This window comes from Oncorhynchus mykiss, chromosome 23 (assembly GCF_013265735.2).
Source record: "Oncorhynchus mykiss isolate Arlee chromosome 23, USDA_OmykA_1.1, whole genome shotgun sequence".
NCBI classification, from domain to species: Eukaryota; Metazoa; Chordata; class Actinopteri; order Salmoniformes; family Salmonidae; genus Oncorhynchus; species Oncorhynchus mykiss.
The window spans coordinates 16,868,034-16,940,122 of record NC_048587.1 but is presented as its reverse complement, the minus strand read 5'-3'; the positions used below and the strand labels follow the sequence as shown (position 1 = coordinate 16,940,122).

Here is a 72,089-nt window from a genome sequence, read left to right as displayed (position 1 = left end):
CTCCTTCTTGCGTTACTCTTTGTCTGCCGCGCCCCTGTGTGCACGATCGGCTGGGGAACGACTGCTGGTTGGTGGCAGAATATTGATATATAATATTGTATTAAATACACATTTGCAAATTCGCTGTATTTGATGCCTTCCTTTTAGAAAGAATAAATAAAACAGGGTTGGGTGAATAACTTGAAACATTTTACCCATAAAGCCTACTAATACATAAGAAGGGAAACTGGTTTAAAAATGTCTGAAGGCTCTCATATTGGTTTATTTATGCCCTAAAATAAAGATACTGTACACAGCGCAGTATCTTCCACAGAAAGTTTCCTCGACAACAGGACATAAGCCATGCAATGACACTACTGAAGCTAATGCTAGCTCAGGCCTTTCACTGATCTGATGTGACTGGACAATAGGCTAATATAAATAAGACTATTCTAACAGGTAATTCAGGTACATTGCATTTGGGTATAAAGGTAGATATAATTTATAATTATATGTATTGTACTTTTTTATTATTCTAAACTTCTTACTTTTGGTACAGAGAATCAATGTGTCAATACCGACTCAAGACATGTGACCTGCTTGTCTGCCATGTGACTCTCTCCAGGAAGCAGATATTTTGGTCTGAGGAGTAATCTCTAGGTGGAATGTGGTGGTGTGCTAGCAGGCTGATGTCAGAGGGGTGTGAAACACAGGAGGAGTGCAGCATACTAGCGTCTCCACTCCAAGGCATTGCTTGCATGCCGCTGCTCAGCTGCATGGCAAACATACACAGACATACACACACCCAAATGTCAGTGCTCTCGCGCTGTTGGCCCTTTGAGTTCTCACAGTGGGACGTAGTCCAGGAATGTTATTCTCTCTTTTGACCTGTATTTCACCTCTCTCAAGCTAATTAACCACATAGCACATTTGGTTCCTTGGAAGGTGTGGAAACGTATGATTTTGGTTTCACATTGGTTGTGTGAACAAAGCCATAAGTTTACTGACTGGTAAAACAACTCGGTCACTTCTGCTGCCGGGCAATGTCAAACCACTGGTGTTGGTGAGTACATTAGCTAAGTATATATCTAGTTAGTAGCTAATTTTGGTTATACAACATTATTTGATAATGTACCTAGCTATATACAGTGGGGAGAACAAGTATTTGATACACTGCCGATTTTGCAGGTTTTCCTGCTTACAAAGAGGTCTGTAATTTGTATCATAGGTACACTTCAACTGTGAGAGACGGAATCAAAAACAAAAATCCAGAAAATCACATTGTATGATTTTTAAGTAATTAATTTGCATTTTATTGCATGACATAAGTATTTGATACATCAGAAAAGCAGAACTTAATATTTGGTACAGAAACCTTTGTTTGCAATTACAGAGATCATATGTTTCCTGTAGTTCTTGACCAGGTTTGCACACACTGCAGCAGGGATTTTGGCCCACTCCTCCATACAGACCTTCTCCAGATCCTTCAGGTTTCGGGGCTGTCGCTGGGCAATACGGACTTTCAGCTCCCTTCAAAGATTTTCTATTGGGTTCAGGTCTGGAGACTGACTAGGCCACTCCAGGACCTTGAGATGCTTCTTACGGAGCCACTTCTTAGTTGCCCTGGCTGTGTGTTTTGGGCCGTTGTCATGCTGGAAGACCCAGCCACGACCCCTCTTCAATGCTCTTACTGAGGGAAGGAGGTTGTTGGCCAAGATCTTGCGATACATGGCCCCATCCATCCTCCCCTCAATATGGTGCAGTCATCCTGTCCCCTTTGCAGAAAAGCATCCCCAAAGAATGATGTTTCCACCTCCATGCTTCACGGTTGGGATGGTGTTCTTGGGGTTGCACTCATCCTTCTTCTTCCTCCAAACACGGCGAGTGGAGTTTAGACCAAAAAACTATATTTTTGTCTCATCAGACCACATGACCTTCTCCCATTCCTCATCTGGATCATCCAGATGGTCATTGGCAAACTTCAGACGGGCCTGGACATGCGCTGGCTTGAGCAGGGGGACCTTGCCTGTGCTGCAGGATTTTTATCCATGACGCCGTAGTGTGTTACTAATGGTTTTCTTTGAGACTGTGGTCCCAGCTCTCTTCAGGTCATTGACCAGGTCCTGCCGTGTAGTTCTGGGCTGATCCCTCACCTTCCCCATGATCATTGGTGAGATCTTGCATGGAGCCCCAGACCGAGGGTGATTGACCGTCATCTTGAACTTCTTCCATTTTCAGTTGTTGCCTTCTCACCAAGCTGCTTGCCTATTGTCCTGTAGCCCATCCCAGCCTTGTGCAGATTTACAATTTTATCCCTGACGTCCTTACACAGCTCTCTGGTCTTGGCCATTGTAGAGAGGTTGGAGTCTGTTTGATTGAGTGTGTGGACAGGTGTCTTTTATACAGGTAACGAGTTCAAACAGGTGCAGTTAATACAGGTAATGAGTGGAGAGCAGGAGGGCTTCTTAAAGAAAAACTACCTGGTCTGTGAGAGCCGGAATACTTACTGGTTGGTAGGTGATCAAATACTTATGTCATGCAATAAAATGCAAATTAATTACTTAAAAATCATACATAAATATGGATTTTTGGTTTAGATTCCGTCTCTCACAGTTGAAGTGTACCTATGATAAAAATTACAGACCTCTACATGCTTTGTAAGCAGGAAAACCTGCAAAATCGGCAGTGTATCAAATACTTGTTCTCCCCACTGTACATCAAGCTACTGTGTAATGTGATGTATCATGTCAGAGGAAGATGAGCATATCTCACGTTAGTTGTTCTTAGCAAGGTAGCTAACTACAGTGCCTTGCGAAAGTATTCGGCCCCCATTTCAGGCTTCAAACATAAAGATATAAAACTGTATTTTTTTGTGAAGAATCAACAACAAGTGGGACACAATCATGAAGTGGAAGGACATTTATTGGATATTTCAAACTTTTTTAACAAATCAAAAACTGAAAAATTGGGCGTGCAAAATTATTCAGCCCCTTTACTTTCAGTGCAGCAAACTCTCTCCAGAAGTTCAGCGAGGATCTCTGAATGATCCAATCTTGACCTAAATGACTAATGATGATAAATACAATCCACCTGTGTGTAATCAAGTCTCCGTATAAATGCACCTGCACTGTGATAGTCTCAGAGGTCCGTTAAAAGCGCAGAGAGCATCATGAAGAACAAGGAACACACCAGGCAGGTCCGAGATACTGTTGTGAAGAAGTTTAAGGCCGGATTTGGATACAAAAAGATTTCCCAAGCTTTAAACATCCCAAGGAGCACTGTGCAAGCGATAATATTGAAATGGAAGGAGTATCAGACCACTGCAAATCTACCAAGACCTGGCCGTCCCTCTAAACTTTCAGCTCATACAAGGAGAAGACTGATCAGAGATGCAGCCAAGAGGCCCATGATCACTCTGGATGAACTGCAGAGATCTACAGCTGAGGTGGGAGACTCTGTCCACAGGACAACAATCAGTCGTATATTGCACAAATCTGGCCTTTATGGAAGAGTGGCAAGAAGAAAGCCATTTCTTAAAGATATCCATAAAAAGTGTTGTTTAAAGTTTGCCACAAGCCACCTGGGAGACACACCAAACATGTGGAAGGTGCTCTGGTCAGATGAAATCAAAATTTAACTTTTTGGCAACAATGCAAAACATTATGTTTGGCGTAAAAGCAACACAGCTCATCAACCTGAACAAACCATCCCCACTGTCAAACATGGTGGTGGCAGCATCATGGTTTGGGCCTGCTTTTCTTCAGCAGGGACAGGGAAGATGGTTAAAATTGATGGGAAGATGGATGGAGCCAAATACAGGACCATTTTGGAAGAAAACCTGATGGAGTCTGCAAAAGACCTGAGACTGGGATGGAGATTTGTCTTCCAACAAGACAATGATCCAAAACAGAAAGCAAAATCTACAATGGAATGGTTCAAAAATAAACATATCCAGGTGTAAGAATGGCCAAGTCAAAGTCCAGACCTGAATCCAATCGAGAATCTGTGGAAAGAACTGAAAACTGCTGTTCACAAATGCTCTCCATCCAACCTCACTGAGCTCGAGCTGTTTTGCAAGGAGGAATGGGAAAAAAATTCAGTCTCTTGATGTGCAAAACTGATAGACATACCCCAAGCGACTTACAGCTGTAATCGCAGAAAAAGGTGGCGCTACAAAGTATTAACTTAAGGGGGCTGAATAATTTTGCACGCCCAATTTTTCAGTTTTTGATTTGTTAAAAAAGTTTGAAATATCCAATAAATGTCGTTCCACTTCATGATTGTGTCGCACTTGTTGTTGATTCTTCACAGAAAAATACAGTTTTATATCTTTATGTTTGAAGCCTGAAATGTGGCAAAAGGTCGCAAAGTTCAAGGGGGCCGAATACTTTCGCAAGGCACTGTAACTGTAGCCCATTGGTATTTAGGGTTAATACAGTGCCAGCACTTAGATACAGCTTGCTAGCTAATCATAGGATGTAGCCAGCTTGCTTTCAATAATGTTTTAACTCAAACTGGCATGTTAGCTAGGTAGCTTGCTAATGTTTGCTACCTACCTAACTAATTTCAACTCGGACAAAGATATGATAACTAACCTGGATTTACAAGTTAGGTAGCTGGCTAGCTGGCTAGAATTCGGGGGGCTTCGTCTGCTCACCCAAAACAACATGTCTATTCTCATAAATGTTTATTGTGGATTTTCTAGGGCAAAAATAAATGAATGGCGGGCCTTGTCTACTACAGGTATAGCTATGGCCCTGGCAACAAATGTATCAACAAGCATTCAGCAACATACAGCATCACCGGCCTAAATCTATTTTGTAGTTACAGTCCCTCTATTGGATATACAGTGGGACAAAAAAGTATTTAGTCATCCACCAATTGTGCAAGTTCTCCCACTTAAAAAGATGAGAGAGGCCTGGAATTTTCATCATAGGTACACTTCAACTATGACAGACAAAAGGAGAAAAAAAATCCAGAAAATCACATTGTAGGATTTTTTATGAATGTATTTTCAAATTATGGTTGAAATTAAGTATTTGGTCAATAACAAAAGTTTATCTCAATACTTTGTTATATACCCTTTGTTGGCAATGACAGAGGTCAAACGTTTTCTGTAAGTCTTCACAAGGTTTTCACACACTGTTGCTGGTATTTTGGCCCATTCCTCCATGCAGATCTCCTCTAGAGCAGTGATGTTTTGGGGCTGTTGCTGGGCAACACAGACTTTCAACTCCCTCCAAAGATTTTCTATGGGGTTGAGATCTGGAGACTGGCTAGGCCACTCCAGGACTTTGAAATGCTTCTTACGAAGCCACTCCTTCCTTGCCCGGGCGGTGTGTTTGGGATCATTGTCATGCTGAAAGACCCAGCCATGTTTCATCTTCAATGCCCTTGCTGATGGAAGGAGGTTTTCACTCAAAATCTCACGATACATTGCCCCATTCATTCTTTCCTTTACACGGATCAGTCGTCCTGGTCCCTTTGCAGAAAAACAGCCCCAAAGCATGATGTTTCCACCCCCATGCTTCACAGTAGGTATGGTGTTCTTTGGATGCAACTCAGCATTCTTTGTCCTCCAAACACGACGAGTTGAGTTTTTACCAAAAAGTTATATTTTGGTTTCATCTGACCATATAACATTCTTCCAATCTTCTTCTGGATCATCCAAATGCTCTCTAGCAAACTTCAGATGGGCCTGGACATGTACTGGCTTAAGCAGGGGGACACGTCTGGCACTGCAGGATTTGAGTCCCTGGCGGCGTAGTGCGTTACTGATGGTAGGCTTTGTTACTTTGGTCCCAGCTCTCTGCAGGTCATTCACTAGAATGGCCAATCATATTGCTCAAATACAAATAGCACAACCTCTGTGTTGTCATCTTTTCAATGGTTTTCAATGGTAGACTATGGCAGGGCAGAGCAGGTAAATGTTGAACTGGAACACAAAAATGCGCTGAGAAGCAGTGGTGTAAAAATACTTGAAAGTACTACTTATTTTTTTTGTACTTTACAATTTATTTTTTACTTTTACCCCTTCTCCCCAATTGGTAGTAACAGTCTTGTCTAACTCCCCTACGAACTTGGGAAAAGCGAAGGTCGAGAGCCATGCGTCCTTGGAAACACGACCCTACCAAGCCGCACTGCTTCTTGACAGAAGCCAGCTGCACCAATGTGTTGGAGGAGACACCATCAAGCTGGCGACTGGGGTAAGCTTGCAGGTGCACAGCCCGCCACAAGGAGTCGCTAGAGCACGGTGGGACCAGGAAATCCTGGCCGGCCAAACCCTCCCCTAACCCGGACGACGCTGGGCCAATTGTGCACCTCCTTTCCCTGACACCCAAAAGTACTTGTTACATCTTGAATCGTTAGCAGTACAGGAAAATGGTCTAAATCACACATTTATCGAGAGAACATCCCTGGTTATCCCTACTGCCTCTGGTCTGGTGGAATAACTAAACACATGCTTCGTTTGTGAATTGTCTGAGTGTTGGAGCTTGCCCCTCGCTATCCATAAATTAAAAAGAAAAACAAGAAAATGGTGCCATCTGGTTTGCTTAGTATAAGGAATTTGAAATGAGTTATACTTTTACTTTTGATAGTTAAGTATATTTTAGCAATTACATTTAATTTTGATACTATATATTAGTATATAGTATATATATATATAGTATATTTAAAACCAAATACTTTTAGACATTTACTCAAGTAGGATTTTACTGGGTGACTTTTACTTGAGTCATTTTCTATTAAAGCATCTTTACTTTTACTCAAGTATGACAATTGGGTACGTTTGGTTGCACACTTAGAATTGAATTAGTTGACCATCTTGAGGTGTAGAGTCAGTCAGGAGGGGATAAGTCCTCAACTTCAAAACTTTGTTCTCTCCATAGCAAAGCTAGCTTAGCTTACCTCTCTGTACTCACTACTGGCCTTTCTTGTTGTGATAGAATGGCAACAACACACCCAAGAAACACCCACATCAAACACCCAAGACAACTCTCGTTTGACTCCAGTCATGGCTGCTAGCATTTGTTAATGAGCATTGATTAAAAAATGTTTAAAAAAAGGCAAAATCAGGAAGTGCAGTCACCCTTTAATTTAAACATTCTGAGAATGGAACTGAAAATGTTGCCTGTTCTGGGAACGTTTATTATTAGGTTGCAGGGAGGTTCTGAGAATGTTCTAATCTGGTTCCTTGAAAGTATTCCTGGGAAGTTTTATTAATGCTCTGAGAATGGAAATTCTAGGTTATTTAAAGGTAATAAAATAACATTCTGATAACATTCTCTAAATATTGTGAAAGTTTTATGGTTATTATTGAAACTTTTCTTAATTCCTAACTACAAAAATGAAAGGTTGTTTGGAGGTTTTTGAATAACTTCACTGAATGTTTTAAGACTTTTAATAATACTGCTAGCTTATTTTGGGTTCATTTATAAAAATTCCAAGCAGAGATAGAACACACGGAAAATAATTTGCTTCGACATTCATCATGCAAACGCATTTTTTTTCTATTGTGACAGGGCATCAGGGAGATAACCTATGATCTTCTGTTCTCTGTCCATGGAATTAGTCCACTGTGCCACCAGGATGGAGCTAGCATGCAATGTTTTTTTTACTCATACAAAGCTTTTCATTTTTGTCTATTCCAGCAGACCCCATTTCCAAGGAAACAAGCACTCATTAAGATCAAGTGTGGCCAATTAGTGGGCGCGGCAAACACGCCAGAAAACACTTAACAAGATTAAGGACAGAGAGAGTTTTCTAGAAGCTGAGAACGGAATGTGTATTTTTTTTAATAGTATAGGTCGTTATCAACAAAACATTTAGCTGCTGGGGAATAAAGAGACCTCCAGCTCTGCTAAAACCATTGACAACTACAGTGCATGCCGTTTTCAAGGGATTGTTAAATAAATGTTATAACTATTTGGTTTTAATACCATCACGTTAAAGAGCGTAGTCAGTTACCCTATCCCGATTATTCCACATTTAGCTCTATCATCAGAATTATACAGCAATCAGTAAACATCAATTGATCATGTATTTACAGATACATGAGGGTAGCCAAATAGCTTTGGCATGTAGATAACTTGCTAGCTAGCTAAAGAAATCGCAACATGTGTCTTTTAGCTTGCTTCTTCAGAGACTGGGCTTTTGGCAAGAGCTTGACCACGTCCTGGTAAAGTAGTCAGTCAGACTAATGTCATCACCACTGTAGATGGCAAGCAAATCATATAATATTTGGATATAGCCATCTAGTTTATCCTCTGAAATGTAGCTTGCTAACTAGCCATATTGACGTGATATGTTTTTAGCTAGCTAGCCAATTTGACTTGTTCCAACACTATGTAGACCTACGTTGAAACAAAGTATATTAGGTCTACTTACCAACCATTATGTTTAACTATACAAAGTATTTACTGGTTACTTGCAAGTTAAACATTATCAGCCAACAGCAATGTTACATTGGCAAATCCTCAGGACTACCTGGCATGATGACTCCTTGCTGTCCCCAGTCCACCTGGCTGTGCTGCTGCTCCAGTTTCAACTGTTCTGCCTGCGGCTATGGAACCCTGACCTGTTCACCGGACGTGCTACCTGTCCCAGACCTGCTGTTTTCAACTCTCTAGAGACAGCAGGAGCGGTAGAGATACTCTTAATGATCGGCTATGAAAAGCCAACTGACATTTACTCCTGAGGTGCTGACTTGCTGCACCCTTGACAACTACTGTGATTATTATTATTTGACCATGCTGGTCATTTATGAACATTTTAACATCTTGGCCATGTTCTGTTATAATCTCCACCCGGCACAGCAAGAAGAGGACTGGCCACCCCCCATAGCCTGGTTCCTCTCTAGGTTCCTACCTAGGTTTTGGCCTTTCTAGGTAGTTTTGCCTCGCCACCGTGCTTCTACACCTGCATTGCTTGCTGTGTGGGGCTTTAGGCTAGGTTTCTGTACAGCACATTGAGATATCAGCTGATGTAAGAAGGGCTATATAAATACATTTGATTTTGATTTGAAATCCGCCCTTCTGCTGCTTGACAGGCAGACCCCACAATAGTTTGGGAAATGAACCTAAACACTCGTACTTATCAGGTATACAGTGGGGCAAAAAAGTATTTAGTCAGCCACCAATTGTGCAAGTTCTCCCACTTAAAAAGATGAGAGAGACCTGTAAGTTTCATCATAGGTACACTTCAACTATGACAGACAAAATGAGAAAAAAAATCCAGAAAATCACATTGTAGGATTTTTAATGAATTTATTTGCAAATTATAGTGGAAAATATGTATTTGGTCACCTACAAACAAGCAAGATTTCTGGCTCTCACAGACCTGTAACTTCTTCTTTAAGAGTCTCCTCTGTCCTCCACTCGTTACCTGTATTAATGGCACCTGTTTGAACTTGTTATCAGTATAAAAGTCACCTGTCCACAACCTCAAACAGTCACACTCCAAACTCCACTATGGCCAAGATCAAAGAGCTGTCAAATGACACCAGAAACAAAATTGTAGACCTGCACCAGGCTGGGAAGACTGAATCTGCAATAGGTAAGCAGCTTGGTTTGAAAAAATCAACTGTGGGAGCAATTATTAGGAAATGGAAGACATACAAGACCACTGATAATCTCCCTCGATCTGGGGCTCCACGCAAGATCTCACCCCGTGGTGTCAAAATGATCACAAGAACGGTGAGCAAAAATCCCAGAACCACACGGGGGGATCGAGTGAATGACCTGCAGAGAGCTGGGACCAAAGTAACAAAGCCTACCATCAGTAACACACTACTCCTCCAGGGACTCAAATCCTGCAGTGCCAGACGTGTCCCCTGCTTAAGCCAGTACATGTCCAGGCCCGTCTGAAGTTTGCTAGAGAGCATTTAGATGATCCAGAAGAAGATTGGGAGAATGTCATATGGTCAGATGAAACCAAAATATAACTTTTTGGTAAAAACTAAACCCCGTCGTGTTTGGAGGACAAAGAATGCTGAGTTGCATCCAAAGAACACCATACCTACTGTGAAGCATGGGGGTGGAAACATCATGCTTTGGGGCTGTTTTTCTGTAAAGGGACCAGGACGACTGATCCGTGTAAAGGAAAGAATGAATGGGGTCGTGTATTGTGAGATTTTGAGTGAAAACCTCCTTCCATCAGCAAGGGCATTGAAGATGAAATGTGGCTGGGTCTTTCAGCATGACAATGATCCCAAACACACCGCCCGGGCAATGAAGGAGTGTCTTTGTAAGAAGCATTTCAAAGTCCTGGAGTGGCCTAGCCAGTCTCCAGATCTCAACCCCATAGAAAATCTTTGGAGGGAGTTGAAAGTCTGTGTTGCCCAGCAACAGCCCCAAAACATCACTGCTCTAGAGGAGATCTGCATGGAGGAATGGGCCAAAATACCAGCAACAGTGTGTGAAAACCGTTTGACCTCTGTCATTGCCAACAAAGGGTATTTAACAAAGTATTGAAATAAACTTTTGTTATTGACCAAATACTTAGTTTCCACCATAATTTGCAAATAAATTCATTACAAATCCTACAATGTGATTTTCTGGATTTTTTTTCTCATTTTGTCTGTCATAGTTGAAGTGTACCTATGATGAAAATTCCAGGCCTCTCTCATCTTTTTAAGTGGGAGAACTTGCACAATTGGTGGCTGACTAAATACTTTTTTGCCCCACTGTAGTTCACTTTTATTTTATATCACTCAAATATACAATTAATGGTGGTCAATATTGAGCGATATCGTGAGGCTACCCTCACGTTTCTGAAGTGACATAATAAATTGTTTACTGATCATGAAAAGCATGCGGTTAGGCTTTCTTGCTGTTGGCCTATAACTCTGATGATAGAGCTAAATGTACGCAATTGTTTTGCATGGAATAACCTGAAATCTGACTATACTCTTCAAGAGGTGATGATATTACAACCAAGTAGTTCATATTTATTTAACAATCCCTTAAAAATGTCACAGATCTGTCAATGGTTTTAACTGAGCTGTGGGCTCTCCGTGCCCCCCAGAAGGCAAATAGAATGCCGTGCACCTTATTGTGATGTTTAATTGATGACAACCTATATGTTTTTAAATAACATTCTTAGAACATTACTAAAGTTGTCTTGTGATTTTACAGAACGTTTTTGTTCATGTTCTGAGAACAGAATTTAGAGCCAAAGTGTGTAGAGTATATTTTTTTTAATTCCCAGAATATTGTCAAGAACTGACATAAAAGAGAACCATAAATTCTCAGAAAATTCTGAGAACATTGCTTAATGTCGCGTTCGCATGCCATCGAAACTCGGAACCTATGAGTTCAAATGAGTGAAACTTATTTGGTTGAGTCTGGTACTTTCAAGTTGGAAACTCTGAGTTCTTGTTTTTACAATGACTTTCCAAGTCAGAGATTTCAGAGTTTCCTAATTCTGACTAGCAAGTGAACGCAGCATCACTCACAGCATTTTTGAGAACGTTCCCAGAATGTAGTAAAAATATGACATTAAATAGAACCACATGGGAACTTTTGTGGAAGTACTGAAATTCCCACAGAAAAACATTGTTTCTTAACGTTCTTGGAACTATTTGAGAACATTCCCAATGTCAAACCATTTGGATGCAATTAAATGTACCCATATTTGAACTTTCAGTAAATGTTTTGTTAAAGTAAGGAAATACCAAGAAAATAACTTTTTTTTGTTTGTCAAGTTCCTTAAATGTGGTTTGAATGTTCCAAAAGCAAGCAAATATTCTGCACCATTCCCAGAATGTTGTGGGAAAATAACCATATGCAAAATAACCATAGGACAACCACTCTCTCATCCAGGTCTAAGAAACAAATTGTTCTCAGAACGTTTTGTGCTAGCTGCATAGCATTGTATTGGCCAAATATAGACAAGTGTCACATTGTGCTCCAAGCCATGATCCACATTACAACTCATTAAATATACTAATTAGCAATTAAATAGGAAGATTGGAGCGAAAACTGGAGCGCTGCATGCAGCTTTCAGTCAAAGCTAAATGGGATAAATGCCATGAAGTGTATCTGACCCCCATGGCAGGTAGTGGGGTATCTCCTGTGGAGTAGCTGTGTTTATTAAACACATACATTTGCACTGTCTTACTGAGATAAGTGTCTGCCATCACCTGCATTGCATTTAACATCTTACTGATACCCAGGGTTGTTGGTAAGGAGGGGCATGCATAAACACACACACAAACACACACACACACGTACGCACGCCGTGGCCCGGGCTTGATCTACTGACACGTTTCCTAATGGCTCCTACCAAAGCGCATGCTTGTTTCAAGGTCACATTCACACATAGTCTGAGGCTCATAAACTCAGTGTGACTGAGTGTTGGTGGGCGGCACAGGCCTTCCTCCCGGTCTTTCTCTCTCTCCTCCTTTCTCTCTTTCTCGCTAAACTTCCTCGTTTCTCCACTAAACAGGACCAGAAGTTAATCTCTAAAAACATAACTCTTGCGGAGGAAAGAAAGCTCTCTTGTCTCAGACACTGATATGGGTTTACTCCACTTTTCTACAGCAGCCAGCAAGAGGACAGGAAGAAGAAAACCATTCAAAACTCCTGACTAAAGGTCCAGATGGAAATGGGGTCAGTTTCAACTTAAACGGACCATAAAAAAGCTTGGCACCAAAGTGGGAAATTAAATACATGTACAGTGCATTTCTAAAATCAAAACCACGAATAAGAAACACAGCAAATGTAATAGATACAACATCAAGACACTGTTCAGAAATTAATTATATTGACTAAAAACAGCTCCAGTTGACTTGACTCCGCTGTACATTGAAGTTCTGATTCAGAAATGGCTCTGGCTAAAAAGGCTTATCCAAGAAACTACCTCGTTTCTTTTTGACCTTTGGGTCCTTGCAACAAAATGTACACGTTTACAGCTAATATATTTATACCTCTCACATTTGCAGGTTGCTGATCATTATTTCCGGCTCAAACGTGATTGATTGACACATGCCATTTACTGCGGGTGACATATTAGGTCTACTTAAGCACACAATGAATGGTCAACCTATGCCCCCCATAACCATTTGAATGAATGTGTGGCTTACAGTAACCGACGCATAGGCTATAATTATCACCCTCAGAAAATAGAACGTAAAAGGATTAGCTCAGTCACATGCAGCCGTAGGTTGCGCCAATCACAAAGGGACAGCAAAGGCTAAACATTCCTGCACTGCAGCAGGCTAATCCGTCACCCCCCGAGCCAGCAACCACCACTCCCTCTGTGAGGATTCTCATGTAAACGGCCGGTTAAATGGAAACCTTAAAAAGGTTAGGCCCCGCAGCACAGTGGTTATAAGAATACTATGTTTGGCTATTGTCCCCAGAAATCCTCAAGAAAATGAAGTTATTTAAGTGGGATTAATGCATGATAGCTCCCCTGAGGGGCACTGGGCCTCCCCACCCGCAGAGCTGTAGGCCTCCGCCCCTAACCAGGCCATACAAATAAATGACCTCTCCACCCTTGTAGTAAGGAATCGGAAATACTACAGCAACAACTGCACCACTCATGAGGAAAATACAATTTCCTTACACATCACTCCTGCTACTCAAAAATCCAGTCAAAGAAAGAATTGTAAATGTTTTGTGTCAGTGCGTTATGGTGATTAGGCTATCTTGCACAAGTCAAAACTTGTTGACACTTGGGCTGCAAAAATAGGCCTAAATATGAACTAATATGTATTTACTAAGGCACTGCATCTTAGTGCAAGAGGGGTCACTACAGTCTCTGGTTTGAATCCAGGATGTATCACATCCGCCCGTGATTGGGAGTCCCCTGGCGGTGCACAATTGGCCCAGCGTCGTCGTCCAGGTCTGGTCGGGGTAGGCCGTCATTGTAAATAAGAATGACTTGCCTAGTTAAATAAAGGTTCAATTAAAAAAATTATAATTTACATCATAATGTAAGGAGGACTTTGCTAAATAGGCCTAGATAAGTGTAACCAATCATTCTCTAATGAGCCATTTATATTACCAGATAACAATGATTGAATGCAATCACTGTGTGTAAAAGTAAAGAAAGAGAAACGTCAAATACACAAATTGTTAATTATTTAATTATTATTATTATTATAAATCACTTTTATTGTCAGAATGTATAATTATCATCCTCCTAAGCAACTCTTTTCTACAGCCATGCCACTTTTAGACATACAACAGTCTTAAAGTGATAAGAACAGCTCCATACACTAAACAATTTGGTGTGGGATACAGTGGTATAGGTATAGTTACTATAATGAGGTATAGTTACTATAACGCTTCAGCTCCACTGCAGTTCCATCCAAAATGATCCTTACCAATCTGTCAAAAAGGCCCAATGGTTCCTAATATATAATGTAGGCTAATATAGTATAATATAATAGTATGTAATATAATAATTTTTACACTACTCTGACCTTTTTAAAACCGAGACTAATATATATTAACCAAAGCTATAAGCCCCCCTACCCCCTCCTCATGCGGCTGCGCCCCGCTGTCTCCGCTTTGTTTGTTCAGTTTCCAGGTTGATTGTATGTGTTAATTAGTTGCTAACAGCATGGTAATGTGGGTTTGATGGATAGACGTGTCACTAGCATTCAGGTCTACACTATCCGGAGACCCAGCAGGGTTTAGACTGGTCTCGCCGCGTCATCCTGACGATTTTTTTGGCCTAACGAAGCCATAGAGGCCGCTCCGTCTCGCCTCTGCAACACCAGAAATAACTAATTTGTCATTAAAGTAATCCAATTTAAAAAAACGAGGGCATTATTTTAAAGTTCGTCATTGTTTACCACAATAGAGAGCGAGACCTCTGCGTGAACTCTCTGTTTGGGCCCACTAAAAAGGGGTCGTGGCTCATTTTTTTTTTTTTAACGTCGCTGGCACTGCTACAGTGTATTTACAGTAGACAAACACCACGGGATTTATTTAGGAAGGCGGGGGTGCTGGCTAACATGAGATTCCATTCGAGGAATGCTTATCTCAGCCGAGTTGAACAAAGCCTTATTGGAGCCTATTATTTGATTATTTATACAGCTTTTTTTTTGTAATGTCTGCTTTTAATTTAGTTTTACTTCTCAGACCCCAGAGACATAATTATACACATTTTTCTTTCCAAGTAACAGAGGGGCTCGCATAACTTCATCCTGCAAGGAGTCTGAACTTCTCTATCAATTTAAAACCGAGGTTGTAGATTTAAAGCAATCAAAAAGTGTTAGCTAAATGCAATACTTGCTGAAAAGCATTGTGCTCAAAATGTTTGTTGTCTCTTCTAAAGGCAATGCTCATTATTCATTGAAAACATTTCAACTTGCCTACTTGTCATGTTGTGTAACAATAGACCATCAGAATAACATCTACGAGATAGGTACCAATTTATAATATGGATGACATAACCAATTGGCTTATATTAAGGAGTGACCAGGTAGTCTGGCAGGTAGGAGCGTTGGTCCAGTAACCGAAAGGTTGCTGGATCGAATCCCGGAGTTTACAATGTAAAAACCTGGCGTTTCCCCCCCGAGCAAGGCAGTTAACCCACTGTTCCCCGGGCGCCGATGACGTGAATGTCGATTAAGACAACCCCCTGCACCGCTCTGATTGAGGGTTTAGGTCAAATGCGGAAGACACATTTCAGTTCAATACGTTCAGTTGTACAACTGACTAGGCATCCCATTTTCTTTTGCTGAGGCGTAGGCCCCTATTAGAACGTATTTCGCAAACCATTAAAGGAAGTCTATATTTAAAACACATATAAGCCTAGCCATTCAAAATTGTGATTTCAAATAAGATTCATCCATCAAGAGCAATACTAGATATTATTATTAATGTCCATCAATCAACTAATGCGCCTTCATCACTCGCTTCAGTGGTCAGCTTTTGCGCGTGCCATTACTCGAAAAGGCATTTCGAAGAACCCTCAAACACCGCCCCACAGCTGCTGGTTTGTTGGAACTAAGTGTCCAGTGTATAGATTTTTCACATTGCACCATGGGTAGTGTGGTTGTAAAATGTTCTATGTAAGACGTACCCTAATGAAAACGCACTGCCTGGAGAACTACAGTGCTCACAGCTGCATGATATACGTATGCTGTCAATCACAGTGGCGTCACGGTTGTTCAGTCGCTCAGGGGGCTTCTAAGTAGGCTACGAGAGAGGACCCCTGCCTGATGCGCGCATAGGCTACATAAGTGGTGGGCTTTGCAGTCTGTGAAGGCAAGTGTATCACCACGATCAACCTTATATGGGGAGGATCTTCAACCTGCTTGGCTGCATAAATCATAATCAAGATGAAGACGTGATCATAGCGCATTCGGCATCGTTCGAGGCATCAGTATACCATTAAGTTCTGACGCTCACGATAGAACCGTGGACTCCGGGCAAGGCTACAGAGGTGGTAGACTGCTAGGCGGGGGCTGGAGGCGAAAACAGACATATTTTAATGATATTAATAAAACTGATCACAATGAAGCGCAGAAGGATAGTGGTTGCGGCAGGTTTCTGTCTTGCCTTCTTCCTTGGTACACTGATGAATTTGCTGTATATACCAGGGTTTGAGCACCATCAGAACCATGACCATAGAGTACATCGGTACTACCACGAAAAACAGCAGCAGGTTACAGGCGATTCGCAGCTTCAAATCGGCGAGTCAGTCACTGAAGCTGTGGCCGAGTCCAATAGTAAACCTGCCGTAGGAAGCAGGCATCATCAGGACCTTCTGCTGCAGATACGAGAAAGATTCGATGAGGTTGTGCGGTACCGTCAGCGCCAAGCGCATGGGTCTGGCACCGGAGACCCAGTCCGCCAGCTGGAGAGACGGAGGCTCATGGATTCAGAGCCAGGGGACAATTGGGACCCTATCAAAGTAATTGAGCGAACCGAAAACCGACAGACGCATTTTCAAAATCGACTTTCACCTTCCATATACATGCCCACAGCATCACGGAAAGATTTCACTATGACTTTGAGCAGCGTTAACGGTACTCCGATGCTTGGCTGCAGCAGCATAGACAACGTGACCAATGTTCAGTACCTCGGCTCAGGCTACACAAAGGCTGTCTACAAGGCGTCTCTCAACAACAGCTTGTCGGTGGCTCTGAAATCGGTGGATTTCGGGGGACACGATATGGAAAATTGCGTAAAGAAATATGGTTCACCTGGAGACTGCTACAGACTGGCGTCCTTCAAAATAGTGAAAGAAATGACGCTGATGGAAAGGCTACAGCACCCCAACATTCTGAAGGTAATCTATATCTAGGCTAGCTAACAAATTCATACCTTACTGATCGGTGTCTTTTAGCCATTTCTGTTGCACAATTATTTATTTAGCCATAGGCCTAGTATCACACACAGACCTATTTAAGATGTAGTATATATTTGTTTTTGTTGCCTATTGCCTAAAGGATTTTTATCTGAAATCCATTAATTTCGTTATAACTTGTAGCAGTGGCCCTATAAATCATTTAAGTTTGACTTCAAATTTAACCCCATTTGTGCTCTTTACGCAGTATCGAAGTTAGTTAATTGCCATTTTGTCTTATACCAACAGCCAAACCATGAATCATTCTTTCCCTAATGACTGAATAACCATAGGTGTGAAACGTTACATTAAGCCTCTCGGCGTGTCAAAAGTGACACATGGGTTGAACACTTTGGAAATTGGTGTGTATTCCACTTCCACGAGTTTACTTGAGAAATCAGTCCAGAGTGCAGTGAAAACAAAATAGGCAACATGAAATAAGTGCATGGTTGGCCTATTATTAATAGTGCTATTTGGTGGATGTGTTGTCCGTTTAGTGGCTGATTAATAGTTTAGAGTTGAATGAGCGCCATCGCTTCATTGTTATCCTGTCGATTTTAAGCCGTTCAGCGGTTTGCTGGATCTGCATAGTACACAAGCCGGTGAGTGGTGAGACGCCCGAGGCTCTGCCGCATATTACCTTGTATTTTATTTGCATTTACACCAGATCTGTGGCGTAGCCTACCGATACGCGGGTAAATCATAATACATTTGTGTAAAAAAAAAAAAGAAGGCCTTTTTATTACGTTATATTAACAGCGCGTCTTTAAGCAGCTTGTCTATAACATCACCAATATAAGTGCATGCATGCGTAAAGGACGATTTTACAATTCAGACGGAGATAAGTAGCCTAGGCCAAATAGCCTTATCAATATCCACACTAATAAAGCATGTATAATCCACATAGGCCTACAATGTAGGTCTACAAATAGTGATGCCTGTACACGTATCCCTAGATGTATGCACAAGAACAGTTGCACGCCTATACTCAAGCATCTCACATTGTCCGATATAGGGCCAATATTTGAAGAATGTTATTCTAATGTTTCACATGTTAGGCTACTGTTTGAGAAAATATATGGCCTTGAGGTACTGGTTACATTGGCATTTATAGGCTACAGCATATAGGCCTAAGTCTGTGCTTGACTGTAATGTGTACCGCATGAGGCCCAATTAAAATATCCAAACAACAGCAATCCAAACGACATTGTCGAGGGCATTTCATTCTTTGATCGCAACTGTTGCTGGATAGATAAGTAGTCATCAAACCAGTGGAAAACGTGCCGTTTTGTTTTTGAATTCAAGTGTAGGCTAGTTATTATAACTTAATAAAAAAGTAGGTCGGCTAATTTAAGGTAAAACACTAGTTGCACTTTAACCAAGTAAAAAGTGACACGTTTTCAAGATAGACCTACTGTTTTATAGGATGGTACAACAGAACCAAGACAGTAGCCAAACAGTCTATACAGAACATTTATTAAAATACAATACATGTAATCAATTATGCTCTCTAAAATAATTTTCTGGACAATATTATAAGTTTGTGATCTTTTGATCAGAATTGCTATACATTAGTATTTTGTTAGCGCAGTCGAACTGGAAGTTATCTATTTAAACTAAATATGTCATACCTATTTTGAGTCACTTCTATCAGACTTGATCTTTTTGTTTGCATGGTGAATGTAGAAACATTTTAAGAATGATACCCTAGCCTGGGATATAGGTGAATATCTGACCCGTAATCAAGTTATTTACCCTGTATGAAGCTTTAGAGGGAGTGTACATTCTTATCGAGATTTAAATAGCAAACAATAAAACAATATCACACCCTTATAAAATATGTATTATTGTAAAGCACATATTATTGTCAAACAATGTTAAACCCACATGAACCTTGAATTAAAATACAAAATTAACATATAAAACCAATGTACGTAAAACGTTCTTTTTTTTCTTGACTTTTTTAGACCTTAGTAAGGCTATCGGGAGTTAGGCCTCATTAGTAAGGCTATGGGGAGTTAGGCCTCATTAGTAAGGCTATGGGGAGTTAGGCCTCATTAGTAAGGCTATGGGGAGTTAGGCCTTTGCCACTTTCTTTTGTAACTTATTTCAATCTTTGACTTATAACTAACTGGGTGTCTTTCAATTGACTTACATTCAATAATTGAAATATTTCACATTATTAACTCATATCAAAACTCTCCTCCAAACTGGATGGCCAAGCTATAACCAGACATTCTTTTTTGACAACAGCACCGAACAGAGGGACGACATGTCACTACAGCATGTTGATACATCTGGACTGTTTTTCATGTTTTACTTGGTTTATTCATCAATAGGAAGTTATTTTCGTTATAGAAGTTCCGTTGCGGATTGGGGGGGGGGGGAGGGAAGAGCCCAATATAGTAGCTGCCCATCTCTCATCGCACACTTACTAGTCCGTGTTGTGATAGGTACAGACTTACATTAACATTGACTGTAATACAGGAGTGTTTATTTGTGTACATTTAAAAAAACAAAAACTTTTTTGTAGTACTGGAGTCTTGGTTTGTGTGTCCACTCAGACTTTTCTGGCTATCACAGTGTAATACACACACACACACACACACACACACACACACACACACACACACACACACACACACACACACACACACACACACACACACACACACACACACACACACACACACACACACACACACACACACACACACACACACACACACACGTACATGCTGGCATTTGTGTGACTGGAAAGTGCACTTTGGCTATCCCACTCTATCATCGTTGTCATAAGCAAATAATACCAAGATGATTTATTTCAGGATAAACATAAATAACAAAATTCATTTTCTGGCATGGAAGCTACATTGAGGGATTACAGGAATTGCTTTAGAAAATGTCAACATAAACTGGAAATGGTATGGAATTTCTCTCTCTAATCATAGGGAAAATATTATTTCCTCTTCATTCCTCTATGAACATGAGCACACTGGCCTTAAGGCTAATACATGCACTTTTTTGTGCACCAGGAAAAATGCCTGAATGACTTCTAGGGTAAAGTTAACTGGCATGCTCCACTAGCCGTAGAAATAATAAATCACTGGAATAAATCATGTATTAACTTTAAGACTGAATTAGAGCAATATCTCCATTACTAAAACAAATGTTTATTTTAGCTGGCTTAGGTTGATATTCATTTGACTTACTAGAATCATAACTTGAGATCTGTATGTATAACAATATTTTTCACGTAAATCTCCCATTGACATCAATGCATCATTTACAAAAAAAATGGTGCAAACTAAACAACTGGTTGATTGCAAGTAAACTTTTTTGTATGTTTAGTATCCCAAAGAGTATTTAATGTCCAGCTCTGCTGATCCAATATATCCTGTTAGAGTAATGAAGTCTGGCTCTGTCTGAGCAAAACAGTCTACAGCACACTGTCTGCTTAGTGTCTGCCTCTGGCCAGTCCTCAGTATGAGAGGAGGAGACAGAGGCTCAATGCTCTCTCACTGGAGAGAGGGGGATCAGAGGTAGAAACCAAAGCAGTTCATCTCTGTTCTCCTAACTCAGCACACTTTTGGTGTCAATAGTCATGTTGACTGATACTGCTTGTCCAGGATAGATGGGGGACGCTCCTGTGTAGAGGGGAGGAGTAGCGGGCGACTGACTGGGAGGTGGATTGTGGACACATGTTTCTTACACCAGCACGCACGGCAGGCGCCCTCCACCTTTCTCTGCCCTCGTCCATGTTAGAACGAGTGTGAACAATATGAATTTGAGCTGATCAGTGAGGGAGATAACAAGATGGGGCTACTTGCCTGCCCGGACTGAGGGCTGTGCGTGACGGAGGGAATGAGGGGAGGAGGGCCCGTGTGGCTCAGTTGGTAGAGCATGGTGCTTGCAACACCAGCGTTGTGGGTTCGAGTCCCCATGGGGGACCAGTATGGAATAATTTTTGTTAAACAATGAAAATGTATGCATTCCCTCTGGATAAGAGTGTCTACCTAATGACATGAATGTAAGGGCTACCTGTCAGCAAAAGTATACGTGGTGGATACAAATGATCTGAGAGTGGTGGGACCTCTGGGCTGCTGCAGGGTTTCTGGCTGTGTAGCTGGATTATGTTTACACAAGCCTGTCAGCCTCTCCCTCTCTCCCCCAGGGCCTGCTCAGTAGATCTCCTCCGTTAGTTGGGGAATCAGTAACCAGGTTGTGTTAATGTGAAAGCTGGGTGTCTGTGGGCCTTGGGGTCAGTTTGAGGATGAGTGGACTGGAGACAGACTTGCAATTAAGCCCGGGGTTAACACTTTAACCTCCGACTTCCATGGGAAGGAAGCTGGGGGGAAAAGAGAACGCCAGAGAACTGTTGTCCCGGGCCTGCCCTGCCTCGCTAAGCCCTCAGCCCTGTTTCTGATCAACCCCTAGGGTATGTTGGGGCTCAGCAGCCCTGCAGCCCCCACACTCTACATGGAGAGCAGGGTGCCCTCATGACTCCCAGAACCCCAGACCATCACCACATAAACATAGGACATTTCTGCTTGTCTTCTTGCTCTGAAACGTTCCGAGAATATACAATACATGCACGTCATCACTTCTTAAGTAACAGATAAAGAAAGTCAAGGAAAGTACAGTTTTGAAGTTGAATATGGGCTGTTGTGTATGTGCTCATAGAACATCAAAAAAAGTCCCCCCAGTTTTAAAAGAGAAATGTGAACAATAATTTGATCGGATGAAGTAACATTGGTGTGAAACATTATTTGATATGGCCAGCGAGTCTCCCACATCATTTGCATTAGTTGAAGCTCTGTAACTTCTCCCCTTTATTTCACTCTGAGAACATGCTCAGCTCCTGTTAACTGGTAGTCTGAAGGTCAGGTATTGATTTGACAAACCCTGTGATGTGTTTAAGGAGGAAATAAGAAGGTGAATGTCACTCCAGAGTATTGGGAGTAAATTCTTTCTGCAAAACACCTTGTTGTGCAGCCCTCTCCTACGACACCGTTTTTTAAATGTTGTTTATTTTTACTGAGCGGTTGGAGAAAACAAGTCGATGAGAGTTCTTACTCAACAAACTTTTTTATGTTTCTATATGCTTCCTCCCCCTTTTCGTTGAGGATGTAAGGCACCAAATTCAGCAAAAAAAAAAAAAAAAAGAATTCGGTAGATTTTTACAGTCATCCAAAAAGTACTAAGTTAGCAGTCATACATATTTTCTTCCAGAACGCTCGCTTCCAGACTTTGTTTTCAACCCTATGAAGTCATGCAAATTATATAAGGGGAAAGATGTAATAAACGGAGTGTGTAATCATCGAAACTCAAAACGTTTAAACCCCTTTATGCACCCAAACTTACGGTTTTAACAATTTCACCCTCCTCTATTTAATGCATTATGAGTATCAAGTCCATCTAATGTACTAGGATCAATTCACATGGAAAAGGAAAATGACAGAGGGTTTTCTGCCAGTTGCACTTGGTCCAAGTCTCTGATTAAAACAAGGCATACCAAATCCAACCATTAATGTCATTCGATACACACACACACACACACACACACACACACACACACACACACACACACACACACACACACACACACACACACACACACACACACACACACACACACACACACACACACACTGCTGCTACCAAACAACTGCTGCTACCAAACTCTTATTCTAATTCTAACACTCCTTGTGGGGACTAAACAATTGATTCCAATTCAAAATCCTATTTTCCTTAAACCTAACCCTAACATGAACCCTAACCTTAACCCTAAATCCCTAAACTAACCCTAATTTTAACCCTAACCTTAATTGTAACTGTAAACCTAACCCCTATGCCGAAAATAGCCTTTTTCCTTTTGGGGAACGGCAAAATGTCCCCTTGTTTTACTATCTTCGTGAGTACTTCTGGTCCCCACAAGGATAAACATGCACATACGCACGCATGCGAGCACTAAGTTAAACCCCTACGCTGCACATGGATAGACTTCAAACATGCATTTCATACAAGTTCATGAATAATAGTTCAAAGTATGTTACTTATTACCTGATTTGAGAGTGAAATGAAAAGCTCTACTTTTTGTACTGGGCTTTACAGTAAGTCCCCACCCAGTCCGTAGCAGAGATCCAGAGAGAATCCGGTTGGTATGATAGAGGTGTTCTTGTTTGACTGACACTCAGTCCTGCAGTGACCCTGTCCAACAGAAGAGCAGCAGTGTGCTCTGGGCTCTGGCAGATGCTGGGGATTTCATCTCTGGACAAACATGTCCGCCCCGGGGCCGGTTTGATCGGGGGCCAGGAGGCCTTCGGTAAGAGCGTGTGGTGACTGGGTTAACTGCCCTGCCGACCCCGGCGTTTATTTACACATTAATAATGTCCCACACAGAAATGCTTTTGTGGAGCACCGGTGCGTTGGCATATTATGACGCGCATAGCATATGTTCTCGACTATTTCATCTGCTACTCGAGCAGCCGTTCCAGCAGCAGCACCCCCCCCCCCCCCCTTTTGGCTGCTAGACCCGTCTCACTCTGACCGCTACCCTGGTTACCCGGCCTCACCTCAAGCAGAACCTGCATGGATTCATTCTCTTTGTCCATCTTCAACTCTCAGCATTATTAACCGGTCTCAGTTGAAATGCACGTTCCCGCTACCCTACATTTAGTTTAGTAAGAACAGAGAGACCTTCCAACCTTCCTTCAACTCACTTCTTGTGTGTACAGCCAACTGGCCAGTGGGGGTTTGGCCTGTGTGAGTGTGACTAGTCCCTGGGCTGGTGTGTGTTTGTGGCCCTGGCCCTTGGCCCCCCTCTCTGTTCCCGGTGAGGCCATGCTGTGCTATGGCATGCTGACTCACTCCTGCCTCTGGCCGGGAAAGTGGTGAACTGCCAGGAGGTTGGCCTAATAGGCTTGGCTCCTAACGTGCCTGCCTTTTCACACTTACCTCACCTCAGATTTTCTCAGCCTTTTCACTAAGGCCTCGCTCTCTCATGCTCTATATACACCCATCCAAAGATGCAACTTAGATAAACCTCTATGTAAAGAGGAAACAGAGACACATCAAGACCTGGACTCACAACAGCAGAATAGATTCTGAACTCAGAACAGCACTCACAACCGAACCGTTCAGAATCCCGTTGCAGAAATATATAAATACATTTGCACAGATTTGATAATTCTCTGAAACGCTTCAATGAGGTCATGCCTTTCTCAGTAAAAATACATTATCAAACGACCGAGGTGAGTGACCTCTGAACCTCAGTCAGACAAAATGGCACCAGATTCAAAGCAAACACAAACACTGCCCCAGCATGCGTACAGCTGCTATCTCACTCTGGGCAGCCTTAGCTGCCAATGAGTCTCGTCTGACATGGAGGGAAAACACTGCCCTGATGCGGTCGTGTTCGCACAAGAATGCCTCCGCTGCACACAATACCAACAACTCCAGCACTGGCTGCAGACGTGGTGCATACAGTACACACAGCCTGGAGATGGCGTGTGCTGATAATAGTCATTACTGTGAATTCAATCTCAGATAACAAAACTTTCCGTACACTCCAACCCCTGGGAAAGCTTCTCTGGCATTGCCAAGGGCAATCTCACACGCACGCACGCACGCACGCACGCACGCACACACACACACACACACACACACACACACACACACACAGACTCACTCCAAAAAAAAGGTGTTAGTCCTGCATTGATGGCAGTATAAAAAAAAACACCATTCTTCTTTTGCTGCAAAAATGCACTTTAGATTCACATACTCAACAGAACATTTTTTTTCTACAGAGAGAAATAAAGAGACTCTACAACACTCGAAAACTTAACCTCAACTGAACTCAATTCATACATGCTTTTCTCACTGCACAAGGAAAAGGGGCTGATTTAAGCTCTATAAGTGCAGTCTTCTTCATGTGTTTGTCATGCTGCACCCAGTGGTGGGGTGAGGGGCCACTCTGCCAGCCTTGCCCACAAGCCCCTCCTATCCTCCCACAAGGTTGGCACCCACTGGGCACCTCACATTTCCCATCACACAGCACCGCTATAAAATGTCTCTGCGTCGCTCTTCACAGGCACACCCAAACTGCTAACAAGCAGTAGTCACCCTCAGAGAGTATGAAGCCTCCACTACTTTACTCTCAGACAACGCTACATTCTCACATCATTCACTTGTAAAAGCCTTTTATTAACCAATAAACAACATGCAATGCCACCTTCTCTGTTTTGCATAGTCAGTGTTTTCCCCGATGGTATGGTTGACAGCCGTATTGGTTGTTATGCTTTTAGATTGAATTTCATGCCCACTTATTTTAACCAGTTCTTCTGGCACAAATTATCTTACACAAATGTTTATGCAAGCAAAGGGCCGGCATCTCTGGGAGGCACTTACCATAGCAAGAAAGAGGAGAGTAAAACTACTTCAATCGACCAAAAGAAACATTAATGAGTGCCAAAGCTCTCGCATGTCTCATTGCGTTTTCATTTTAAAAACATCAGAATGCATGCAACCGATATACAGTAATTCAATCTTCTGAATGAGATTGTTTGTCACTGACGGCTCAGGTTTACACGGAGTATACAAAACATTAGGAACACCTTCTCTTTTCATGATGACATAGACTGATCTGGTGAATCCCGGTGAAAGCTATGATCCCGTATTGATGTCACTTGTTAAATCCACTTCAATCAGTGTAGATGAAGGGGAGGAGACAGGTTAAAGGATTTTTAAGCCTTGAGACATGGATTGTGTATGTGTGCCATTCAGAGGGTGAATGGGCAAGAAAAAATATTTAAGTGCTTTTGAACGGGGTATGGTAGTAGGTGCCAGGTGCACCGGTTTGAGTGTGTCAAGAACTGCAACGCTGCTGGGTTCTTCACGCTCAACAGTTTCCCCGTGTGTATCAAGAATGGTCCACCACCCAAAGGACATCCAGCTAACTTGACACAACTGTGGAAAACATTGGAGTCAACATGGGCCAGCATCCCTGTGGAACGCTTTTGATACCTTGTAGAGTCCATGACCCGACTAACTGAGGCTGTTCTGAAGACAAAAGGGCGTGCAACTCAATATTAAAAAGGTGTTCCTAATGTTTTGTACGCTCAGTGTATATATCGTGTGTGTATAGATGAAGAACCAGTGTTTCTCGGTGTCCTCTCCAGTTGTACGGCTACTGCTACCAAGACAGCAATGACATCCAGGACACGGTGACAGCCATCACAGAGCTGGGAAGTCCTCTGGAGATGATCCAACTACTGCAGACCTCCTGGGAGGAACGCTTCAGGGTGAGTGTTAGCGGACAACACACACATTTCACTTAAGCACTCACTTAAAACAGGGTTTTAATCAAATGCTATATTGACATGATCATTATCTTGTCAACGTCTTGTGATATCCCCTCTCTCACTGAACAGAGTGCCACATGTATGAGTCAACAGAATAGGCTGAATTCTGGTAGGTGTTACTGAGGGACTGAGGGTAGGTCACATGCGTAAGTAGATACTAAGGCCTGTGACTCAAACCCATTGCAGGCTGACTCAGAATGTAGAGCGAATTGGCTGAAACATGGGCTTGGTTAACCTGGTTTATAGGGACACTACTGGTATAGCGGATGGTATTTCCAGAGCCAGGGCCCTTCTCCTACTCAGTTTCCTGCCTCCCTAGCTGGGCAACATGGACCTGTGTGCCGCCGGGGCCCCCGGGCCGGGTCTGCCGATCACTATCGCCACAGAGCCGCGCTCTAATTATTTCCTATTGCTTCATGTGGCCGGGGGAGGGTCCACCCGCTTGCCACACAGAGGATGAAAGAGCTTCGGTGCATGAAATCACCAGCAAGTGCTCTCTTCCTCTTTTCTCTCTATCCCCTCCTCTCTTCTCTTCCTTTCTCTCTTGCTTCCTTTCCTCACTGGCAAGACTGGAGGAGATTCACTGAGACAGTCAGCTCTTCTACTGTGATGATGAATACAGGGTGGGAAAGACTGTTGCCAAATTTAGCTTCACAATGCCTTCTGATAGGCCTTGGGCTTCCTTAAGTGCCTTGAGCTTCCATATCATTTACATCTATGCAATCCTTTCAGATTTGTACAAGTGCCTAGGGGGTAAGGCTAGGGGTGGGTTTGGAATTGGGCATGGGGAAGTTAGTTAAAGAGTTCCCAGTGTAACCATTGACACAAGCATAGCTCAACACGTCCTTGAATGCGCCGTCACTGTCATTTATAACACTACACACTAAGCCTATCTACATGTCATCACACTAGTCTATGACCTCCTAAAGCATCATTTGTTTCATCCCTAATCAAAACTGTATTTGTCATGGAGAGGCGGCCTTTATCCAAAGTCCGAGCTTCCTCACGGAGCTTCATAGTGTAGTTCACCACACCAAATACATCAGCCAGTGGAGGATCATCAGAGGAGGAAGGGGAGGACCATCCTCCTCCGTAAATTTCATAAAAATACAAATTGTGAAACATGAAAAAAGTTATCCTTTTTAGATAGAACTATACTAAATATATCCACGTCACCAAATAATTGACTAAAACAATCTGTTTCGCAATGAAGGTCTACAGTAGCCTCCATAGCACTCTCTGGGGTAGCACCATGGTATAGCTTGAGGACAGCTAGTTTCCGTCCTCTGGGTACATTGACTACAAAACCTAGGAGGCGCATGGTTCTCACCCACTTCCATAGACTTACACAGTAATTATTACAACAGCCGGAGGACGTCCTCCAACCTATCAGAGCTCTTGTAGAATGAACTGACATGTTGTCCACCCAATCAAAGGATCAAATACTGAATCTAGTACTGAAAGCACAAGCTACAGCTAGCTTGCATTGCCAAAGCAGTTCATCTCTGTTTTCCTAACTCAGCACACTTTTGGTGTCAATAGTCATGTTGACTAATACTGCTTGTCCAGGATAGATGGGGGACGCTCTTGTGTAGAGGGGAGGAGTAGCGGGCGACTGACTGGGAGGTGGATTGTGGACACATGTTTCTTACACCAGCACGCACGGCACCTTTCTCTGCCCTCGTCCATGTTAGAACGAGTGTGAACAATATGAATTTGAGCTGATCAGTGAGGGAGATAACTAGTAGTTGTTTCCCCACAACATAAGCGTCAGGTATGCCTCCCTTGTCACCCAAGAGCCTTCCCTTGAAATGTGGAGTGCATAACATGTGGTGGGTAGTTGACTCAAAGAGAAAGAAAGACAATAGTAGAACAGTTTTGAATGAACAAATTTCTTCAAAAATGACGGAGAAGCGAGAGCGAGAACTATTTTGTGTTTTTTCACTTTCAATTATACTTACTTTGCTAATTAATGCAGCTAGCAAGTTTAGCCTACTCAAACACCCAGCTCAAACAGAGAGGGATGCGATGTTAGCTAGCTGGCTATGGCTACCCAACACTTGAACTCTTCCAAGTCATGGTAAGCATTTGATTTTATTAATTTGCCACCAGGGCCTGCCGGTGAACTGCTAAACTGCTTGCTGTACACTGTACTACATGATTGTAGTGGGTTTACGAACACGTTAGTTCTAGTATGTTGACCGATGTTACCTAATATGCTGACAACGATGTAGGCTGTGTGTAGCAGTTAGCGGTTATGGTATGAAGGTTTGGAAAGGTTTGTTTGCCTGGTCACAGACAGCTTTTGTGTTGTGCACTGAAGTCCACAAGCAAAGGTGAGATGAGACCGGGTAGATGCGAGAAGGGATTATATAAAGATCAAAGTGATGATGCTGTTTGGATGTGGTATGAAGGTTTGGTTTGGAAAGGTTTCTATGAAAGTGAACTGTGTTTGCGGGTGATCAGGGGTGTATTCATTCTGCCGAAGTCTTTTGAAAAACATTTCTTAAATGGAAGAAAACTGAAAAAAAACGGTGAAAACATAACTGAATTTGTCCAATAGAAACCTTTGTTTGCAACTTTCCGACTAATGATTACACACCCTAGATCAGCTAGATGCAGCAAATAGTGTGCAAGGTGGTATTGAATGTGTCACTGTCTGATTACCTTGATTACTCAAACTTTTCCCTCAACCTCCTAGCTTGTAGCAACCTTATGATGGGTACAGGGAAAATTGGAGTATCATGTAGTAGCCTAAACCAATCGATGTTACATTGAGCTGGCTGAATGGAATATGAATGACAGTTATCCAGTATGCTGTAGCTAATATAAATAAGTACATACTCATAAAAATACAAAAATCGTCCTCCCTCATCTTAAATGGCACCCGGCCACCACTGAACATCAGCCTTCTGGTAAATAAATCGACTGAGATAACTTTCCACTTTGATTTCCTGGGCCTTTAATGATAGCCACACGGGTTTCCAAGCCTGTGAGTACTTCCACAGAGAACAATACCCAGTGCTTAGTGCAGGGTTTCCCAAACTCGGTCCTCAGGACACAGCTGATTCAAATAATCAACTAATCATCAAGCTTTGATAATTTGAATCAGCTGTGTAGTGTTAGGGAAAAAAACTAAACGAGAACCGAGTTTGGGAAACGCTGGGTTAGTGCAAGTAATTCCCACTTTTAAACAGCGACCATGCTTTTAAAGACTCCTTCCTAGTGCTTGTTCCTTTTTGTAAGTCTGATAGAAACAGCGTTTAAATAACTTTAAGTTGCACGTAGAAATCAGTTGCTTTTCTATGAATGGCTCTGCAAATGTCTTTGTGGTTCACTCAGTGGATCTGAAGCACAGTGAAAAATGACTTTGTCTAGCTTTGAGAGAAACCATTGCATTTCAAACAAGATGTCTTGGTTTTGTCTATGTAACTCAATTTTACCGTAATGCAATAACAGAGCATGAGGTTAGACAAATTCAATGAGATTATTATTTTTACATTTTTATTACCTAAATATAATAATACTATTTCAATGGAGTGCCACCACTTACTATCTCTGGATCTTGTGTGTGCGGTGTGTGTTCATGCAGCATCAGTGTGTGCTGTTTTTTTGGTTGCTCCTTTGTTTCCCCACAACATAAGCGTCAGGTCACCCAAGATCCTTCCCTTGAAATGTGGAGTGCGAAATGAAAGAAAAATATGCTTTTTCTCTGGGCATTTGCAATTCGTATGAGGCATTAATAGACTCTGGGGAGGCGCGCTGTAAACCCACTGAATTTCAAATGCTCCATTTAGGTCTGTAACCATTTCCTGTGAGCGTTGACAAAGGCTTTGATGGCCCTGGCCTGCAGCCCCTGTCAGTGAGACAGACACACCCATATCCCCTTTAACCCCTCCATCCTCACTAACCACACCCACCCAGCAGTCTGTCTGTCAACCTTCACGTCAGGCTCATTTACATTTATGGAAATGTTAAATTATAGATACATTCTATCAAACCTGTATTGCAGTATTTACAATACACAGTATGGTCAAATAGAATGACAGAATAGGGTACTCTAAAAAAACTATGGCTATCAATCAAATCAATAAAAAAAAAATTAAAAAGTATTTAAAGGGGCAATCAGCAGTTGAAACAACAAGAATGCTAATTCCTCACCACTGTTTCGGTAGGGAGCTGAGGGATGGTGCTGGAGAAATGTATCCACTCCCAAATTCATAGACAGAACTATAGATGCAAGGACCGACCATCCATGATATCAACATGATATCAACGAGTTTTTACCATGTTTTGAGCCTATACAGTGTTTCTTTTTATATACATACAATTCATTTATAAGTCCAAAAAATGTATGTAGCAACTGCAAATTGCCCCATTTAAGCATAGTGTAACATAGTGTTGCATTCCTCCAGCACTACTCTTACTTTACTAGGGTTAGAAAGAGACTCCAGACCCTAACTCACGCCTGAGTGCTCTGTGTCTCACCTCTCCCACTCACACTTAATCCAGAGTACATTAAAAACAGCTTTTGTTTCGCTTGAAAAGAAATGAGCTGTTCAGCTCCTCCTCCTCTCCTCCTCTTTTCCCCTCTGTCTCACTCCCCTCTCTGCTCTTGGGAACGTAGATGTATGGTTTATAGTCTGTATAATATAGGTGTCTATTCCCCTTTCACGCGTTCTCTTGCCCCTTTCACGTGTTTCCTTGCCCCTTTCAGCCCTTACCCTCGACCCCTGGACACACACAATGGGAGAGGGGCACACACAAACACACAGACTCATGTGGTTCTCTCAGGGATTTATGAGTGTTCACAGAGGAAATGGGGGGCGAGGGGGGGGGGGGGGGGGGGGTTGCTCTCAGTCAACCCCAAAGAGAATAATGCAGTGGAAAAGAGAACAATGCAATGGAATAGAGAGATGGAATCAGGGAAATAATGACAGACTGACTCATCCCCACTGTAATTTCTCTTATCTGCTACAGAATTACACTAAAACCTTCCAACCTTACAATTTCAGGGCGGATACTCTAACTTGGACTGTTTTAAGATAAAGGCTCCACATTTGGCACAGAAGTAGATTCATGTACCCTGAACAGATTTAGATATGGAGCCACCATTCCCTCAACCTCTCTCTCAATTCAACTAAATCCAAAGGAGCTTTATTGGCATGGGAAACATATGTTTATATGACCGCAGCAAGTGAAAATAAATAAACAATAAAAAGTGAATTATAAAATGAACAGTAAACATTACACTCACAAACTCTTTCTCTCTCTCTCTGCTGCAGATCTGTCTGAGTCTAGTGCGTCTGCTCCACTACCTGGCCCACTCCCCTCTGGGCTCTGTCACCCTGCTGGACTTCAGGCCTCGCCAATTTGTCCTGGTGGCGGGGGAGCTCAAAGTCACAGACCTGGATGACGCCAGCACAGAGGAGGCCCCCTGCTCCCCCTCCGACTGCATCATGGAGTTTCCCGCCCGCAACTTCACCCTCCCCTGCAGCAGAGGGCGCTGCTTGGGCATCAACGAGAAGCGCAACCTCTACAACGCCTACAGGTTAGGAGGAGCAAGACCTCTGCCATGTTAAATGATCATCTAACTATTTCAGTGGAGGCTGGTGGGGAGGGAGAAATTGGAGGGTGGGTTGGGTTAATTGCATTTCAGCCATGACAATGAGCTCTTCCTCTGATTTAAAGGGACATCAGCATCCACTGAATTAGTTACATCATAGTATGATTAGTGGTTCTGTTGAAATCAATCAACATCAATCAAATGTTATTTATAAAGCCCTTTTTACATCAGCAGTTCCCCCAAAAAATTGTTATACAGATATACCCATTCTAAAACCCTAAAGGAGTAAGCAATGCATATGAGGAAGCAGTGGCTAGGAAAACACCTTAGTAATGCAAGAACCTAGAAAGAAACCTAGAGAGGAACCAGGCTCCGAGGGGTCGCCAGTCCTCTTCTGGCTGTGCCAGGTGGAGGTCATAGGATTACATGGCCATTAAGGCCAGATCGTTCTTCAAGACGTTTAGATGACCAGCGGGGTCAAATAATAACCACAGTGGTTATAGAGGATGGAACAGTCCAATGCCTCAGGAGTAAATGTCAGTTGGCTTTTCATAGCAGAGAGAGAGAGAGAGAGAGAGAGAGAGAGAGAGAGAGAGAGAGAGAGAGAGAGAGAGAGCACGTCCGGTGAAACAGGTCAGGGTTCCATAGCCGCATAACTGGATCGGCAACACGACCAGATGGACTGGTACAGGGACAGCCAGGAGTCGCCAGGAGTCATGGTCTCAGGTCCTTCCGGGAAGTATGTGGTATTTTATTAGTATCCCCATTAGCTGTTGCAAAAGCAGCAGCTACTATTTCTGGGGTCCACACAAAATAGGTCAAATAGGCGAGAGGTGTTGTGCCGTGAGGTGTTATCTGTTTTTTTAAACCAGGTTTGCAGTTCATTTGAGCAACATGAGATGGAACGGAGTTCCATGAAATAATGGCTCTATATAATACTGTACGCTTTCTTGAATTTGTTCTGGATTTGGGGACTGTGAAAAGTCCCCTGGTGGCATTTCTGGTGGGGTAAGTGTGTGTGTCAGAGCTGTGTGTAAATTGACTATGCAATTTGGGATTTTCAACACATGAATGTTTCTTATAAAAGCAAGGTGATGCAGTCTGTCTCTCCTCAACTCTTAGCCAAGAGAGACTGGCATGCATAGTATTTATTTCAGCCCTCTGATTACAATGAAGAGCAAGATGTGGTGCTCTGTTCTGGGCCAGCTGCAGCTTAACTAGGTCTTTCCTTGCTGCATTCCACCAGACGACTGGACAATAATCAAGATAAGACAAAACTAGAGCCTTCAGGAGGGGAGACATAGAGATAAAGAGAGAGGAGAATTAGAGGGAGCATGCCTAACATCACACAGGACACCAGACAGGACATGAGAATTTGAGATCACACAGTATACCAATAACCTGCCCAGGGACGGCTGTTGAAAATTAGCCGGCTGGCTAAAACCAACACTTTTACTGAAATATTGATTAATGTCCATTGTCTCTGTAAAGAAAACTCAAACTCAGATAGGACACAAACTCAGATAGGACACAGACTATTGCAGCTCAGATACTGGGGACTGAGACGGGAGATCAGGGGACACTGTTGCCCTGTCCAAAGTTACCCCCGGAAGGGGAGAACCATATAACCCCACCACTTTGCCAAAGCATAGCCCCAACACCAGCAAAGGGATATCAACAGACCTAACTTACTACCCTGAGACAAGGCTGAGTATAGCCCACGAAGATCTCCCCGACTGCATGGGCCCGAGGGGGCGCAAAACCGGACAGGAATATCACATTAGTGACTCAACCCACTCAAGTAGAGGATAGCGAAAAAAGGCTGGCATGACATGATGCGCCTTCTAGGAACAAGTTAGCCCTCAATCCAGCTGCTTGCTTCGAAAGGAGGCCTGTGCTGGGGCCAGAAATCTTTAGTGTGTGGGCCTGCAAAATTTTGGATGGGCCATGTAGGTATGTAGCAAGGGCTTGAATTCATCCCTAGTCATAACGGGGCAGTGCAGTAATGCCCTTTTAGTGAAAAAAAGTATGTTCAGGTGGGATGGCATCTTTGATTTGCATATGTATCCTCCTACTTTGAAGGGGTAAGAGGGGTAGGATCTAGAGCAGGGGTTAGCAACTAGATTCAACCGCAGGACGATTTTTTAAGAGCGGATGGTACACTGCCAATTGACCACAACTAAGCCCAAAAGAGATTGTATTTGAAAATGTCAATTATTTCATACCTATTTATTTTATTTATGAAAACATTTGCAGGAGGAAATCTCTTGAGATGCACCATTTCGTTTTCAAGTGGGTTAGGGTCCAAATGAAAAAAACTAAAGCTATACTTAGTAACAATAATATTATGCCAACTACTGTCTAATAATTATAATAACAGCTAAATAGTAATTTCAAAAATTACATTAATTTTAACGGCATAAAACCGTTTTGAACAACTACTAATAAAAACTACTGTTACAACTACTAATACAACTAATAAAGCGAATTAGCATTAATACAGTTGAAGTCGGAAGTTTACATATACTTAGGTTGGAGTCATTAAAACTCGTTTTTCAACCACTCCACAAATTTCTTGTTAACAAACTATAGTTTTGGCAAGTCGGTTAGGACATCTACTTAGTGCATGACACAGATAATTTTTTCCAACAATTGTTTACAGAATGATTATTTCACTTATAATTCACTGTATAGCAATTCCAGTGGGTCAGAAGTTTACATACACTAAGTTGACTGTGCCTTTAAACAGCTTGGACATTTCCTGAAAATTATGTCATGGCTTTAGAAGCTTCTGATTGGTTAATTGACATCATTTGAGTCATTTGGATGTGTACCTGTGGATGTATTTAAAGGCCTACCTTCAAACTCAGTGCCTCTTTACTTGACATTATGGGAAAATCAAAAGAAATCAGCCAATATTGTAGACCTCCACAAGTCTGGTTCATCCTTGGGAGCAATTTCCAAACGCCTGACTTTCACCTGTACAAACAATAGTACGCAAGTATAAACACCATTGGACCACGCAGCCGTCATACCGTTCAGAAAGGAGACACGTTCTGTCTCCTAGAGATTAATGTACTTTGGTGCGAAAATAGTAAATCAATCCCAGAACAACAGCAAAGGACCCTGTGAAGATGCTGGAGGAAACAGGTACAAAAGTATCTATGTCCACAGTAAAACAAGTCCTATATCGACATAACCTGAAAGGCCACTCAGCAAGGAAGAAGCCACTGCTCCAAACCGTCATAAAAATGCCAGACTATGGTTTGCAACTGCACATAGGGACAAAGATCATACCTTTTGGAGAAATGTCCTCTGGTCTGATAAAACAAAAATATAACTGTTTGGCCATAATGACCATCGTTATGTTTCGAGGAAAAAGGGGAGGAACACCATCCCAACCAAGTACACCATCCCAACCGTGAAGCACAGCGGTGGCAGCATCATCTAATACAGTTGAATGACAGACGCCTTTATCTAGCTTCTGATGGCCTAGCCAATGGCTGATTTAGCAAGCTAGATTTATCTCCCCAGAGCCCAGCAAAGAAAAATCCTGATTGGATCTTTTTTTCTATTCAGTGTTAACCCCTTCCTTTCCAACAAAAACTGAAGAGATTAAATCAGAACATCATTGAAAATAATAATATTATTATTATATTATTATAATTCTTTTAGAAATTCTTAGCACTTCTCTGAAGATGTAGCAGGCCCTTTGGTCCCCACTTCGTTCGGGTTAGTAATCATTTGTAATTTCCTCAGCATGCATTTTTTTTCACTATGCTGAATGTCTAAAGAATCCATATGTTCTGAAATTTGAACACCGAAATACTGGACATTTTGAACTTTTATTACGGTGGTGATTTGGCAAAATTACAATCATAGTCTTGAATTGTACTCGCATCTGGTCTTGGTCTTGATTCGGTCTCGGAACCCTTGTCCCCTCCTGGTCTTGGTTTTTGAGTCGCCCCCCCCCCGCTTGAGTTACAAGCGTCATGAAGTTATTGCATGCTATGAATATGGGACCAAATACTTAAATTGATATTACTTTAATACACAAGTGAATTTGTTCCGCTAAAATGAGGGGTGGACTATGTACAAAAAGTACTGTAATTTCACTCAAATGTAAGCTGACAGCCTGCACTTTAACCTCATAGTCACTGTTTGATTTCAAATTCAAAGTTTTGAAGTATAGAGCCAAAAGAAGAACAAATGCTTCCTGTCCCAATAATTACTGAAGGCACTGTATTTCTTTTTTTTATTCGTGGGAATACTTGGTAAACAGATTTAAATTAAATACATTTTTTAGCTGAATTCCAGGTGATTTTAGTATTTTATTTACAAAAACTTTAGAGGGCCCCAAAAAACAACTTGCGGACGGTTTTGGCCTGTCTAGAGTCTGGGTGATCCTATCCGCCAATCAGGGCTGTGTCTGTAAATATATTAACATTTGTATCAACACGCACACGATTTGACCAAGCATTATAATGGCAAAAGGAGGCTCGGGAAATAAATGATAACCTTTTACTGCAGTGGGCTAAACCAGGGTCACACAGTGTGTTACTTGGTAGTCTTAAATAAATCTGCTTTGAAACAAAAGTATACACCTCACACACATGGTTATGGGCTTTAAAAAACTAAAAATGTCAGATATAGAGTTGAAATGAATTACATTTTGAGATTGCATCCCAATATTACACTATATCACAGAAGACTGAAATATAAAGAAACACTGACTTTTTTATGTTTATGAATTCTGAAATTCTGAAAGATATTAATATCATTCCACCCATGCCACTAGGCCATTTGACTGAAAGAGAGGGCTATAAGTATATTTGGAGTTACAGTATTTTAATGAAATAACACACAGTGATTTATTAGACATACAGTGATGATTAAAACATTTAATTAAAACAACTGCATGGGGACTTTAACAGGGAGCCAGTGGCTAGCACTGGAATAATACAAAATAAATAAAACATGTGGGTTATAGTAAAAATTCTAGCAGACATATTTTGCACTTGCTGAAGTTTATTTTGTGCCTTATCCAGGTAGCCAGAGAGTAAGGCATTGCAGTAGTCTAATCTTAAAGTGACAAAAGAATGGAATAGCTTTTCTGCACAATTTTTTTGACAAAAGGTTTCTGATTTTTGCAAATGTTACAAAGACGGAAAAATTAAAATATTTTTGTTATGTTAATCAAAAGATCGATCAAGGTCCAGAGTAAGACCGAGGTCCTTCACAGATTTATTTGAGACGACTACACAACTTTGGAGATTCATTGTCAGATCCGACAACAGATCTCTTTATTTCTTGGAACCTAAAACTAGCATCTCTGTTTTGTCCGAGTTTAAAAGTAGAAAATTATCCATCGTCCACTTCTCAGGGTAGGCAATTTTGAGGCTTCACCATGTTTCATCGAAATGTACAGCTGTATATCACCCTCATAGCAGTCAAAGTTGACATTGTGTTTCCAAATGACATCATAAGAGGTAGCATATATAGTGAAAACATTAGTGGTCCTAGAATTAAACCTTGAAGAACACCGAAACTTACCTTTAATTTGTCGGAGGACAAACTATACACAAACAAACCAATATCTTTATGACTAATAAGATGAACAGAAGCCAAATAATACAGCTATTGTGTTTGAAACTCCGGTGTTGATTTTAATTTCCAGGTTCTTCTTTACATACTTGCTGCCTCACAGTGCCCCACCCACTCTAAGACCCCTACTGGACAAGATAGTCAACGCCACAGGTGAGTGCCCACTGGGGACAGTCAGTTCAAAGTCATATTTTTAAAAATATCAACTAACGTTCAAAAGTTTGGGGTCACTTATGAATGTCCTTATTTTTTAAAAGAAAAGCAAATTTTTTGTCAATGTAAATGACATCAAAATGATCATAAATACAGTGTAGACATTGTTAATGTTATGTAAATGACTATTGTAGCTGGAAATGGCAGATTTTTATTTGAATATCTACATAGGCGTACATAGGCCCATTATCAGCAACCATCACTCCTGTGTTCCAACGACACGTTGTGTTAGCTAATCCAAGTTTATTATTTTTCATTAGAAAATAATTTAGCAATTCTGTTAGCACAGTTGAAAACGTGATGATTTAAAGAAGCAATAAAACTGGGCGGCCTTCATTAGACTAGTTGAGTATCTGGAGCATCAGCATTTGTGGGTTCGATTACAGGATCAAAATGGCCAGAAACAAATCATTTTCTTCTGAAACACATTAGTCTATTTTGGTTCTGAGAAATGAAGGCTATTCCATGCGAGAAATTGCCAAGAAACTGAAGATCTTGTACAACGCTCTTCACAGGAAGGGAGTAGTATCTGATGCTCCAGATACTCAACTAGTCTAAAGAAGGCCAGTTTTATTTCTTCTTTAATTAGCACAACTGTTTTCAGCTGTGCTAACATAATTGCAAAAGGGTTTTCTAATGATCAATTAGCCATTTAAAAAGATAAACCTGGATTAGCTAACACAACGTGCCATTGGAACACAGGAGCGATGGTTGCTGATAATGGGCCTCTGTACGCCTATGTAGATATTCCATAAAGAATCATCCGTTTCCATCTACAATAGTCATTTACAACATTAACAATGTCTACACTGTATTTATGATCATTTCGATGTTATTTTAATGGACAAAAATGTGCTTTTTAAAAAACAAGGACATTTCTAAGTGACCCCAAGCTTTTGAACGTAAGTGTACATTTCATTAAGTTGTCAACTAACTTGAATTCGAAGTGAATCAACAAAACGTTCAACCATGTCACTGGATTTAGGTTAAAAGTTGGGTGAAAAAGAGACAAGAAATCCTGAGATGTCTGTATGGTGATGACTTTTTGCAAATCCAATCCGTTTTCCACATTGATTCAATGTCATAACATTTTGTTGAAATTATGTTGAAACAACGTTGATTCAACCAGGTTGTGCCCAGTGGGTGTGGGTGCCCTCTCTCTGTGGTATCCATGCTATCCATGTTATCCATGTTATATGCCTGAGATGGCGCTCTCTCGCTCTCTCACTCTCATATATATATATATTCTTTCCCTTTGCTCTCTCTTTCCTTTTCCTCACTCCTCTCCCTCCTATCGGGCTTCTCATCAGAGTGCTGGTATGTCAGCCGGGTGTTTGAGATATGTTTTACTGGGACACAACAGGCCGTGAAGATGCAAGCCGCGTGGGCGGGCTGTGTGTTAATGTATGTGCATCTGTGCGTGTGTGTATGAACTGGGGGATGGGTCAGGTGATCCTATCTCTCCTAGTCAGACAGAGAGCTTAACGACCTCCGATCAGTGTCTACTTTAAGGGAAGCAAACACAGACACTGCCCCATGTCCCTTGATCCATGTTCAAAGACTGAGCTGGGCCTCTTTTGTCTGTGCTATTGTACAGCATTTTTGTTCCTCACAGATTTGGTTGAATGGTATGCTTTAATGTCGCTATAATAATAAGTCATAACCTTTGTTCTGTGGAATTTTGTTTGACGTGTAGAGTTGAAACTGTGTTGCACTATCTGAATGTTACTTCCTGTGTTGGTTTCAGGAGAGCTGATATGGGGGATAGATGAGACGCTGCTTCAGTTGGAGAAAGTATTGCACCTGTACAGAAATGGATTTTACTTGCAGAACAGCACACAGACACACATAACAGGTAAATATGCACACACGCACACACAAACAGGTTCAGGTTAGATTAGATTAAGGGTTAGGGTTAGGGGTTAGGGAAAATTGGATTTTGAATGGGAATCAAATGTTTGGTCCCCACAAGGATACATTAACAGTGTGTGTGTGTGCCCAGGGGATTGAGGTGGGGAGAGAGAGAGAGCCATGATCCATGATCAGATAGAGCCATGATCAGATATACTCCGGACAAATAATAGTAATGAGTTTAAAAATATGAAAATGTATATAACGGGAGGGAACTCAATAGGGGATGGGAGAGACTGACAGGTCTACTAATTGCATGGTGCATTGGGAGGAGAGGGGTGAGTGTGAGCTTGCTCTCTCTCCCACTGTCTGTGTCCTTCTCATCTTTGCTCGACAGCTTTCCTTCTGTATCCTTTCACCTTTTTCCATTCCATTCTGGAGGATTCTGTTTTCACTGTCTTACATTCACTTGGTGCCCCTTGCTCGTCATCTTTTACTTTCACTTGTTCTTTCTCTCTCCCTTCCTGGCCTCCCTCAGTGTCTCCTCGCCTCGCTCCATTGGCAGTGTAAAGTAAACCCAGACAGTAATTGACCGACGAGTGCTCACAGCCCAAAGGGCCGAACACAGTGTCTCCTTAACCTTTACAAAGACACTGGTGCTCCAGTAGGCCTCTCACTCTCCAGTCTCCAACCTGAGCTCCTCTCTCACTGACACAGAACAGCACGATCACACAGGAACACTGGTAGGGTCAATCTCAGTGGCCAGTGTTCGCCCATGCAGGGCTTCCTTGTGGAATGTGGCCTTGCGTCATGTGCTTTTTTCCCCCGTGATTACACTCCTCCTGTGCATGCTTCCCTTCAGCTCTCCTCCTCCTCCTCCCCTGCTCTCCTTGTTTTCTCTCCCCATCATGCCATTTCTAGAAGCTTTTAAGTTCTGCATTTAGAGAAAGCGAGCGCTCCATGAAGCATTAATTACAGCCATAAAGCGTCTAATAGTTGTAGTTATTTACTACACGGAGCACTGCTGTCTGCTGCCACGCATGCAGGGGGGCCGGCGCGTGGCTGTGAGTGCGTGCATGCGTGTGTGTGTACTTCCACACAGTAAATCTTGAAGAGGTCGCACACAGAGACTTTCTGTCCTGCTCCCCTCCTGCCATCTTTCTTCCTCTTCAAACAGGTGTGTAAACTTTCCCTGTAAATCACCAGGACTACTCCTGGCCCAGCCAGGCATGACACTGATATATATATATATATATATATATATATATATATATATATATGTGTGTATATGTGTATATGTGTATATGTATATGTATATGTATATGTGTATATGTATATGTATATGTATATGTATATACAGTATAGAGAGAGAGGGTGGAAGGATAGAGATTGAGGGGGAGAGAGACAGTGACAGAAAGAGAGAGAGAGAGCAGTGTTGTGATGTCTATTCCTTATTCCAACACCAAAAAGAGTAGTCTGGAAATTTTAAAAGTACTAGAGTCCAAGACGACGAAAGAGATTAAGTAACAGAGAAAGAGAAAAACGGACTCAATGATTCACGGGCTGGGAGGCTTTTAAAGAGGGGTGGGGACTTGCTTTGAAGCTGGCCTCTTCTGATCTGGCCCATTGTCACAGTCCTGTGAAGCTTAGTTAAACCCACAGACCATAGGACAACTGGATCCTGATTGTGCAGGATAAGTACAGATGCTTACACTGCTTCCTGTAGATGGTATATGTGTCTGTCTCAGTTAAAAACACAACCTACTCGCTACTGAAACATCTTTCTTTGCTGATTCATGGGTCACATACTAACCAGTACACACATGTGACTCACCACCTGGATTCGGTCTTATGTAGCAAAATGTGAAATGGTGTTTTTTACATTGGATAAATGTAGAGACGACAAAATGGTATATCATACACTGCATTTGAGGAACAATGGGAAAGTAATTCTGCTTTGAAAGTTGATCAACTTGTAAACTCACTTTTGAGAAAATCACCTTTGAACATTTTGGTATCTAGTGAAGAGCTCTTCTTTGACTACACCCATTCAGCATCGTTCACACCCTCTTAAGCTTTAGCCCCACCCATCTTGTTTCGCTCTCGGAGCGCACACAACGCTCTGGCCGATTTATTTGTACACCTCTGGATAACATGAAAACAGCCTAACCAGCTCTGCTGGCCACAATTTCATTGTGCTTTTGTTGCAGACGTTTACTGACACCGGCCATATTCCATGGGTGATGTACACGCGTCACGTAATGTTAGCTAATGAGCCAGCCAGCTAACGTTAGCTAGCTAAACAACCATTAACAAAGTGCCAACACTGCCTAACATTAGGCTCTAACTAGAAAAGCGAACAGCCCTGGGAAATGAATAATAACGTCCGCTAGGGAGCCAGCCAGCTAACGTTAGCTAGCTAGCTAACAGTACACTTTAGCTTAAGACATATAGCTGTCACGGTCTTCCTCCTCTTCATCTGAAGAGGAGAGGCGAGAAGGATCAGAGGACCAATATGCAGCGTGGTATGTGTTCATAGTGAATTTTAATAAAGAGAACACTGAACACTATACAAAAGAGTAACAAAAACAATAAACCAAATACGACCGTGAAGCTACAAAATGAGACCTGTGCTGACACAAGCCACTAACATAGACAATCACCTACCAACAAACAGTGCAACCCAGGCTACCTAAGTATGATTCTCAATCAGAGACAACTAATGACACCTGCCTCTGATTGAGAACCATACTAGGCCGAAACATAGAAATGCCCCAAAACATAGAAAAACAAACAGACTGCCCACCCAACTCACGCCCTGACCATACTACATAAATACAAAAACAAAGGAAATAAAGGTCAGAACGTGACAATAGCTAGCTAGCTAGGTAAACAATGAACCACAGCAACACTTATTACCAACACAGACTGACGAGCTCAATTAAACAGACGCCTTCAATATGGCAGACCAATCCAAACTCCTTTTCTGCATGTCCAGCCCACTCATTATAAAAGCCAATCATGGCTAGTTGGAAGGTTGCTGTCTTTTTCTGTGGCTTAACCAACAAGGCTCATAATTTAACAATTTTATTCATATTTACAGATGGCATACAAGTTTGTTATGAAGGCACATGAAAGTTCACATGTTCGTGATGGCATTTCTGCCCCCCAATTTTTTTTTACGTTCAAAGGCTCTCCTGTGAAGTCGTGAATTGCAACATATGCCAAGTTTCCTGAATGGGGACACATATGCTCATTATCATGCAGATACAGTACCAGTCAAAAGTTTGGACACACCTACTCAAGGGTTTTCTTTATTTTTACTATGTTCTACATTGTAGAATAATAGTGATGACATCAAATCTATGAAATAACACACATGGAATCATGTAGTAACTAAAATAGTGTTAAACAAATCTAAATATATTTTATATTTGAGATTCTTCAAAGTAGCCACTGTTTGCCTTGATGACAGCTTTGCACACAGTTGGCATTCTCTCAACCAGCTTCATGAGGTAGTCACCTGAAATGCATTTCAATTAACAGGTGTGCCTTGTTAAAAGTTAATTTGTGGAATTTCTTTCCTTCTTAATGCATTTGAGCCAATCAGTTGTGTTATAACAAGGTAGGGGTGGTATACAGAAAATAGCTCTATTTGGTGAAAGACCAAGTCCATATTATGGCAAGAACAACTCAAATAAGCAAAGAGAAACGACAGTACATCATTACTTTAAGACATGGTCAGTCAATCCGGAAAATTCCAAGAACTTTGAAAGGTTCTTCAAGTGCAGTCGCCAAAACCATCAAGCGCTATGATGAAACTGTCTCTCATGGGGACCGCAACAGTAAAGTAAGACCCAGAGTTACCTCTGCTGCAGAGGATAAGTTCATTAGATTTAACTGCTCCTCAGAAATTGCAGCCCAAATAAATCCTTCACAGAGTTCAAGTAAGTGACATGTCTCAACGTCAACTGTTCAGAGGAGACTGCATGAATCAGGCCTACATGGTCGAATTGCTACAAAGAAACCACTACTAAAGGACTCCAATAATAGGAAGAGACTTGCTTCGGCCAAGAAACACGAGCAAAAGACATTAGACTGGAGTCTGTCCTTTGGTCTGATGAGTCCAAATTTGACATTTTTATTTCCAACCTCCATGTCTTTGTGAGACGCAGAGTAGGTGAACGGATCATCTCCACATGTGTGGTTCCCACCGTGAAGCATGGAGTAGTGATGGTGTGGGGGTGCTTTGCTGGTGACACTGTCTGTGATTTATTTAAAATTCAAGGCACACTTAACCAGCATGGCTACCACAGCATTCTGCAGCAATACTCCATCCCATCTGGTTTGTGTTTAGTGGGACTATCATTTTTTCTGACCGGCTGGATTCAGTCTCACGAAGCAACATTTGAAATGTTGTTTTTTACATTTCATAAAAGTAGAGACTCTAGAGATAGTAGAGATGTTATATCATACACTACAGGTGAAGAACAATGGGAAAGTAATTCTGCTTTGAAATTTGATAAACCTGAAACCTCACTTTTGAGGAAATGGCCTTTGAATGTGTTGGTACACCTACTGGAGAGTTCTTCTTTGTCTACATCCATTCAGCATCATTCACACCCTCTTAAACTTTAGCCCCCCCCATCGCTTTAAGGGTTGATCCGAGTGTTCTGTCATAACAACAGCAGTCAAGCACCCAATCTAACTGGCTAAAGTTGGCTAGCTTGCGAGCTACTTCCAGACACAAATGAGAGACCTGCTCACTCTGACCATTTTAATTGCCGTAGCAGAGCTGGTTGGGCTATTTTTATGCTATCCAGAGCGTTGGTGACTGCAACTGTGCTGTTGGTAACAATTTACATTTTTTTGCCAACGTTTACTGACACCGGCCATATTCAATGGGTGTTGCGCATTCATAAATGTGTCAGATATTCTGCGCTCTGGCACACTCAGACGAGAGTGCTCTGAAATCGAAGAAGATAGCCAGAGTGAATTTACCAGTTACGTCTATCAACAGCTGTCACAGTGACATCATGAACATTCTATTGAAATGGGTACTTACATAATAGTATTTTGTTAAGACTTGTAGCTAGCTAGCTAAACAATGAACCATAATCCCAACTCATGACTTTACTACCCTGCATGAATCAGCAGGTAGATAACCTAGCAGGTTCAATGTTAGCTAGCTAGCTAACATTAGGCTACTACTAGCAATGCAAATGGCTCTGATATACAAATAATATTACTACACAGATCATACACGTAACGTTAGCTAATGAGCCAGTCATCTAATGTTAGCTACCTAGCTAACAGTACATTTTAACTTGAATTGAAAACTACATTCTGACAAAATTAGAAATGTTTAATATCTGAAAATGTAGTAAGCTAGACTATCTTATCTGGATGTATGCTTCTCGCTCTCTGTCACGTATGCTATGGCTGCCCTTAGTTTGAAGAAGTAATCCAGAGACAAGTGTTTTCTCCATCTCCTTAGCTATCAAAGTCTAATTCCACTGATTTTAAAACTCGGTCCTCCAGAAAGTGGAGTGCAACAGTTATGCAGTTTTACTACGCTCAAATAGACAGAAGCGCGCTACATGGCAGACCAATCCGAACTCATCTCTCGGCATATCCAGCCCACTCATTATCTCAGCCAATCATGTTGCTGTCTTTTTCTGTGGATAAACCAGCTAGGCTCGATATTTAACAATTGTATTAATATTTACAGTTTGTTATTAAGGCATATGAACAAATCTGTGTTTTATTAGACTTAACTACACTGAACAAAAATATAAATGCAACATGTATATTGTTGGTCCCATGTTTCAGGAGCTGAAATAAAAGATCCCAGAAATGTTCCATATGCACAGAAAGCTTATTTCTCTCAAATGTTGTCTACAAATGTATTTACATCCCTGTTAGTGAGCATTTATCCTTTGCCAAGATAAACCATCCACCTGACAGGTGTGGCATATCAAGAAGTTGATTAAACAGCATGGTCATTACACAGGTGCACGTTGTTTTTGGCTACTCTAAAATGTGCAGTTTTATCACACAACACAATGCCACAGATGTCTCAAGTTTTGAAGGAGTGTGCAATTGGCAAGCTGACTGCAGGAATGCCCACCAGAGTTGCTTCCAGATCATTTTATGTTAATTTCTCCACCATAAACCGCCTCCAACGTCATTTTAGAAAATTTGGCTGAATCTCCAACCAGCCTCACAACCGCAGACCGTGTGTATGTTGTCGTGTGGGCGAGCGGTTTGCCCCATGGGGGTGTTGGGGTTATGGTATGGGCAGGCAAGGATATGTACACAATGGAAGCTGAAAATGTCCCAGTTCTTCCATGGCCTGTATACTCACCTGACATGTCACCCATTGAGCATGTTTGGAATGTTGAAATTCATTGTTGAAATTCAAAAGTCTGACAATTCAAACTACTTATTGATACTTGTATATGGTTAGTTGCAACTACGTTGGGTAGCCATGCACTCAAGATTCTATTTTCCACATCAGATCCAGCTAACCATGTCTGGTCAGGCTTAATCAGTAACGTACTGTGGTTGTACAGCATATCTATGGAGTTATTGTTCCACTTGAGAACACTCTGAGAAATAAGGCTTGCTCTACTGAGCATAAAACCCAGGACACAAAACAGACTATTATATTTTCTACAACAGACATGCTATTGGCTAGAAGCAGTATTTTGATATGAGCCTTGGCAAAGCAAACTTATTTAATTTGATTTATTTTGTATTTTTCGATTTCTGTTTTGCTCTTATTAAATGTCCATCGAACACACTCATTATGTTAGGTATCTGTTAGGTATGTTAGGACTAGGTATCCCCCTTCCCTTTCCCTCACACAATGAGCTACCTCATTACATGTGTACAGGACCCTCAGTGCATCTCTCCCAGCCAGTGACAAATATGCACGCACACACACATGCTCACACACACACGCACAAACACACACACCCTTCCTTCCTAACTAAATTACTTCTCTCCTTGTCTTCTCCAGACTATAAGCATGTGGTGGATGCCTCTATTCCTGAGGAGAACTACCGCTGCTGGCCATCCTATCAGCACGATGGATGTCTGCTATCAGTCTTCAGCATCACAGAGGCTATTGGTGTGTGTGAGCGCCATGCCCAGTGCCAAGCATTTGTAGTGACCAATCAGACGACCTGGACAGGTAAGAGTTAAATTTACATTTCAGTCATTTACCAGACACTCTTATCCAGAGCGACTTACAGTTAGTGCATTCATCTTAAGATAGCTAGGTGGGACAACCACATATCACAGGCATAGAAAGTACATTTTCCTTAATAGCATAGCTATCAGTAGAGTCAGAGCTACAAGGGATAATTATTATTGATATTTGTTCAGGGGAGGGTGATTGAGGTGAGGAGGAGGAAGGGGAGGAGGATTTCGGAAGATGGGCAGGGACTCTGTACTTGCTTCAGGGGGAAGCTGGTTCCACCATTGGGGTGCCAGGACAGAGAAGAGCTTGGACTGGGATAAGCGGGAGCTGCCCTCCCGTAGTTGTGGGAGGGCCAAGAGACCTGAGGTGGCAGAACAGAGTTGGATGCGAGCTTCGACTGGGAGCCAATGGAGTGTTCGGAGGAGCGGGTTGACATGAGAGAACTTGGGAAGGTTAAAATCCAGGCGGGTTATCATTGTATGGTTGAAGACAATGTGTGGGTTGCATTCGTGTGGCTGCCTGTGTGTATCTGTGTGTTTTGTTCATAAAGTTCCCTGTGTGTGTGTGTGTGTGTGCGTGTGTGTGGGAGGTAAAGTACCCAGCGTTGTCAGACGTCTCTCTATTCAAACAGAGGCAGGGCCTTCAGTACCGTCGTCTCTCATCACTAACCCCTCCTTTCTAGTAGGTGGCACACACACACAATTCATTAGAGCTTAGTCTGAGAGGAGCACATCAGCATGGAAATCACTATTTATTGAACCAGGCACTACTAGACCCACAGCACTTTCATATTCCTTCTCTTCACTCTTCGTCCTCCTCTCACCCATCATACAGTATCTCTCTCTGTCTCTACCTCCTCTACACACCGCAGTTCTTTCTTTTCAGTCTCTCAATTTATTTGCCATTTCTGGCGTTGTACGATTGTCATGGCATTCATGCAATTAACAAATAATACATTGCAGAAGGTACGCATTTGCTAGGGTACATTTAACGCATTTGCTAGCTCATTTAACACAATGTCTTCCTCTTATGGTCTCTCCTACTTTTCCACTTTTTATTCACATTTATTGAAATGTTTTGTCTTCTTCTCTGTCCCCAGGTCACCAACTTGTATTCTTCAAGACGGGCACTGCCAGTCTGAGCTCTGCCAAGGGACGGGTCACCTACGTCAGAGTGGGCAGCTGAATCAAGGGAGGTGGAGGAGCCTTAACTGCCAAACCTCGCTCTGATTGGCTAACCTGCTCCTGGGGCATGCCCTCACGGCTTAGTGAGTCACCCCATTGGATGGGTCGGACAGAGGGAGTTGAAGATGGATCCTAGACAACACCCTCTATGGGGCATAGAGAAGCCCAAACCAGCTCACACTGAAGTGCAATAATATAACTTGGAGAACAATTTTACAATATTGCTCTTCATATGTTTCTCCGAAGGAAAATGCTGGGTTGTGCAAGGCTATAGCTCAGGGTATAGTATGGTTACCCTCCTAGCTAAGAAGGGTGACAGTGAACGCCTGAGATTTCCCTCCTGTGCCCCCTAAACTACACTACATTGTCAAAAGTATGTGGACAACTGCTCATCAAAATCATTGGTATTAATATGGAGTTGGTCCCCCCTTTGCTGCTATAACAGTCTCCACTCTTCTGGGAAGGCTTTCCACTAGATGTCGGAACATTGCTGCGGAGACTTGCTTCCATTCAGCCATGAGTATTAGTGAGGTTGGGCACAGCTGTTGGGCTATTAGTCCTGGCTCGCAGTTGGCGTTACAATTCATCCCAAAGATGTTCGATGGGGTTGAGGTCAGGGTTCTGTGCAGGCCAATCAAGTTCTTCCACACCAATCTCGACAAACCATTTCTGTATGGACCACGCTTTGTGCACAGAGGCATTGTCATGCTGAAACAGGAAAGGGCCTTCCCCAAACTTTTGCCACAAAGTTGGAAGCACAGAATCGTCTACAATGTCACTCATTGTATGCTGTAGCGTTACGATTTCCAATCACCGGAACTAAAGCCGGGTGTACACTACACGTCTTTCAAAGTCCTAACATCGCTAAACCTCTCACATTAAAACAACCATCTTTCCTGTAGTTTTCTTTTTGTCTTGCCAACGTAGTGGTGCGCACACAAAATGATGTGGCACAGATGTGGGTCACACGCTAGTAAGATTCTTCACTTGGTCTTGAGGATTATCAATGCCACATTGTCTCGCGGAAACAATGACGTGAGGATGTGATTCGATGTAATGCGGCTACAACGCGCTGTGGCTCAAAGCAGCATCAAGTCGTTTCACGCTCGCCATACAGAGTTGAAATATCTAGCCGACATTTTGAATTGAATGGCATTGTTTTAGAACTTCACAGCTGTAACGATTTGAGTCTTTTGATTAAAAGGCAAGTACAAATGCATACTAGTAGTATTTATCACACCTTCCCGAGAGTCTACACATTCTGAGTGATGCGAAACGACGGCTTCATCTCACTGGCTTCTTCTCTGGCGAGCTCTCGTTGGTTATTGCTCATCACCGTTCTCAAAACATTTCATCGCACATCTCGCACAACAAGAGCATTTGAGATTTTGTGCCGATTAAAACCAAACATGTTTGAAAATATGGGGACGCCTGGGACTGCTCAAAGACGAGATCAGTAGCCCTCAAATTGCATCTCTGACCCATTCATATTAAACGAGCGTCGCCCCTTTGTAGGGATGAGGATTTTGTCTCCGATCTCAACAACTTGTCTGGGACAGCTAAATCGGTGTACATCTGGCTTATGGGGCCAAGCCCGAACCATGAAAAACAACCCCAGACCATTATTCCTTATCCACCTAACATTACAGTTGGCACTATGCATTCGGGCAGGTAGTGTTCTCCTGGCATATACCTAACTCAGAATCGTCCATCGGACTGCCAGATGGTGTAGCGTGATTCATCACTCCAGAATGTGTTTCCACTGCTCCAGAGTCCAATGGCGGCGAGCTTTACACCACTCCAGCTGACGCTTGACATTGGGCATGGTGATCTTAGGCATGCGTGCTGCTCCTCTGCCATGGAAACCCATTTCATGAAGCTCCCAATGAGCAGTTATTGTGCTGATGTTGCTTCCAGAGGCAGTTTGGAACTCGGTAGTGAGTGTTGCAACCGAGGACAACATTTTTATGCTCTATGCGTACACTCTTCAGCACTCGGCATTCCCATTCTCTGAGCTTGTGTGGCCTACCACTTCGTGGCTGAGCTGTTGGTGCTCCTAGACGTTTCTAGACGTTTCTACTTCACAATAACAGCACTTACAGTTGACCAGGGCAGCTCTAGCAGGACAGAAATTTGATAAACTGACTTGATGAAAAGATGGCATCCTATGACGGTGCCACGTTGAAACGGTGCCACGTCACTGAACTCAGTACGGGCCATTCTACTGTGAATGTTTGTCTATGGAGATTGCATGGCTGTGTGCTCGATTTTATACACCTGTCGGCAATGGGTGTGGCTGAAATAGCCGACTACACTCATTTGAAGGCTGTCCACATACTTTTGTACCTTCCCATGGAGTCTGGTCAAAATGATCTCCTTATGGTACTGTAGCATGTTTTATCATTGTCTGTGACGGTTTCAAGCCTATACAAACCTTCAGCCAACCATCGAACACTAGGAAAGGTACTCACCGAGACAAACATATTCCAAAAATAAGGGGTTAAATAGTACGTCTTCATACAATGTTCAGATGGAAACAAAGGTATTGGCAAAGGACTGTTGTTTCAGCCTCAGCCCTTATTTTCAGATTCTCTAATGCTGAGTGTTACTTTCTCCCTCCTCCCTTATCCCCTCACCTGTCTCTCTTTCTCTGTTTCCTTTCCCTCCCCCAGTCTTGTATTAGACCCACAGCACTTTCTCTTTTCAAACAGGGTTTCTCTATGCTTTCAATAATCATCTCAGAAAGTGTGATTGATTCCAAATCTTAGTGAATGAAGAATCTGCACTTATAACACAGATGATTGTTACATCTGAGTTATCAGATAAAATATTATTTTTCAATCCAATGTTGATGGAAATGAAGAAACTGTTTTGATATCAACAAATCAAGGACTAATTTGGAATATTGTGTCATTGTTGATTTTGCATGTTGACCAAATTTAATGTAGTGTAGAGACCTCCTTGAGAAGGTAAATTTTTATGGTGTATTTTATGGTGTATTTATTGCGAGTGTGTGCCACTCCTGGGTCGTATTCATTAGGTACCAAATGGAAGAAAATTGACTAAAACAGGGAGGACCTACGCAAACTTGTCCAATAAAAACTCATCTTTGTTTTACATTGCAGAAACTTTGCTATGATTTGCTCTAATGAATATGACCCTGGGTTTAGAGCGAACAAAGCAGGACGTAATCTCGCTCTATTCTAATTTCCTAAGGAAATGTGACATTAACCTTTAGATAATTCAACCGACAGTATCAAAGAGACATTGCTTTCAGTGAAAGCACTCCTTGTGAAAAGAATGAATCAAAAGTGAATTCTACAAAAGCACACTTTGTGTACATTGGTCATTGTTACTTTTTGATGATAATGATGAGATGGCTATTTTTATATGAAAAAAATAAAAAACTTGTGGCAAGTGAGACATCTGTGTGTGTGTTTATTTGAGTTACAGTAAATTATTTTTATTTTGGTTGCCATGACGCTGCAAATACAGCATATGTTGAGAGGTCCTGTAAATATTGTACATATTTAGTTGATTTTTGTTTATTTGTTTTGTTATTTGAAATGTGTTTTTTTTTTCAATGCTAATTCAACATTTTGATCCAAAATGGGAGTTGTAGAAATTATTGGAGGTTGATTTGTTTGGTTTGCTTAGTTAGTTAGTTAGCTTGTTAGCTTGTTAGCTAGCAAGCTGCCTGTTTGTATTCAAAATACACATTCTTGACACAGCTTCTTGTTTCACCCTCCAAAGTGTGAGGCCTGCAGTGTGGAGACGGAAGAGGGCTCCCTTATTGGATTACTTTATACATTGGACGTATGTGTGGTGAGCTTTAAGCTCCAGAATAGGCAGCAGAAGAAGCGTCACCCAAGTGGGTACTACACGTCGCTGGTGGAGGAATCGTCCAGTAGCTACAGAGAGTTGGGGAATGATGAAAACAACGTCTGAGGACAACTCCAGTGAGCCAACTCCATCACCACCACCATTGTCATCACCAACCTTGTCCCTACCATACAACTTGGCTACCATTGAAGTAGACTGCTAGCAGAATACTGGTAGATGCCTTCACCAAACGCAGGCTCCCTCTGAAGATATAGACTTGATGCTTGTTTGTTTTACGTTTAAAGCAATGTAATATTATTTTTGTTTTGCTGTACTTCTGTACTGCTATTCAGCTTTTAGCTGCCAAGTATGGCCTAAATGTAAAAATTAAATAAACTACTATTACTATATTATTAAGTGCAGCAGGTTGAGACAGGGAACTTGAGTATTGGCTTCAGCGACATCGCACCAATCATAATCTACAAACACTTTTGTTGTGACTTGTAACGACGTTTGTCTGTAGAAGGAGAAGCGGACCAAAAAGCAGCGTGGTGGTTACTCATGTTCTTTAATGGAAAGTGAACGATACATGAAATAACTTAAATCTGCAAAACAACAAACGGAACGTGAAAAACCTATACAGCCTATCCTATGACAACAAACACAGTGACAGGAACAATCACCCACAAACACACAGTGAAACCCAGGCTACCTAAGTATGATTCTCAATCAGAGACAACTAATGACACCTGCCTCTGATTGAGAACCATACTAGGCCGAAAACATAGAAATGTCCCAAAACATAGAAAAATAAACAGACTGCCCACCCAACTCACGCCCTGACCATACTAAATAAATACAAAACAACGGAAATCAAGGTCAGAACGTGACAGTACCCCCCCCCCCCCCCAAAGGTGCGGACTCCGGCCGCAAAACCTTGACCTATAGGGGAGGGTCTGGGTGGGCGTCTGTCCGCGGTGGCGGCTCTGGCGCGGGACGCGGACTCCACTTCATCATTGTCTTAGTCCGCCTTATTGTCCGCCTCCGTGGCTTTCTCACCATGACCACCCCTCTCAATGACCCCACTGGACAGAGGGGCTGCTCGGGACAGAGGGGCAGCTGCTCGGGACAGAGGGACAACTGCTCGGGACAGAGGGGCAGCTGCTCGGGACAGAGGGGCAGCTGCTCGGGACAGAGGGGCGGCAGCAGCTTGGGACAGAGGGGTGATAGCAGCTCGGGACAGAGGGGCGATAGCAGCTCGGGACAGAGGGGCGGCAGCTGCTCTGGACAGAGGGGCAGCTGCTCGGGCGGCCCCTGGCTGACTGGCGGCACTGGCGGCCCCTGGCTTACTGGCGGCCCCTGGCTGACTGGTGGCACTGGCGGCCCCTGGCTTACTGGCGGCCCCTGGCTGACTGGCGGCACTGGCGGCCCCTGGTTGACTGGCGGCACTGGCGGCCCCTGGCTTACTGGCGGCCCCTGGCTGACTGGCGGCACTGGCGGCCCCTGGCTGACTGGCGGCACTGGCGGCCCCTGGCTGACTGGCGGCCCCTGGTTGACTGGCGGCCCCTGGCTGACTGGCGGCACTGGCGCCCCCTGGCTGACTGGCGGCACTGGCGGCCCCTGGCTGACTGGCGGCACTGGCGGCCCCTGGCTGACTGGCGGCACTGGCGGCCCCTGGCTGACTGGCGGCACTGGCGGCCCCTGGCTGACGGGCGGCACTGGCAGCCCCTAGCAGACGGGCGGAACTGGCAGCTCCTGGCGGCTCCTGGCAGACGGGCGGCACTGGCGGCTCCTGGCAGACGGGCGGCACTGGCGGCTCCTGGCAGACGGGCGGCACTGGCGGCTCCTGGCAGATGGGCGGCACTGGCGGCGCTGGGCAGACGGGCGGCACTGGCGGCGCTGGGCAGACGGGCGGCACTGGGCAGACGGGCGGCACTGGCGGCGCTGGGCAGACGGGCGTCACTGGCGGCGCTGGGCTGACGAGCGGCACTGGCGGCGCTGGAGAGGAGGAAGGCTCTGGAAGCGCCGGACTGAGTAGCTCTCGTAGCGCCGAACAGGCGGGAGACTCCGGCAGCGCTGGAGAGGAGGAAGCCCCTGTAAGGATGGGCCGGAGAGACAGCCTGGTACGGGGGGCTGCCACCGGAGGGCTGGTGCGTGGAGGTGGTGACGGATAGACCGGGCCGTGCAGGCGCACTGGAGCTCTTGAGCACCGAGCCTGCCCAACCTTACCCGGTTGAATGGTCCCGGTCGCCCTGCCAGTGCGGCGAGGTGGAATAGCCCGCACTGGGCTATGCAGGCGAACCGGGGACACCGTGCGCAAGGCTGGTGCCATGTAAGCCGGCCCAAGGAGACGCACTGGAGACCAGATGCGTAGAGCCGGCTTCATGGCACTTGGCTCGATGCCCACTCTAGCCCGGCCGATACGCGGAGCTGGAATGTACCGCACAGGGCTGTGCACCCGCACTGGGGACACCGTGCGCTCCACCGCATAACATTTTTGGGGCTGACTCCCGGGCTTCCTTGCGCGCCGCCGTGTTTGCTTCGCCAACCTCATTCTCCGATAACCTTCCGCGCACTGCTCCATCGAATCCCAGGCGGGCTCCGGCACTCTCCCTGGGTCGACCGCCCACCTGTCTGTCTCCTCCCAAGAAGTATAGTCCATACTCTACTCCTCATTGGGCTGCTCCTGTTGCCTCCTCTCCTGCTGCACCTTGGGGCGGCTACACTCCCCTGGTTTAGCCCAGGGTCCTCTCCCGTCGAGGATTTCCTCCCATGTCCAGAATTCCTTATTACGTATCTCCTGCTGCCGCTGTTGCTTCTCCTGCTGCTCCTTTTGCCGTTGCCCGTTACCACGCCGCTTGGTCCTGTCCTGGTGGGTGATTCTGTAACGACGTTCGTCTGTAGAAGGAGAAGCGGACCAAAAAGCAGCGTGGTGGTTACTCATGTTCTTTAATGGAAAATGAACGATACATGAAATAACTTAAATCTGCAAGAACGTGACATGACTTTACTTTCATATACTTTCATTAATCTGGTGACAGTTAGTGGATTAAATACATAATGTTTAATTGTTACTCAATTAAATTAATCATGTAACAATTAACCTTTCTGATCTCCCCATCCCGGATCCGGGTTCGTGAATACAGACTCAAGCTCATTACCATAACGCAACGTTAACTATTCATGAAAATCGCAAATGAAATGAAATAAATATGCCATCTCTCAAGCTTAGCCTTTTGTTAACAACACTGTCATCTCAGATTTTCAAAATATGCTTCTCAACCATTGCAAAACAAGCATTTGTGTAACAGTATTGATGGCTAACGTAGCATTTAGCATTAACATTCAGCTGGCAACATTTACACAAAAAAACAGAAAAGCATTCAAAAAAATCATTTACCTTTGAAGAACTTCAGATGTTTTCAATGAGGAGACTCTCAGATAGCAAATGTTCAGTTTTTCCTGAAAGATTATTTGTTTAGGACAAATCGCTCCGTTTTCTGCGTCACGTTTAGCTATGAAAAAACCCCTGTATCCAGGATTGTGTAAATCTATCAGCAAGCTCATTAGCATAACACAACGTTAACTATTTATGAAAATCGCAAATGAAATGAAATAAATATGCCATCTCTCAAGCTTAGCCTTTTGTAAACAACACTGTCATCTCAGATTTTCAAAATATGCTTCTCAACCATAGGAAAACAATCATTTGTGTAAAAGTAGCTAGCTAGAGTTAGCATTTCGCGTTAGCATTTAGCGTTAGCATTAGCGTTAGCATCCAGCACGCAACATTAACAAAAACATAAAAGCCTTCAAATAAAATCATTTACCTTTGAAGAACTTCTGATGTTTTCAATGAGGATACTCTCAGTTAGATAGCAGATGCTCAGTTTTTCCAAAAAGATTCCTTGTGTATTAGAAATAGCTCCGTTTTATACATCACATTTGGCTACCAAAAAAAATCCATAAATTCAGTCCTCAAAACGCAAACTTTTTTCCAAATTAACTCCATAATATCGACTGAAAACATGGCAAACGTTTTTTAGAATCAAGCCTCAAGGTGTTTTTCACATATCTCTTCATTGATACATCGTTCTTGGATACATGCTTTCTCTCCTGAATCCCAGGAGAAAATGACCGCACCTGAAGATTACGCACAAATTTAGACAAAGGACACCGGGCGGACCTCTGGAAAATGTAGTCTCTTATGGCCAATCTTCCAATGATATGCCTACAAATACGTCACAATGCTGCTAAGACCTTGGGCGAACGACAGAAAGTGTAGGCTCGTTCCTTGCGCAATCACAGCCATATAAGGAGAGAATGGAAAACAGAGCTTCAGAAATTCTGCTAATTCCTGGGTGATGCATCATCTTGGTTTCGCCTGTAGAATGAGTTCTGGGGCACTTACAGACAAAATCTTTGCAGATTCTGAAACTTCAGAGTGTTTTCTTTCCAAAACTGTCAAGAATATGCATAGTCGAGCATCTTTTCGTGACAAAATATCGCGCTTAAAACGGGAACGTTTTTTATCCAAAAATGAAATAGCGCCCCTAGAGCTCTAACTGGTTAACTCATTAGGATTTGGGGCACCACGGAAGAAGTTGTTTAACCTCTAGCGACGAGCAATCCCGTATCCGGGAGCGTAATCATAGCCTCAAGCTCATTACCATAACGCAACGTTTCCTATTCATGAAAATCGCAAATGAAATGAAAGAAATATATTGAAACACAAGCTTAGCCTTTTGTTAACAACACTGTCATCTCAGATTTTCAAATATGCTTTTCAACCAAAGCTACACAAGCATTTGTGTAAAAGTATTGATAGCCTAGCATAGCATTAAACCTAGCATTCAGCAGGCAACATTTTCACAAAAACAAGAAAAGCATTCAAATAAAATCATTTACCTTTGAAGAACTTCAGATGTTTTCAATGACGAGACTCTTAGTTAGATAGCAAATTTTCATTTTTTCCCAAAATATTATTTGTGTAGACGAAATAGTTCCGTTTTGTTCATCACGTTTGGCTAAGAAAAATACCGGAAAATGCAGTCACTTACAACGCCTAACTTTTTTCCAAATTAGCTCCATAATATCGACAGAAACATGGCAAACGTTGTTTAGAATCAATCCTCAAGGTGTTTTTCACATATCTATTCGATAATCTATCAGTGGTGGCAGCTGGCTTCTCATCAGAAGAAAACAGAAAAATACTGCAGCTGGAGATTACGCAATAATTGCAACGGAGGACACCAAGCGACCACCTGGTAGATGTAGTCTCTTATGGTCAATCTTCCAATGATATGCCTACAAATACGTCACAATGCTGCAGACACCTTGGGGAAAACGTGGAAAGGGTAAGCTGACTCCTAGCTCCTCCCCAGCCATATAGGGAGTCAGTTTGAGGCGGTTTAAAAAAATGCGGCACTTCCTGATTGGATTTTTATCTGGGTTCCGCCTGTAACATCAGTTCTGTGGCACTCACAGACAATATCTTTGCAGTTTTGGAAACGTCAGAGTGTTTTCTTTCCAAAGCTGTCAATTATATGCATAATCAAGCATCTTTTCGTGACAAAATATCTTGTTTAAAACGGGAACGTTTTTCATCCAAAAATTAAAAGAGCGCCCCCTATATCGAAGAAGTTAACCTCTTAGATCTCTAGGGGCGCTATTTCATTTTTGGATAAAAAACGTTCCCGTTTTAAGCGCGATATTTTGTCACGAAAAGATGCTTGACTATGCATATTCTTGACAGTTTTGGAAAGAAAACACTCTGAAGTTTCAGAATCTGCAAAGATTTTGTCTGTAAGTGCCCCAGAACTCATTCTACAGGCGAAACCAAGATGATGCATCACCCAGGAATTAGCAGAATTTCTGAAGCTCTGTTTTCCATTCTCTCCTTATATGGCTGTGATTGCGCAACGAATGAGCCTACACTTTCTGTCGTTCGCCCAAGGTCTTAGCAGCATTGTGACGTATTTGTAGGCATATCATTGGAAGATTGACCATAAGAGACTACATTTTCCAAGTGTCCGCCTGGTGTCCTGCGTCGAATTCGGTGCGCAACTGCCAGCTGCTTCCACTTTACCATTTGATTCAGGGGAGAAAGCATGTGTCCAAGAACGATGTATCAATGAAGAGATATGTGAAAAACACCTTGATGATTGATTCTAAACAACGTTTGCCATGTTTTCAGTCGATATTATGGAGTTAATTTGGAAAAAAGTTTGCGTTTTGAGGACTGAATTTATGGATTTTTTTTGGTAGCCAAATGTGATGTATAAAACGGAGCTATTTCTAATACACAAGGAATCTTTTTGGAAAAACTGAGCATCTGCTATCTAACTGAGAGTATCCTCATTGAAAACATCAGAAGTTCTTCAAAGGTAAATGATTTTATTTGAAGGCTTTTATGTTTTTGTTAATGTTGCGTGCTGGATGCTAACGCTAATGCTAATGCTAAATGCTAACGCGAAATGCTAACTCTAGCTAGCTACTTTTACACAAATTATTGTTTTCCTATGGTTGAGAAGCATATTTTGAAAATCTGAGATGACAGTGTTGTTTACAAAAGGCTAAGCTTGAGAGATGGCATATTTATTTCATTTCATTTGCGATTTTCATAAATAGTTAACGTTGTGTTATGCTAATGAGCTTGCTGATAGATTTACACAATCCTGGATACAGGGGTTTTTTCATAGCTAAACGTGACGCAGAAAACGGAGCGATTTGTCCTAAACAAATAATCTTTCAGGAAAAACTGAACATTTGCTATCTGAGAGTCTCCTCATTGAAAACATCTGAAGTTCTTCAAAGGTAAATGATTTTTTTGAATGCTTTTCTGTTTTTTTGTGTAAATGTTGCCAGCTGAATGCTAATGCTAAATGCTACGTTAGCCATCAATACTGTTACACAAATGCTTGTTTTGCAATGGTTGAGAAGCATATTTTGAAAATCTGAGATGACAGTGTTGTTAACAAAAGGCTAAGCTTGAGAGCTAGCATATTTATTTCATTTCATTTGCGATTTTCATGAATAGTTAACGTTGCGTTATGGTAATGAGCTTGAGTCTGTATTCACGAACCCGGATCCGGGATGGGGAGATCAGAAAGGTTAACGAGTTGCCATCTCCCGAATTAAACTAGATATATAGATATATAAGATACAAGTTATATATCGACAACATTAATATTAATCACTACCTCCTACCAGTCTCATAATCTGAATGGTCGCAACCTTCTTCGATCCGCAAAAACCCCAGCCTTGAGCACTATTCAGTACTACACAAATTGGTTGAATTATTTATTTACTAGCTAACTAAATAATAACACAGAATACACATACAAACTTACATGAGACAAATGTCCCTAATAGACTGACAAGATAGGATGGCTTGTTACACATATAGAGAAGGGGTGGAGGGACATTTATAGTGGATAAAGTATTGGACTGTCCTCACATTAATCACATAACTTGCACACGAACCGCCGCCCATTTGGAATGAGAAAGAATGTATTTACATGTTGAATGCCGTTCACCTTTTCTCTATCGGAACGAGCCCTCCTTCAGAAGAATGTTGGTTTGGTGAGCCTTTCCTGTGGGCTACTTGTACATGCTTTGATTGTCCACCAGAGATCACAATGTCCTTCTTCTTAGTTGTCCAGTCTCCAATGGGCTGTTTCCTAATAACAGCTACTTAGCCGTACCAGTGATTGTATGAGAGGAGAGTTTTCTTCTCCTCTTCCTCGGGTAGATAGTCAAAGTTCCAAACCAATTTAGCTGCAGACTGGCGATATCCTGGTCTGGTAAGGTAATTTTCTTCACTTTGTGTTGAGGTTGAGAGTTTCAACCATTTCAAACGTGTGGACCACGGTCTCATGTCATTCTGGTCTGATATGTTAATTCTTAGCCAGTCCTTTTAACCTGTCTAAGATATTGGTTCCCAATTGGGAATCAACCCTCCCACGTTGAGCTGAAACGGTGGCGCATGGAACGCAAAAATATTCTTAAAAATATTTAACCTCCACACATTAACAAGTCCAAATGAAAGATAAACACCTTGTTCATCTAGCCAGCAAGTCAGATTTCTAAAATGTTTTACGGCGAAAACATAGCACATATATATGTCAAACCACCACCAGACACAGCTCATTTGAATAGCCAAAACATGCAATCAACAAACGCAGGATTAAAAAATAAATCGTTCACTAACCTTTTGAAAATCTTCATCAGATGACAGTAATAGGACATGTTACACAGTACTTTTTTTTTTCAATAATATGCCATTTATATCCATAAATGTCCATTTACAGTGAGTTCACGTTCAGAAATGACTCAAAAATGCCCGCAGGAAATCTAGGTAGCGCGGCAAGATAACGTAAATAGACATCATAAACTTTGACTAAATATACATGTTCTACATATAGTTAGAAAGATACACTGCTTCTTTATGCAACCGCTTTGTTAGATTTATTTTTAACGTTACAGAAATCGCACACTATTCAATATGCTGAGACGGCGCTCAGATACAAGCTACATTTCTACGTAATGTTGGAGTCAACAGAAACACAGATTTAAGCATAAATATTCCCTTACCTTCGATGGTCTTCGTTCAGAATGTTCTGGAAGGCTTCATACTTACCCAATACATCGTTTGGTTTCAAGTCTTGCGTCTTTGTATTAGCTACTGCTAATAACATCAGCTGAAATGCACCCAAAACGTCCTCTGGTCCGGAAAAGTTGCGCATCAAAACTTCAAAATTACATATTATATGTCGACTAAACAGGTAAAACTAAGTGCAGAAGCAAGCTTTATGATGTTTTAGACACACAAAACAAACTTCAATTCAATCGGCCATCGTCTGTCCTTCTCTTGAGTGCTGGAACAAAGGAATGGCTGGGACCAATTCGCGCCACTACGCACAACCTATTTTCTCGTGGCACGCACTAATTTCACTCCCATAGGGTCAATTCTTGCGGGATTTGAACGATTCAAAGCTCTACTGAAAGAGGACATCTAGCGGAAGAGATAGAAAGTCTCCCCAGAATCATAACTGGTTGGGAAGGGTGGGGGCGATGACGTCAAAGTTGCTCCAACTTTCATGACCACAAAAACTAGTTTGGAAGAATGCCTGCCCTATGAGTTCTGCTATACTTACAGACACAATTCCAACGGTTTTAGAAGCTTTAGAGTGTTTTCTATCCAATAATAATTTTTATATGCATATATTAGCAATTTTTGACAGATTTTTTTTTCAGTTTACTAGGGGTACCCAATCTCTCCAAAGGGGGCATATGTCTGCCATATCCTTAACAGGTTTTAAGCACTCTGGTCGAAAAGAGTGGTTCCATCACACTGAATCGCTTTTCTGACCTCACTCGGGGTGTGGCTAGTTACTGTGCAAAGGATATTATTATCTCGTATGACTTCTAAAATCACATTCCTATCTTAACACAAATATTTTCATCACTTTTAATATCCTATGCACCATGTATTGGATGCAAACTTGACATATAAAGGGGGTATCCATTCCAAGTTACAGTATTTGGTAAATACAGTTTTTAATAACATCACAATATGAAAAACAATTTGACATTAGTTTTCTACATCTCCCCACTGACCAAGAGTTGTATCACTTTAATGACACATTCTTTTCAAGAGAGCTATTCCAGACAACTGTAGTCTGCAAACCTAATCTAGTAATCTACGGGGCATATTTCTCTAGTTATCAGGTCAACTATTCTTCTCTGATAGCTTACTGGCATTTAAAATTTGACGTGAGCCTACAGTTGAGGTACACTCTATTGTAGGCCTAGGTTGTAGATTATCATTGTCTCTCTTATTGTGCATGCCGCAGATGCATCAGCTATAGTTGAAGTCAGAAGTTTACATACACCTTAGCCAAATACATTTAAACTCAGTTTTCAAAATTCCTGACATTTAATCCTAGCAAAAATGTCTGTCTTAGGGCAGTTAGGATCACCACTTCATTTTAAGAATGTGAAATGTCAGAAAATATGAAAGGGAATGATTTATTTCAGCTTTTATTTTTTTCATCACATTCCCAGTGGGTCAAAAGTTTACATACACTCAATTAGTATTTGGTAGCATTGACTTTAAATTGGTTAACTTTGGTCAAACGTTTCAGGTAGCCTTCCACAAGCTTCCCACAATAAGTTGGGTGGATGTTGGCCCATTCCTCCTGACAGAGCTTGAGAAATTTTCTATAGGATTGAGGTCAGGGCTTCTATAACGCTCGTCTGAAGAAGAAGACCAAAGCGCAGGGTGGTACGTGTTCATGATTGTTTATTCAAACTGAACACTGAAACAAAATAACAAAGTGGAACAAAACGAAACAGTTCTGTCTGGTGCAGACACAAAACAGAAAACAACTACCCACAAAACACAGGTGGGGAAATCTGCTTAAGTATGATTCTCAATCAGAGACAACGATAGACAGCTGCCTCTGATTGAGAACCACACCCGGCCAAACACAAAGAAATAGAAAACATAGAAATAAAGAAACTAGAATGCCTACCCTAGTCACACCCTGGCCTAACCAAAATAGAGAATAAAACCCTCTCTATGGCCAGGGTGTGACAGCTTTGCAATGGCAACTCCAATACCTTGACTTTGGTGTCCTTGACACAACTTTGGAAGTATGCTTGGGTTCATTGTCTATTTGGAAGACCCATTTACGACCAAGATTTAACTTCCTGACTGATCTCTTGAGATGTTGCTTTAATATATCCACATAATTTTCCCTCTTCATGATGCCATCTATTTTGTGAAGTACACCAGTCCCTCCTGCAGCAAAACATCCCCGCAACATGATGCTGCCACCCCCATGCTTCACGGTTGGGATGTTGTTCTTCGGTTTGCAAGCCTCCCCCATTTTCCTCCAAACATAATGATGGTCATTATGGCCAAACAGTTCTATTTTTGTTTCATCAGACCAGAGGACGTTTATCCAAGAAGTACGAATTTTGTCCCCATGTGCAGTTGCAAACCGTAGTCTGGCTTTTTTATGGCGGTTTTGCTGAGCGGCCTTTCAGGTTGTGTCGATATAGGACTTGTTTTACTGTGGAAATAGATACTTTTCTACCTGTTTCCTCCAGAATCTCCACAAGGTCCTTTGCTGTTGTTCTGGGATTGATTTGCACTTTTCGCACCAAAGTACGTTCATCTCTAGGAGACAGAGTGTGTCTCGTTCCTGAGCGGTATGACAGCTGTGTGGTCCCCTGGTGTTTATATTTGCGTACTATTGTTTGTACAGATGAACGTGGTACCTTCAGGCGTTTTGACATTGCTCCCAAGGGTGAACCAGACTTGTGGAGGTCTACAATGTTTTTTCTGATTTCTTGGCTGATTTCTTTTGATTTCCACATGATGTCAAGCAAAGAGGCACTGAGTTTGAAGATAGGCCTTGAAATACATCCACAGGTACACCTCCAATTGACTCAAATGATGTCAATTAGCCTATCAGGAGCTTCTAAAGCCATGACATCATTTAATGGAATTTTCTGAGCTGTTTAAAGACACAGTCAACTTAGTGTATGTAAACTTCTGACCCACTGGAATTATGATACAGTGTATTATAAGTGTCTGTAAGTCTGTAAACAATTGTTGAAACAATTACTTGTGTCATGCACAAAGTAGATGTCCTAACCGACTTACAAAAACTATAGTTCGTTTACAAGAATTTTGTGGAGTGGTTGATAAATGAGTTTTAATGACTCCAACCTAAGTGTAAACGTCCGACTTCAACTGTACTTCTTAACAGTATCAGTAGTGACGTTTTGCTATTTACATAGTACTGGTGGTTATGTGTAGCCACCGTTGGTTGCTGTTTTTTGGGTTCGGTACTATATTGTATTTAGTTTTATGCTCCGTCATGGTATGTCATGGCTTAGATGTGCTACTCTGCATCAGTTTAATGTCTCATCTTCTCTCTGTATGATGTTTTATTGTTTGAATAACCAAATACTGTATCAGTAAAAAGCTTGGACTATTTTCTACATTGTAGAATAATTGTGAAGACATTATATTGGAAATGTAATGTTTGTGCTTTTCTTATAACTAATCTCTGTGTTCTTTTTATGTTCTGTTCTATAAACCAATTGCTGTAATCATGCCATTTGCTGACTGAACAAATCCTCACTATCATTAGCTGCAATTTGACAATATGCCCAGACCTTGTTTTGAGAACGAACTAAATATATATCAGTTTCAAGGTCTCAGCTTAGAGAGAAAAAGCCTTGTGAGGTATTGGTCTGTCACATTGGTCTGTCACATTACAACGGTAATGAGTAATTATGCTAAATAATGCAAATATAACTTGTCTGTGTATAGCAATATATAAGACAACTGCTGGGACTGCCCAGGCAGAGCTCCTGATTGACATGTGTTCTATGGTGCATCTCCAGAGGTTCCAACCGTTATCTAGGGGTCTGTCAAACACCAAGACAAACAAACAATGATTAATTTAAGATTGATTTCGAGTGTCCCTTTGTAAGAATTTCCACGACAATATATATATAAATATTGAATCAGAAAGTGAATATCCAATAGAGATTGGTAATAATAATATAGATTAAGTTTTTGAAGGTATACTAAAGTCAAAACATTGCCTTCCAATATGGAGAAAGTTATCATGTTTGTTTTTTGTTTTAAACCTTGCAATATGGAGAAAGTTATCATGTTTGTTTTTTGTTTTAAACCTTGCAATAGGGGGAAAAGCAGAATGTCGTTTGAGTATTGGGAAGAAGGGAGTCCTAGTTGAAGGAAACAGATTATGGAGACTAGTGAAAATAACAAAAGTGAATAGTAATTGGCTTTCAGATAGCAATCTAATAATGCGATGTGTTTAGTAATTTGAAGAAGACAGAGGGATTGAGCATTGCGACATAAATTAGAGACCGCTCACTCTTCAAGGCTTGGTTCACTGCTCTCATATTTATTAAGTCATCTGTTGTTTGTGAAGAACCTTCCTGTGGAACAATAGATAGCCGCCAGTACACACTGAACTCAAACAGGCTGTAAAAGACACAGTGGGGTAGTTAGGGACAGTTTGTACAGAATTGTATTGTATTGTAACTGCACCTCAGATTGCAGCCCAATTACAGTTGAAGTCAGAACTTTACATACACTTAGGTTGGAGTCATTAAAACTTGTTTTTCAACCACTCCACAAATTTCTTGTAAACAAACTATAGTTTTGGTAAATTGGTTAGGACATCTACTTGTGCATGACACAAGTCATTTTTCCAACAATTGTTCACAGACAGATTATTTCAGATTATTTATTCACTTATAATTCACTGTATCACAATTCCAGTGGGTCAGAAGTTTACATTGTTGACCTACACAAGTCTGGTTCATCATTGGGAGCAATATCAAAAACACCTGGAGGTGTACCACATTCATCTGTACAAACAATAGTATGCAAGTCTAAACACCACGGGACCACGCAGCTGTCATACCGCTCAGGAAGGAGACGCGTTCTGTCTCCTAGAGATGAATGTACTTTGGTGTGAAAAGTGCAAATCAATCCCAGAACAACAGCAAAGGACCTTGTGAAGATGCTGGAGGAAACAGGTACAAAAGTATATATATCCACAATAAAATGAGTCCTATATCGACACAACCTGAAAGGCCACTCAGCAAGGAAGAAGCCACTGCTCCAAAACCGCCATAAAAAAGCCAGACTATGGTTTGCAACTGCACATGGGGACAAAGATACTACTTTTGGAAAAATGTCCTCTGGTCTGATGAAACAAAGATATAACTGTTTGGCCATAATAATAAAGGTCCTAAGCGCTCTGGAACAGGTTTTCTTCAGGGTTCTGTACTTTGCTCCATTCATCTTTCCCTCGTTACTGACTAGTCTCCCAGTCCCTGCCGCTGAAAAACCCTCTCACAGCATGATGCTGCCACCACCATGCTTCACCGTAGGGATGGTGCCAGGTTTCCTCTCGACGTGACACTTGGCATTCAGGTCAAAGAGTTCAATCTTGGTTTCCTCAGACCAGAAAATCTTGTTTAACATGGTCTGAGAGTCCTTTAGGTGCCTTTTGGCAAACTCCAAGCGAGCTGTCATGTGCCTTTTACAACGTAAAACGTAACAACATTTGGAGAAAGGAAAATGGTCTGAATACTTTCCGAATGCACTGTATCTACAAAAGTATGTGGACACCCCTTCAAATGACTGGATTTGGCTATTTCAGCCACACCCATTCCTGACAGGTGTATAAAATCGATGCACACTCTGGTGGTGAGCTACCAAGAAGGAACAGAGCCTAACGCCACGATAATGTTGTGCATGTACTATAATCTTTTCTAATAAGTGGTTAAACGAATATGTGGCGTTTCGTGTCTGAAATGCACAATGTAGAGAATAGTTTCGTAAGCATGACTGGTTTGTCCAGTAAGGGTACATACTGTACAGCCTGTGATGGTGACGATTGGCCTAGTCGAAGCCCATCCCATCTGACTATAAATCCACTGCATCTGTCATCTAATGAAAAGATTGAGGGCACATTTCTCAGGGATCAGCCCAGAGTGCTGGCCCATGTATCAGAATACCAAAACATGCAAAAACACACAGAAACACATGGAGCTGTGTTTCTGATTCTTCACTTCCAGAGGGGAAAAATGCAAGCCAAAGGAAAAAGGAGCAAAAAAAAGGAGAGAGCGAGTGTTTTGAGAACAAACGCAACTTTACAATTATGGAACTATTTGGACGGAGTGTGAGTCAAAGAGGCCCTTAGAGCTGGCATGGGCCTGCAGCCCATCTGGACCGGTCCTGGGTCACTGGCTCAAACAGCTGCACAGAGCCAGGGGGCCCGGCCGGGGGGCTAGGGGCCCCAATGGAAACCCTCAAGGGGCCCCTCAAGCACCCAGGAAAGAAAACAACGTATTAATGAAGAGAACACAGTCTCTTTGGTTTACTCCCCCAACTCTTAATGAAGTGTGGAGGTCAGGAGGGCCTGTATGTACACACGCAACTTTGTGTGTTTGGGTGTTGGTGTGTGAGTGAGGCTCTTTGTCTGACTGCTCCAGCAGAAATGGGTCTGTGTGACCCTTGGACCCTAACCTTTTGACCCCAGACTGGGCAGAACAAAGGGAAAAGCTGTTAAACAGTGGGAGAGGGAGGCCATGTGACTCAGTGAGCATTTTGTAGAGGGAATCCTTTTTTCCCATTGGGTGTTCAAAGCAGGGTGCTTCTGTCAACACACACATACTCTCTACAACTTAATCAGTGGGGATTTTGGTCACAAGGAAACTTGGGTAGAAATACCGGAAGTGACAAACATAATATGGACATTCTCGTGCATCCAAGTGCACACACATCCAAGCGCACACGTGCACATGCGCAATACACACACGCACACACAAACACAGGGCCGTGCAAAGACCTTTCTGGAGGTAGGTGCTCAAAATAACAAACAGAAACATGGTAGCTAAAGGCAGGTTGGAGGGTAGTTGGACATTGGGAAATGACGTTGTTGCAGATCAGCATGTGGCTCACAATTGGCCCAGCTTTGTTGAGGGAGGGTTTGGCCGGCAGGGATGTCCTTATCCCATCGCGAACTAGTGACTCCTGTGGTGGGCCAGGTGCAGTGCATGGTGACATGGTCACGAGGTGTACGGTGTTTCCCCTGACACATTGGTGTTTCTGGGTTAAGTGGGCATTGTGTCAAGAAGCAGTGCGGCTTGGTTGGGTTGTGTTTCAGAAGACGCACGGCTCTCGAGCTTTGCTTCTCCCGAGTCCCACGGGAGTTGCAGCGATGAGACAAGACTGTAACTACCAATTGGATACCACGAAAAAGGGTTAAAAAAAATTGTAAGCAATTTTTATATTTAAACTAGGTAACTAACTAGCTGTACACACTCATCTCTCAAACCATGCATGTTTGGATACCGGGAGCCCACGATCTCTGTACAGGGCAGACTGGGAAACAGGCACAACCAGGCGCTGGAGATCCATACATGGAAGATCAACAGGTGAACTTGAGGACATCACAACGACTCACTGGCAGTGGGTTCTGAACAACAATGGCAAAACCGGGAAGTTATACCACCACCCAAAAGGGCACTTTGGAGACTGGAAGGGCAAAAGGGCATGTGGTCTGCACACAACTCACACTACACACACACAGACCCTCAGACATTCTGGAAGGTCAACACAATAAAGTGATTCTTGTTAACATGAGTAGATCTGCACACTCACAGACCTACACACCAATCTACCACTTTGATTCATAAAACTTTCCTTACACCGAAAATTGCCTAAATAATCTACAAGATCAGAGCATTTTTAAATGTACCAATTGGTGCTGAAACGGAGACGAAGATGCAGTAGACGGCATTACTATTTTCTGAATTTGTTCGCTCAATGTATTCTAGTCTGTCGGGCTCCCGAGTGGCGCAGCGGTCTAATGTACTGCATTTCAGTGCAAGAGGTGTCACTACATTCCCTGGTTTGAAACTAGGCTGTACCACATCCGGCCGTGATTGGGAGTCCCATAGGGCAGCGCACAACTGGTCCAGCATCATCTGGGTTTGGCCGGGGTAGGCTGTCATTGTAAATAAGAATTTGTTCTTCACTGACTTGCTTAGTTAAATAATCCAATTTTATTTGTCACATACACATGGTTAGCAAATGTTAATGCAAGTGTAGCGAAATGCTTACATTTTTTTTATTATTATAATTTTTTTTATGTAGACAAAATTCTGATTTAAGGTACACTGTATATTTATTTATTTATTTATTTTACCTTTATTTAACCAGGTAGGCAAGTTGAGAACAAGTTCTCATTTACAATTGCGACCTGGCCAAGATAAAGCAAAGCAGTTCGACAGATACAACAACACAGAGTTACACATGGAGTAAAACAAACATACAGTCAATAATAAAGTATAAACAAGTCTATATACAATGTGAGCAAATGAGGTGAGAAGGGAGGTAAAGGCAAAAAAGGCCTTGGTGGCAAGGTAAATACAATATAGCAAGTAAAACACTGGAATGGTAGTTTTGCAATGGAAGAATGTGCAAAGTAGAAATAAAAATAATGGGGTGCAAAGGAGCAAAATAAATAAATAAATTAAATACAGTTGGGAAAGAGGTAGTTGATAGGGCTAAATTATAGGTGGGCTATGTACAGGTGCAGTAATCTGTGAGCTGCTCTGACAGTTGGTGCTTAAAGCTAGTGAGGGAGATAAGTGTTTCCAGTTTCAGAGATTTTTGTAGTTCGTTCCAGTCATTGGCAGCAGAGAACTGGAAAGAGAGGCGGCCAAAGAAAGAATTGGTTTTGGGGGTGACTAGAGAGATATACCTGCTGGAGCGTGTGCTACAGGTGGGAGATGCTATGGTGACCAGCTAGCTGAGATAAGGGGGGACTTTACCTAGCAGGGTCTTGTAGATGACATGGAGCCATGTCATGGACATGGAGTATATAAAGGGATGGCTTAAGAAAAATGCACTGAAAACCCTATTGAATGAAAACTCCAAGAGGGAACCACACCTGCAAAGCCCATTACGCAGCTGTATAGGGTGAGTCTGGATAACAACAACTGAGAAGTGCGTAGGAAAGTCCTAATTTCCTGAATTGGATTCGGGGCCCCAGCTGACAGCCAGCCTGTTACAACACTGTGTTCATGGAGGCCAGCTAACTGCCAGTAGACCAGGGCCATTCATCCACAAAAACCACCGCTCCAAAACAAACCAACTGGCAAAATGTGTCACGTTATGGGTCTGTGTAAAGACTTTGTGTCTGTACATGTCTGTGTGTGCGTGTGTGGGCGTGCCTGTGTGTGTGCCTGTGTGTGTGTGTGGGTGTGTGTGTGGTGATCCTAACTATTTGTTCAGAGTACGTTTGTCTGTCCAAGGATGCACTGTATGTGTTAGCTTGTATGTGGCTGTTGATGCATGAATGTGCGTAATTGCTGTGTATATAAACTAGACCGCTTTCTTGCTCCTGGGCACAAAACAAACAAGAGACCTGCCATGTGCTTCATATCAAGAGAGATCGGTCAGAAATAGCTTGTTTTCATGTTAGAGGGAAAACGTTTTAGCTTTGGCGCCAGTTAAAAATGGGAAAGGAGAGGAGAGGAGAGGAGAGGAGGAGAAGGACAGAGTGAGAGATACAGAGAGAGAGAGGAGAGAGTAGGGGGGGGGGCAGAGAGAGAGGAAAAGAGAGATGGAAAAAGAGAGAGAAGAGAGACTGCTAGCCTAGCGTCATTCATGTGAGGGACAGGAAGAGCGAGGGAGTGTCTCCAGAGAGAGGGGCAGCATCTGTGTTTTATTGGCCTGGGGGATTAGGGCATTTCCTGGGGTAGAGCCTGGGGGCCAGGGGGCATTAGATGGGGGTTGTGGGGGGCAGGGGTAGAGAGGACCAAAGCGCCTACTCAGGGCTAAAGGCTGCTAATGAGCGACAGACAGCTGAGTCAGAGACAAACAGGAACAGGAACAGGAACAGGGTACAGTTGCAGGGGTGGAGGTAGATGACAGTTGGACATTGGGAAATGACATTGTTGCCAGATCAGCATATGAATCGCACTTCAATGAAGAACATCTGTCGGAGTGTGTGTTATGTGTGTGTGTGTGTGTGTGTGTGTGTGTATGTGCATGCGTGTGTGTGCATGCGTGTGTGTATCTTGATTTGCACCTCACGGTGGCTGCTGGCTGCACTTGCCCCGTAGGCCCCACCCACAACAGCAGCATTGTCTTCTGTCACAGGAGCTCTCAAAACCAGCCTCTAGCATCTGGGCATCAAGTGGGCTGGAGGTGGGGGAGGACGGAGGGATATAGAGGAAAGTGGTATTACCTGCACTGTCCCTCTTTTTCTCTTCCTCTTTAGGTCTTTCACTCGCTACCTTTTTTTTGCTGTCTCACACACACACAAGCACCCCCCTGTCAAAATGAGGGGTGTCGTCAGCGATTGAATCATCTCTAACCGATCAGAGTATCAAAGCCAATGGTGAATTTTTAAAATTGGTTAGAATGTGTTTGCATTCTAGAAATCGGGAGCTATTCAGATCCAGACTCATTGCAAAGAAGCAACTCTAACATCTGTGGGTGTGGCATAGCGTTTGGCCGGAGCAAGGAGTTTGGGTAGGCAGGCAACCCTCACACACACACATTTCCAAAAACCAGTAACACTTGCTTTTCTCAGCTCACACTTGGGCAAGGCTAATTATCTGAATTGCTACTTCGGATGGAGGTTCTTAAAATCTCTGATGGGAGCACAGAAACACAGAACCAGAAGCTGGCGTGAATTGTCCTGTGGTCTGCTGCAAATCAAATCAAATCTAATTGTATTTGTCACATGTGCCGAATACAACAGGTGTAGGTAGACCTTACAGTGAAATGCATACTTACAAGCCCTTAACCAACAATGCCTTAAGAAGTTAAGATTTTTTTTAAGTAAGTGTAAAAAATAGATAAGTAAAAAAAATATATAATAAATTAAAAGTAACAAATAATTAAATAGCAGCATTAAAATAACAAGGGGGTACCGGTATAGAGTCAATGTGCGGGGGCACCGGTTAGTTGAGGTAGTTGAGGTAATATGTACATGTAGGTAGAGTTAAAGTGACTATGCATAGATGAATAGAGAGTAACAGCAGTGTAAAAGAGAGGTCTGGGTAGCCCATTGAAGAGCTGTTCAGGAGTCACCGCCTGGTATAGAGGTCAGCTGACCAGCTCCGAGGTCTACTTGTGTTTTTAGCACTTTAATGACTGTTTATTTTCCAAGAAATGTCTCCTCGTAAAGAGTCCACCTGATTACACAACTTCCAAATCATTACACACATTCACTTCAACCAGTAGCTTTAAAGTGATTCAGAAGTCTGTAAAAACTGTAAAAACCTAAGAGACATAGACAACGGATGTGGTGTGGCAGAGAGAAGCCAAGGTTATACCTACTCATCACCCACTAGAAAAGCCACACCTATCATTTTATATATACAGTGCCTTGCGAAAGTATTCG

General features: G+C 42.4%; 1 protein-coding gene across 2 annotated transcripts; it reads left to right on the top strand.

Annotated features, from left to right (window-relative positions):
- The first annotated feature begins 16,143 nt into the window (after positions 1–16,143).
- Positions 16,144–48,769, top strand: LOC110502346 (extracellular tyrosine-protein kinase PKDCC). 2 transcript variants are annotated; one of them, XM_021580295.2, is made up of 7 exons: positions 16,144–17,232; positions 26,469–26,591; positions 31,937–32,202; positions 37,895–37,974; positions 39,782–39,889; positions 46,910–47,083; positions 48,192–48,769. In XM_021580295.2, exons 1-7 carry the CDS (start codon positions 16,432–16,434, stop codon positions 48,275–48,277), a joined length of 1,638 nt encoding a protein of 545 aa, XP_021435970.1. In that variant the 5' UTR covers positions 16,144–16,431; the 3' UTR covers positions 48,278–48,769. The 2 variants fall into 2 exon arrangements, 1 of the variants encoding a protein (XP_021435970.1); XR_005039155.1 differs by having other exon boundaries at positions 16,145–17,232; positions 46,910–47,773.
- The last annotated feature ends 23,320 nt before the right edge of the window (positions 48,770–72,089 follow it).

Coding starts and splice junctions, on each gene's coding strand:
- LOC110502346 (XM_021580295.2), top strand. CDS start 16,432: ATGATATTAATAAAACTGATCACAATGAAGCGCAGAAGGATAGTGGTT. Junction 32,203..37,894: donor AACCTCTACAACGCCTACAG/GTTAGGAGGAGC, acceptor TTTAATTTCCAG/GTTCTTCTTTACATACTTGC. Junction 37,975..39,781: donor CAAGATAGTCAACGCCACAG/GTGAGTGCCCAC, acceptor TGTTGGTTTCAG/GAGAGCTGATATGGGGGATA.